Source organism: Xyrauchen texanus, chromosome 12 (genome assembly GCF_025860055.1).
Source record: "Xyrauchen texanus isolate HMW12.3.18 chromosome 12, RBS_HiC_50CHRs, whole genome shotgun sequence".
Classification (NCBI taxonomy): Eukaryota; Metazoa; Chordata; class Actinopteri; order Cypriniformes; family Catostomidae; genus Xyrauchen; species Xyrauchen texanus.
The window spans coordinates 33827098-33899186 of NC_068287.1; the positions used below are offsets into that span (position 1 = coordinate 33827098).

At 40.7% G+C, this 72089-nt stretch overlaps 2 protein-coding genes across 4 annotated transcripts in view; both read right to left on the reverse strand.

The window, feature by feature from the left end:
* Nucleotides 1-4783, reverse strand: part of LOC127652638 (caveolae-associated protein 1-like) — a 22076-nt gene extending 17293 nt beyond the window's left edge. Inside the window, exon 1 of the mRNA XM_052138898.1 lies at nucleotides 3768-4783. Within this exon, the coding sequence (XP_051994858.1) occupies nucleotides 3768-4331 (564 nt within the window). The 5' untranslated portion in view covers nucleotides 4332-4783. The remainder of the gene's footprint in view (nucleotides 1-3767) is intronic.
* A 1751-nt stretch (nucleotides 4784-6534) lies between these two features.
* On the reverse strand, nucleotides 6535-38267 carry LOC127652631 (V-type proton ATPase 116 kDa subunit a 1-like). 3 transcript variants are annotated; one of them, XM_052138886.1, is made up of 22 exons: nucleotides 38157-38267; nucleotides 32982-33138; nucleotides 28067-28145; nucleotides 27828-27925; nucleotides 27527-27655; nucleotides 26119-26201; nucleotides 24982-25108; nucleotides 24076-24158; nucleotides 23845-23938; nucleotides 18973-19185; nucleotides 16388-16538; nucleotides 16021-16160; nucleotides 14374-14534; nucleotides 14026-14116; nucleotides 13788-13906; nucleotides 12793-13009; nucleotides 12590-12697; nucleotides 12132-12239; nucleotides 9219-9236; nucleotides 8540-8657; nucleotides 8264-8435; nucleotides 6535-7734 (listed from the first exon to the last, which is right to left on the reverse strand). In XM_052138886.1, exons 2-22 carry the CDS (start codon nucleotides 33096-33098, stop codon nucleotides 7641-7643), a joined length of 2520 nt encoding a protein of 839 aa, XP_051994846.1. In that variant the 5' UTR covers nucleotides 33099-33138; nucleotides 38157-38267; the 3' UTR covers nucleotides 6535-7640. The 3 variants fall into 3 exon arrangements, with proteins under 3 accessions (XP_051994846.1, XP_051994848.1, XP_051994847.1); XM_052138887.1 differs by lacking the exon at nucleotides 9219-9236 and having other exon boundaries at nucleotides 6536-7734; XM_052138888.1 differs by lacking the exons at nucleotides 27527-27655; nucleotides 27828-27925; nucleotides 28067-28145; nucleotides 32982-33138; nucleotides 38157-38267 and adding an exon at nucleotides 27209-27297.
* Nucleotides 38268-72089: the final 33822 nt, after the last annotated feature.

Here is a 72089-nt window from a genome sequence, read left to right on the forward strand (position 1 = left end):
GCAGTAACACTGATGCAGGGTAAACAACAGCAAAGTGCTGGAACACACTGACCCAACGCGCCTACATCATCCTGTCTACATGTTACATTCACACCAGCTGCTTCTACTTTCAGTGCAATAATGGAATAAGAACACTGTTATAATGGCATAATAACATTACAATAATTACAATGTAACAATGGTGTACTTGGCCCATTAAGATGTTTGTGGGTTACATAAAAAAAGTAAATGCAAAGTGTTGTTAGCCACAATTACACACTGGAAATGCTTAAAGTATTTGCAGTATTAAATACTACATTAGTAGAGCTTTACCAATACACCGATATAACTGCACAGAAGGGGACAGCTGCTGATATGAGTGGTTAATGCACTAGATTTAATTCTGTACAATTCTAACAATATTGTACAATGTGAAACGATGCAAAGTGGTTATAGCAAACAAATAAAAGCTCATTGTAATATTCCTGACAAAGCTTCTGAAGATCATTGTGCAAAAGCCAGGTGATGCTTCTAAAATTGCCCTCTTACTGACGGTTGTGTCGTTAGGCTAGCATTGCAGAAATGACCGAATTCTGCACTATAAATAAACTGAAAGGGAACAGAGTTTATGGGGTCCCAGAGTAAGTCTGTGTCCAGCCTGCAGTCCAGCACACTCTGAACACATTTAATCTGATGTACATCACACTCTAAACAGCTGTGATCTTTTATAGCAGTGAAATGCTACTCCACATATTTCAGCAAAACACTTGCATATTGTTACTGAGAAAAACACTCTTGAGTTTGTGATGGCCTTTTGAATCAGTATTAAATTTATGAATCCAAAACACAGATGTCAACGCCTTACTACACTATTTAAAGGAACATCTCGGGTTTGATACAAGATAAGCTCATTCGACAGCATTTGTGGCATGTATACTACCCCACAAAATAAAAAATAAAAAAATCATAATTCAAATTATAACTTCGCAAGGAAGTTGTACAATTGGTTATAACTATACACAGAATAGGTTAGTAAGTGATTTTATCACACTAAAGTCATGTTAACACATGTTATTTATGTCTTGTGGCTATACTTAAATAGCGAGCAAAAGTGCCTCACTGGAACCCAGGTTTTTTTTTTTTTAAGAAAAGGAGGGACATCCTTTGATGTTGATTCAGCTTAACTTGTATTCAACATGGAATATTCTCCCAAAAAGTTTGTTTACAAAAGATATTGGATTGAATGGGCCACATACAACAACACATAATAAAAATATCTTCAATAATTCTTGCTGGGCTTTATGAGGACACTGGAATGTGATGTAATAAGCTGACCTACTTTAACGGACTATACCAGACATGATTACAATCCTATAGGTGGGTGTGTAGCAGTTATACAGCAGATATAGATATGAATTTAAATGCCTTCATCTTATACAACCGAACGCCAGCCAACTATCTGCCACAGCCTGAATCCCATAAAACCAGATAGATAGATAGAAGAGAGAGAGAGAGAGAGAGAGAGAGAGAGTGACAGAGAGAAATGCAATGTGTTTACCAACTGTGAACTTGCAGATCAACAAATCCACAACCAGCAAAGTTGCACCTACCTGTACACAGAAAACTACTGACAGTAGATGAGCAAACGTGCCCAAAACTATGACCCAATTGCTGTTTCAGTGAATAAGTATTAATTACACATTTCCGAATGAAAAATTTAGTAAAGCAGATGTCATAAAAAAATAAATAAATCAGTAAGCTAAAGTTCCGACCCCCCCAAATTGGGCCTAACATCATGCCTAACAATAACCAATAGTATTTTTTTCAATATGGAATATTTGTATGTTTTTAAAATAACACTGATCACAACAAAATTATTTTGCGAATGTGTCCCTTTAAATACATGATGTCAGATGCACAACCCTTCATTAAGTACAGTATACTGTAAATTATACAAGTGATGACATGCAGTTCATTTAGAGAGACAGTTGAATCAATAGAAATAAAAGCAATAAAAGCACATAATCTCCCTCTTTCTTGTCGACATAATTCAGACTGAAAGTTCAAAACTCAGATAATCAGATCATTTCTGGATGGCGGTTGTTTGTGATGTGCACATGGTTTCATACAGTATTATATTGAATATTTGTGTAATGTATTGAGCCAGCATTGTTCAGAGATTTCTGTGAGGTTAGATGGGAGCCTTTGAAGGTTCACTTAGAAGTGGACTGACATTTTATGATACTGAGTGGGGAATTCAGGGCCAAGCCCTCTAAAGGAATCCCTGTTCACTCCGAAAGCAGCCTGGAAAGAAATATTGCAAATACACATATACAGCAGACACTAGTAAAAGAACTTGACCATATTTAAGTGATGTTAATAATTGTATTAGTATGCTGGTCTGTCATGGTAACTAAAATCTTTGATTAAATTATGAAGGAATTACTGCATGGGGAAAACAATCATTCAAGGTGACAATGTGGATTAGAACATACACATACTGGGCATTTTATTAGGAAAGGTTTATAGTAATAAAGTGCCCAAATAAAGTGCCCAATGTAGTCTTGTGCCAATGTGACCCATCCACCTCAAAGTTTGTGTTGTGCATTCTGAGATGCTATTCTGCTCACTACAATGTACAGAGTGGTTATCCAAATTACTGTAGCTTTTCTGTTGCCGTTTCTGTCCACTGTACTGCGGCTCACTGGACGTTTTTTGGCACCATTCTGAGTAAACTCTAGACTGTTGTACTTGAAATCCCAGGGGATCAGCAGTTGCATTAAGTATATGAGACTATATGAGATACTCTGGTCCTCCTTTAGGACACAAACTTTCGTGATCTAAAGGCAAGTTCACACTGCCCCAACAAGCGCCAACAGGGTTAACACACTGATCCAACAAAACATAACAACCATTGAAATCTGGTGTATGTTAGGGCAGTGTGAACTCGGCTTAGGAGATTGGAACAATGAGAGAAGACCACAGACCAGTCAGAGTCAAACATTCATAACCACTCAGAATTAGCTTCAGTTGCATTGAGTGGAGAAAAATGAAAGGCAATTCGACAAATCTGTTTTCAGATTCCTAATGCCATTGTTTTCCAATGGATGTTGTTTTTATGTATTTTAATGTTGTGTGTCAAATCACGTCTGCTGTTAATTCAGATGGAGGTGCTGCTTATAGTGTCTCTCCTCCAATCAGTGCTCCTCATTACAGAAAAATATATCAAGATTAAAAAAATTAAAAAAATAAATAAAAAAAAAGTCTGCAAATTCCAAAATGGTCAGTTGGACACCGCAAACAGACAGCGAAATGAGGTCTTTTTTTCAAACAGACATCATTTAAATGATTATATCCTGGCAAAAGTTGGGATAGAAATATAAAAATTATATAATAAGAAAGATGAGACCTTCCTTTTAACTTTAATGCATTGATTTTAAAATATGATTCTGGGTCAGTGCGACTTAATAATGATGGAGCGGGTCACATATAATTTGAAGTTCCTTCAGTACATAAATGTGATATTTGCAGCTCATTTATATGCTGTCTAGAAGATCACCAAAGAGTTTTGCCAGTGTGGCAGCTGAGGAACCTCATATGGTGCCTCCAGTATCTTTTCATTTTTACGGAGTAGCCCTTAACCCCAGGTTGCTTCAGGGGTACTGATCACATAACAAGTGTACTGTAAAGTGTTGCTTAAATTACTAATTAGTAGCAGTAAGTTAAGGTATGAGTAGATTAAATGCCAAGTCTGGATATCAAAGGATTCTAAGGTAAACTTTCCTCACCTGGAAGATGAGCACTTTGAAGTTCTTCCTCTTCAGGAGCTCATGCTCATTGTTCTCCAGTTTTTTTATTTGTCCCACCTGCTTCTCCAGGTCTGTGCGCACACTCTTCACGTTGACGTTGACCTTCCGCACCTTATCCAACAGCTTGTTGACAGTCCCAGCTGTTCCTACATAACTCTTCGCCAGCTTGGTCAGCTCCGTCTGGATGGTGCTCATGTTCTTCTCCATATTCTCCTGCCTTGCCTCCAGATCTGTTTGAGTTTGCTTGATCTGGTCTACCACGCCTATGATTTTATCTAGGAGTGAAAGAACCATCATGCCTGTAGCCTGAGCTTCTGTCTTCTCAACTCCACCACTGCCACCTCCATCAAGTCCTGGCCCCAACACCAGGTCGACCTCCTTCGCTGGGTCATCATCATCATCCTCACTGTCGCCAAGTCTAGCAGTTAACACTTTCGCAGTTTTGGCAGGTTTGGCTGCAGCTGTAACTAAGGCGACCTCCTCATCGTCATCGGAGACTTCTGCGAAAACGGCACGCTCCAGTTTGAAGTCTGTGTCGGCCATGGTGAGGTTTCAAGTACACACTGATGACTACACACACGCTTACTTGCAGATGGAGAGCTGAAGCGTACAAACGTGGCCTGTTGTGCCAGAACACAGTCCCAGGGTAAAAATAAAGTACTAAAAAAAGACCTCAATGACAGCAGATACCCAGTGACCACTGCGGTGCAACTCCAACTTGCAGGCAACAACTTACAGCAACTCTTCCAAACTACTTTCTCTCTACCAATCAATCAATGCATCTGACCTCTCACACTTGTGTCTACTACCACTGCCTACTATTCTCTAGGCTGGCAATAATGACTCAAAATTTCCTCCCTTTCTTGTTCGCTTCCTCCTTCTCCAAGCAAGTGTACTCTGGGACGTCGGCCAGTCAGTGGAAGCAGACTCTGCAGTATCAAGGTGTGTCCGTGAATGTGTGTGTGTGAACAAGCACAAATGTCACAGCTCCCCGTGAAGCCCGCCCGCAGGTCTTCCCTTTCCCCCCTCAGTCCAGCCCCCTACAGAGATCACTTACTGTAAGATTACGCCTACACTGACCCTTTAAGGGAAATCTTAACCCTCCCCAGAGCCTGGCAGGGACACATGGACACCCACCCACTCACTAATGCAAGGGTATGAGACACACATCCCATTTTGATTCATGAGTCATGAAAATGTAAATATGACAGTGAAATTACGATCAAAGACATGTGTTCATCTGACACAGATGTGTTTTGAATGCAAGCACCACAAAAATGACAAAGTTTAATCTAAAGCTAAACCCAGTACTTCTAGTCAGACTAATCTCATGACAATTACGGGACAGTGGCAACATTTTTGCACAATGGTATTACGTGGGTAAGTTTCCAAGGTGAAATACCCACTATGGTTAAATGTTCTCCCAAAACATGTTCTCTTCCTACCCTAAACCAAACCGAAAGTGTCATGAAAAGTAATGTGTGATGAAAAACGCAATTGCTGAAGCAACCAAATCGATTTGTGGTGCTTCTATGACTCTTCGGATTCATGCGTTAACCCCGGTTCTTTGCAAGTTCTGTCAGTTGAAATACCATGCAATTTGATCTCAGGCAAACAATCTTATAAAAGGTGTTTATGTTATGCAACGTAATCTCCTTGAAAGTCATGTGAAAGTGTTTATTCAGAAGATAGCATTTTGTAAGGAACATGGTGAAAAGTATGCATTTATGAACTGATAATCTGCCATTTGTTTGAATGTGAATAAGTAATGTAGTTGTAGCCTCTTGATCACGCAGCATGTTTCCATCAGCTGAATTTTTATTTTATGGACAACTTTATTTCCAGGTTTAATTTATATTTTGATTAGACTCCAATTTCTGATCCACATGATATGGGTTTATGTTTTCTCTTTTAACCGTTTAATGTAATTTTGAGTGTGACTATGGTTTAAAGTGGGTTGGAAATATCTTGGATTAATAGTGGTGTTTTCCTTATCACTTGTTTTTCTGAAAGCAAAAATAAATAAATTAAACATGGAATGTAGGCTGTCATGTGCGCAGCCTGACCGAAGGGGACAACTTCTCTCGCGAAGCACATCACACTTTAATAGTGTTTAGCCTCCCGTTCAGCTGATGAAAACATGCTGCGTAATCATGAAGAAGGATTACATCAAGATGTAGATTGTAATGCTGGTGAGGAATTTATTTATATAAAATAGTCTACTCCTCTCTCACCGTTGCTGGTGTGCCAGTGATTACCCCTCCGCGTGCCAATGCTGGCACTTGTGCCATAGGATGCCGACCCCTGGTCTATTGTTTATTTCACCAGGATACGTTCAATGAACCACAATTTGTTTTGTGTGCAAAAATATTGGTATATTAACGCCATTCTATGAGAACAGGATGCTTCTATCATATTCACACTTTACATATTATTTTATAGAGCATATGGAACAGGGGAAAAAATTTAATGTGAAAATGTCACTTCAGAGTGCATATTCTGTCATTTTGGAATAACAAAACCCATGTTAATTCAAGCAATATCCTGAAAACTATGGCACTAAAACAATATCTTTTATATCAATCCTTTGATATTTATCATTCATATTTAATATATTTATATTGCAACAGATAAATATGATTATCATTAATATATTTTATAAATATAATAACAGTATTCTATAAAAAATCTTAACATAAAATCATATAAGTCATGATTCACAGACCTTTTCTCACATATGTAAAAAAGGGGGGGGAAAAAAACAAGTGTTCAGATCAGTTCCTTTCTTTTATTGCCAAACAAAACAGACATAATCACTTAGATTTACTGGCTGCCTTCACATGTTATAGGTCATTTCTCAAAGACTAAATGGACTGCCACTGATAACTAATGAACAAACACATTTTTTCCAGAGCCAATGTATGGGCATGATGTAAATCAAACAAATAAACAAGGAACTGGGCACTGCAATGAACAGATTTTTATGAACATTAGCATTCAGATGTAGATTTGCTTTGCATTATACAAACACAATAGCAAATGTACAAAAATTAAACAGAAATACAGTTCAAGTCCAACTAAAACTCAGCTATTCTTATATTATGCATTTGAAGGAATGAAACAAAATTACATATCTGTGCTAAATCAGGCTAATCTGTAGGATTATCTGTGGTATTTATTATTCAGATATTCTTGATGAGAAAGCTTATAACCTACGTCAAATTTTCTGAAGCTTGCTTTGCATCATTTGAAATGAAGTCCCTTTGTATGAGAACTGTTTTACAGAAGGGTTCAGCTACAACATAAAGGATAAAAGATATATAAAAAACAAAACTCTAATAACGTTTTCAGAAACAGAAAACATTTCCACCAATGCTATGATGGGTAAGAAATGGTGATAAATGTTGATATTTTGCCAAGCCTTAATTTAAGGGTTTGTACAAATTGAGGAGGCATCCATGTGATCTGCATCAACTTCATAATTTATAGCAAAAACAAAAATATAATGCTGCTTGCACTCCTGTGTGCTGCATGGTAACATCACTTGAGCTTCTATTATTATGTATGAAAACATATCTTGAATTTGAAAGTAGTGAATTTTTTTGAATATGCTATGCAATTTTAGCTCAGAAGTTTTTTTTTTGTTTTAGCTCAGCTTCAACCATACACATCTAGTTTATTTGTAAAATTATTCAATTTAAGTCCTGATGTAGAACACCTGAGAAATCTAGAGTCTTACAAAGTCAAGGTAGGTTTTTAGCACAGTATTCGCACAGATCATAAAATCTGACATTTAATCTGATTGGCTCCTGTAGTCTGAATGCGTAGCAGTTAAGAGAAAGTGGGTGTGGTTTAGTCTTCACACTTGCCCTCCAGAATGCTGTCGAAAGTGAAAGGCATGAACTTGAAGCCCTGTCCAGTGTAGAATTTATTCTGGAACTCCACCCTACAGAAATGAAGTGGGAATCAAGGTCAGTGGATAAAAGTGAATTATTGATTGCAAGCCCTGTTTTGAATATGAATGAATTTTTTTTGCTTCTATTCATTGGCAGTAAGATCTTAAACCCTATAGGCAAGGCCTGGAGGAATCTGCAGACTTTGTTGCAGGGGAGTCGATTCCTGCATAAAATGCGTTGCATGGAGCTAAGAGAACTACATGCTTATTGGTAGATGAAAGTAATAAATATTTAATAAATGAAAACCCAGGTGTGGGGGATATGCAGGACTTTGTAAATTATAGTTGTTCCAATTCTATGGAAGTCTGCAGAGTGTTCTGTGGAGTTAAGTTGGGAAAGATTCCACACACATACTGTATAAGGCCTGTGACACTTTCTATGTTCATTGATGGAGGGAGACAGAGAGTCATTAGTCTCTTCTATATGGCTCAACTGCATACCTACAACACAGTGTTAACAAAAGGGGCAATTTAAAAAGGTAAGCTGAGTACATGAGTATTTGTGAGAATATGCATTTACCAGTGCAATCTAAGAGCATGAAGGAAGGCAGACAGTCCTTCCATGATCAATAGAATAAATACTGTCAATGTAGCAAAGACGGCAAAGATGATTGACAGGCCAAGGAATCCACTAAAATTCCTAGAGGCCAGGCCAATGTGCATTACCATTGACCATAAGACTTCAGAGAGCTCTGTAAGAAAAAAGCAGGAAAAATTATTTGAAGTCTTGTAAAGAATACCTACAGTATATGCAATTTATTGGAATGATTACATTAAATGTGTGTGTATTGCTTACGGGCATGTGCCAGGCTCAGCGCCCATAGCCGTAGATAAGATGCTGTGTTTGAGATGCAGCCTAAGCAGTATTCTATAGTGTGAATGGCTTGATGTACGGCTACATCTGCAAAATTAAACTAGAGAGAGAAAGAGCAAGACGATCAGTTCAGTCTAATGAAAATAAAGAACAGATGGCAGGTTTAATCCCACTCCCAGCTCAATCACAGCAGGATTACTGGCCCTGAATCTCACAGGCCTAAGAACAGAATCACAGCCCATCAGAACACATCATTAGGTGTGATATATCAGAATCAATCTACATCATGGCTTACTGGATTGTCCCAATTTAATGATGGTGGCTAAAACAAAGGGAATTAAAGGTCTAGAAGAAGGAATATTATCTAGAATCTAGAGAAGAGAACCATCACCGATCATCCACAACAGGACACTGAAGCCTGCAGGAACACACACACACACACACACACACACACACACACAAACGAGCACACACAAACGCGCACGCACAAACGCGCACGCACAAACGCGCACGCACACACACACACAAACACACACACACACTAGTAGAGCAAAAAGCTTTGTATGGGTTATGGCACGTGCATACTCACACCAATAATAATACAATTAAACTATTACAAACACACATAAACAAAGAGAGCAAGAAGGCGATCTACTCTTACCACTTCCTCCTCGGATTGCTTGAAAGGTAATCGGACACACGTACAGATAGACATACATATAGGGTTAAAATAGGGTTAATGGCAGAATTAGAATCTAAAAGGAGCGTGAGGAAAAAACAAGTGTACAGAACATATTTTTTGGGACAATTACAGAAAAATACAGTGCCCTCAAAATGTATCTGATGTTTTTGTCAGCAAGCGCTTTTCATGTGGAGTTCAAAGCGGCGCTTGACGCTGGCGTTAATGCCCTGATGCGAAAACTTGGTTTCACAATTGTAGTAGTAATGCTTATAGCAGTCTACCGACAGATTAATATTATGGAGGATGAAAGTTTAAGATATTTAATGCCTATTGCAATGAATATGCAACCAATGGGGAGACTAGTTCTTTCAAATAGTTAACCTATCAATTTGAATTTGGGCAACGTTTAATGTTACTTGATTTAGTGCTATATTAGTGCATTTTTCTTTATAATGTGGAAGGCTTTTTTTTTTTTTTTCAGAAAATGTTAATAAAGCATTATATTGTTACAAATCGTTTTGTTTTCTTTCCTAAGATGGAAATAAGTGCATTTTGACAGCAAAAATAGTATATATATTGTAAAATGTCCACACTTTCAAAATCTGCAATTACTGTAACTACAATAAATTATGCGATTATAAAATTGTAATCGAATGACAGCACTACAAACAATATATAAACAGTAAATTTGAAAGTATTAGAACACCTTTCTGGTTGTCAAACTTTGTGGAACATGTACACCTGTGTAAACTTGAGGGGAACTAACTTCATCCATCTACTTAAAATGACCCTAGGACAGTAGATCAACTTAAAAGTAATTGTAAATATGGTAAATAAAAGTGATGTTAATTCTGAGAAATTGCCTGCCTTCATTTGTTTGTAGATGCCACTTGGCTTGAAACTCCATCTATTAGAACATACAATTACTTCTTATAATTACAGCTTATATAATCAAATACTTTTTGAGGCCAACTGTATTTTAGACTTTTCTCCAGTAAATGGTCTTTGTCTGCCTGCGTTTTACTGGCAGGAATGTTTGGAGCAGATAGAGGAGGATACTTTGGCACTAATGCACTGAAATGATCACAGCAACAATGGCATCTCAAAATATTGCAGGTAATTTTATAAATAAATTATTATTCATCAATTTTATTTCCAGACAGGAGCCTCCCAATTAGCTTGGTGGGTGTTTGTTTAGTGTTTTGAGGCTGGTTGCCCTGGGATGCAGTGGCTGTTATAGATAGTGCTGTAAAAGGGGGCTAACTCAGTTTAGGTCAGCACTGGTATGCAGATCACAGACCCAATGAGTCAGAGAATGGAATGCCCACTGCAGGCTGCCGACCCCACTGCCAACTGTGGCTATTTTCACATGCAATTTTTGGTAACAAGGTGGGTGGTAACATGCTTTGCATATACTATTATGATATCCATTTTAACTACTGCCATAATAAATATCAATAGTCATCAGGAGTAACAAATGTATCACATGGATTGTAATGACAGATTCAAATGTGATATTTCAGGTTTTTCTTTTTAATACATTTGCAAAATTATCAAAAATCTGTTTTTTGCTTTGTCATAATGGGGTATGGAGTGTAGATTGATGTGAAAAAAATAATAATAATAATAATTTAAATTATTTTAGCATAAGGCAGAACCAAAACAAAATGTGACAACAATGATGGGGTCTGAATGCACTGTATTTTCTTATAGCCCAGGGAATTTGGCTTGTGTGTTACCTCATATTTATACCCCTGTGAAACAGGAAGTCATGGCTGAACAATTTAATGCTCCTAGTCAACCAGGTGTACTAAAAAATATGAAGAATGGGAATATCCTTCAAACGTATTTTACTCATAACAATTTCTAGGGGTGCCAATAATTGTGGCAAATATGTTTTGGAGGAAAAAAAATATTATTGAACTAATCTTTCAATTAGTTTACTTGAATGAATTTTGAATGAAAGATAAACAATAAAGACATGTTTCACAGCCTTCTCACTGTATAAGGCATTACATGGGTTGGCGGCACCTTATTTAGCAACATTTTAAGACCATATGAAACAGTTAGACCTCTTAGATCCTCTTTGTGAATTATTGGCTGTTCCAAGTTCCAGATACAAAAAGAGTTTGTAGCGAAGGACACACAATAATGGAACAGCCTGCTCTGGGATTTTAGATCTGCTGAATCAGTGTCTGTTTTTAAGTCTCGTTTAAAAAACATTTGTATAGACTGGCTTTTATTACTATAGAAATGTGCTGTGTTTTACTGTGTGTTCTTTTTTATTTTAAGTTTTGTGAAGCACTTTGTGCTTAATTGCTAAAAAGTGCTATATAAAAACAATTATTATTATAAAATTATTATATTTAAATAAGCATTTAGTATGCTCTTGGCAAACTATATTTGGGCTACATAAACTAATGCTACACGGAAGCACTCAAAATTGCATTTATATATATAAATGTATATAAATATATATAAACAATATAGAGCATATATACATTATATACTCAAAAATGTAATTGTAACACAAACACACTACCGGTCAAAAGTTTTGAAACACTTGTTCTTTATTACAATTGTTTTTTTTTTTGTTTTGTTTTTTTCACATTTTAGAATAATAGTAAAGTCATCAAATCTATGGAGATACATACATGGAACTATGGGAATTATGTTGTGACTAAACAAATTCCAAAATAAATCAAAACGGTGTTATATTTTATATATATATATATATATATATATATACACATGCACACATACGGTATATATATAAAATATTTATTACAATTTTGAGTATATAATGTATATATACTGTGTATTGTTATTAATACAAATTGCTTCACAGCGACTATGCATGATTTTATGACATTTTAAAGAATGTTGCCTTACCTCAGGCTCGTCTTCAAAGTTCTGGGCAAGTTGGTCATGTTGAATGATCTCAGCTTCATCGTCTGTTGGGCCATTACCCACATGTATTCCCCCAAAGTTTTGTGTTCCCTACAGGGGAGATCATGGTCATATGTAGGTAAAACTTCAACTGATTTAGATAAAAAATATTATTATCAAGCATATTGTTTTTATTTTGTTGAAATAATTTTTGGGGGGGATTGATACCTCTGTGTAGATATTCATACACATATTAAATATCAGAAACCATGTACCACATCCCACATATTTTACATTCTGGGTAGAATCATTGCATGATTTTAGACAAAAAATATTTAAAAACAATATATAGTCATACATTTGTAATGCTAATCTTCCTGCATGCCCCAACTGGGCAGTTCACCCTACAGTTTGAATCTTACTAGAGTAAAGAGTTCATGTGAGTTTTTTTAACTCCTTACCAGATGCTTTCTCCAGAGGTACTGTCTGCGCATTACTAGGGTCTTTACTATGAGCATACATGGCACACAGAGGATAGCCACAACAACTAACAGACACTGAATTACCATCTACGCAGACAGAAAGAGATGGAGAGAGAGAAAAGTCAGCATCATCTTCACACTTGCAAAAAAATAACTCTGAAAACATCACATTTTACGGGTACCTGTCCTCTGTATAATGGCTTGTTGGTTGGATCATTGTAGTTGAAGAGGAACATGTTAATGAAGGCTATAAGAAGACTGGGTGCGTCTTTTGAGGTCTTAGCGTCATATGCCATCCATTTATAGAAGACGAGCAACACCAGGTAGCCAAACAGACTGCTCATGAAAACAATCTCAGGAATAAAACCCAGGAAGATGTTCAGAGGCTTCTTGAAGTACCTTTACACAAAGACAAAATTAAACTGTAATACCTGGCATGAAATTTTAATTCAGATGGCATGAAAAAAATGTTAAAGGGATAGTTCACCAAAAGAGGAAATCATGTAAAAACTTGTTGCTGTAAACCCATATGACTGCCTTTCGTTCATGGGATACCAAAGGAAAAAAAGAATAGAAAAATATATATACAAAAAATAATAAAATCCAACACATTTAAAATTGTACATCTCTCTCCACTGCCCCTCCCTAAGGGCCCTCCAAAAATGCCAAATAGCATCCCCATTTTTTATTAAATGAATCTAAATGGCCTAGCCTTCTCCATGAAATCTCCTTGATTGCCGCTACCCTACCCATCTCTGTGCACCACTCTTGGGCGCTCCAGCCGAATCCATCCCCTAAGAATGATCTGTCTGCTGATCATAACACTGCCTAGGACCCAATTTATATTTAATTTATCCCTTATATTAATGACCGCCTTGTCGCCTAAAATACAGAGTCTGGGGCAAAATGAAATTTGAGTGCCCAATACGTCACACAAAAAACAATGAACATTCAACCAAAATTCTTGGATCTTACCACACCACCAAAAAACTTGGGTTGTGTCCCAATCTTCTGATTGGCATCACCAGCAGGTGGTTGAGTCTTTAAGACCAAGCCTACACAATCTAGTGGGTGTCCAACAGAATCTATATAAAATCTTAAATTGCACAGGGCGGATGAACTAACTCTTTAATTTTAATCTATTGAAAGTAAGACAAGTGAATGGACAAGTGCGTACAGGTGATTGAAGAGACTGAGACTGACTCCAAACAGCATGTGGATAACTCCAAGAATTATTGACATTTTCATCTTGAAAGAGTTCAGAAACGTCAGCTTGTTGGTAGCAATATTCCAGATCTGTGAGAGATATATTTATATATATATATATATATACACACACATATATTTTAAAATGTTCTCTTAATGGATTGAAGTTGCTTAGAAGATTATTCTTTGCCACAGAATTAGGTGCTTACTGGGTCAATGCCAATGGGATAGGGCCCACCAAACACTCCCGGCACAGCAGGATCCAACTGTAATATTTTGTTATCTTCCAAAGTCTTAAACCTGAATAAATTAATGAAAAAAAAAAAAAAAACATAAAAATTAAGATATTTCAAACAACATAATAATATCATTATCTTGACATGATCATGCACAGAGATCGGACAATTATCTTATATGAAATATGGAGTACTTATTTAAACTCAAACAAGTGGCTAATAATGAAGCATACAAACAATCAAACAAACTAAAGCAAAGAGAACCCTCAGAGCAATATGAGATGTTTTTGGATTACAAATGGGTCAGAATGAACAACTCACGTCCAGTTGCCTCTATCTCCAAACATGGGTCTGACACTCCAGCCTGAGCTGAAAACATTGAGAGATTTGGAGAAACAGTCGTTATATATGATTCCAGTATACACTGAAAATACTCCCATCAGGAGAATAATGTAACGGCCTGCAAACACCATGGTAAACATCTAAAGAGAGAGAGAGAGAGAGAAAAATATAATTTAACTTGTGACGGTCCAGAGACAAGTAATTTATCGTGTCCTAAACCAGAGCAAAAAGCTCCAGGAAATTTGATAGATGAAAATAAGTTTACTTTATATTCACTCACTGAACACTTTATTAGGAACACTATGGTTTGACATGGTCTTCTGCTTTTGTAACCCATCCGCCTTGAGGTTTGACATGTTGTGCATTCTGAGATGCTATTCTGCTCACTACAATTTTACAAATGTACAATTGAGTGATTATCTGAGTTACCGTAGCCTTTCTGTAAGCTCAAAGCCATTCTTCACTGACCTCTCATATACAATAATAATAATAATCATCTTTATTTATATATAACTTTTCAGACATAAAATGCAGTTCAAAGTGCTTTACATAAAAATCATATAGTCAAATATCAAAAGCAACATCACATTCAATAAAAAAACATGTGCATCAAACATAAGAGATAAAAATGAATTGAATGCAACACAAGATAAAATACCACACATTTTTAAACAAGTGTGGCATCCCAAGGTCATGACGCAAGTAATCTGGATCTATTGGTATTTGGATGAATCCCATCCTGTTTAAAACAATTTTTGCAATTCCAAAAGATGTTACAATTGTCAATAAACTTAATTCCATTAGCAGGGCATGCTGCTGTGAGCCAGTTATTTTGCTAGAGAAGTCGTCTGCTAAATGTTTAAATTCCTTTGAACGTTTAAATTCCTCTGAAACAGCGTTTCGAACTTCTTTTCAAGTAATGTTTTTTTCTCAATAAATCGTTCACAGTTCCTGCAACTCACTAATTCATCCTTTTTTCTTGGAACTAAATATGATGTAGCATCTATATTATCACAAGGCTAGAATGCTCGTTCAGCAAATAATAGCACTTACAAGCACATTTGCATTGAGCTTTGCTGTCAGTTCTTGGGTGTAACGCACGCTGGGTGCAGCACGAACAATACAGCTCATTTTGATTACACTCTGTGTATCATCAGTCGGGACTTAATTTGTTTGGCACTGATTGAAGCGCCTGTCTGCTCATGAACAAGGCATTTCCGTCCGTAGAACTGCCGCTCACTGGATTTTAGTTTTTGGCATCATTCAAAGTAAATTCTAGAGACTCTTGTGTGTGAAAATCTCAGGAAATCAGCCAGTCTGCATCAAAAATCATGCCACGGTCAAAGTCACTGAGATCACATTTTTAATCCATTCTGATGGTTGATGTGAACATTAACTGAAGCTTCTGGCCTGTATCTGCATAATTGTATGCACTGCACTGCTGCCACACGATTGGCTGATTAGATAATCGCATGAATATGTAGGTGTACAGGTGCTCCTAATAAAGTGCTCAGTGAGGGTATATACTTTTATTTTTAATGATATGGCACCAATTTTACTTGATTAAAATGAAGGGAACAGACATAAATTCATGATTAATGAATGGATGGATAGATGGATGGATACCTCATTGTCGTTTTTCTGGGCAATTAATCGGCTCTCTCGCAGTACCAGAAAAAGTGCAGCACAGGTCATGAGGGCACCGTGCCCCAGATCCCCAAACATGACCGCAAACAGGAAGGGGAAGGTGATGATGGTGTATGGAGCTGAGCATAAACATCGAGAATGAGGAATTGTTTGTTCATTCTTTCTTGTTTTTGAATGTAATGTAAATGGAGCAAACAATATGTTGTGACACCCATGAAAACATGTATGCAACACAAGCGCTCTGGACACCCATTCAGAGATTGTGCTAATGCAGAGCTCGTATCAGTCATCTCAGCGGTCTAGGGAGACTTGCTCCATTAATAAAAGGCAAAAAGTTCTGGGTTACCTGGGTTGATTTCCCGGTAGTTGCCAATGCCATAGGCATCAACAATGTTTTGAAAGCCAGTGGTGAATTTGTTGGTTTTGTTGTAGGTGGGTGGGGTCTGCTTGGTCTGCATTCTGTTCAGGATGGAAGAAACAGTGGATCCACTTCTCTCCTGCATGAAATAGAACTGAATTTGTCATGCATGTATAAACATATTCCAGTTTTACCGCTTTCTAGTAACCAGAAGTGCAGGCCTGTTCTGACTTATTGTTTTTTTATGCAACTTTACATTGCATTTATGCAAGTATTTATTTGTATTACAATATAATGGTTCTCTTTTAGTTCAATTTAAATTAAGCTTGATCTTTGCTACAACTTGTATATATTGAATCCGTATATATCATGAAATGAAGTCTACAGTGTGCTTTAGTGTGTGTGGAGGTAATGTGTAAGACAGCTGTTATTAATAGCTACTAGTTAAATAAGGCACGAGGAAGAATACCATAAGGATAGGCTTTGAACTAGCACGCAAGCACAATCCTTCACATTTCAACACACTGCCTACAAAGACTTAACACTATAACACACTGAGTTACTGTTTGGACAGAAAGAAATGTACTTTTACTGCCTTAAATTTGGCTTGCATTTACAAGGATTTCAAATAGTCCTCAAAACACTGCAAGATTCCATCTGTATAAATATACTGTATATACAGCCAGAAAAAAAGACACAGAGGACCAGAAGGTTTGTGCAAGTACTGTAGTTAATCCCCTTAAGCTGTGCTTATTACGAGGTTAACATAATCACACAATCTTCTCTAATTTTCCTTACAGAAGGGCGTGCAGTGTCTTTTTTTTTTTTTTCCATTTAGAGCACACTGAAAAGTGAGTGAGTGGATGGGCACTTCTAATCCTTGTGTTTTTATCCATTTATCCATCACAGCAGAGCAGAAGTGATGGACAGAGTGCATTTGCGGCACTCTGAGAAGAGGGTAGGGTTTCAGCTGCTCTTGACCACAGGGAAATGCAAACTTTGATCCGAGAAGCCTCATGACTAAATGTATATGCATTTGGGCATTCCATCCTAACACCCAGTCTCTTGTTTGCATGTGTGTCATGGAACAACGGGAGCTAAAGTCATGTTCACAAACTGTAAGGCATTATATGTGATGACAAGAACAAACCGGGCAATCCTAAAAGGCAACATGTGTAGCGGTAATAAATGTGGAGAACAAATCAATGATAACATCCTAATATGGACTAACACAGCAGCCGTGTCCCACTAATACATCTCCCCAAAATACACAACATTTTAGCTTTAAAATATCTTCAAATCAACCACAGTCTTACTACGCCTGTATTATTATTCTGTTTATCCCCAATACAGCTCTCATATTACACATACAGCCCAAAAATAGTCTTAATTTTACAGCAAACCACAATGGCACAGGCCAACTGTAACATCTAAGATGCAGATTTGAGATCAGATATCATACTCAAAAACATGGGCAGTTTTTACTCTATGGAATTCAATTAATTTACCAGTTCCCTTCATATGCGATATGCTCGTTACAGAGTAATGTAATAATGCCAAGGGGAAGTTGAGTTGCAGTTGGATTTACTGGATACACTGAGAGGCACTGTAACAACAGCCTCTGATGAATGTCTGGTTTAAAGGTGATGTGTGCAATTTCTTTGATCTTGAAATACTTTCTCCTATCACAACTTATTAAGCAGAGACGAATGTGAGTAAGGCATTTGCAAGTTGATTCCCCAAAAAGTATAAAAACTGTGGCACTATTAATCCAGCCCAACAACACAACATTGCTCAACCAATGACGTAAGTTGTGGGAAGAACTATCTGTCCAACCAATTGCAGGAATATTTTGGGAAGGGAAACTGAAAACAAGTAATTATTTGTGCAATTCCATTTGGTGCTGCCAGTTCCAAGGAAATGATATACTTCCCCTTTAAGATCAAAAATGTTAAAGATACAACAACCAATGTATGCATGTGTGTCGTTTTTATTTGTACAGCACTTTTCACAATACACATCATTTTAAAGCAGCTTTAGAGAAAATGATGCAGTGATGTCCTAGTCCTCATTGAGCAGTTTCATTGAAAAATTTAATTGAAAATCATGCCTTAAAATGATTTGTCTTTAGGTCCCCAAAGAGCAAGCCAAATGCGACTGTGCCAAGGAACACAAAACTCCATAAGATGATAATGGAGAGAAAAAACCCTGGGAGAAACCAGGTTCAGCTGGGGGAGCCTGTTCCCCTCTGGCTATACAGCATGAATATAATGCAAATATTAGTTATCTATGTGTAATACAAGTAATGTATTAATTGAGAAAATGTAGTAGATGTTTGGTTTGAAATGTTTGAAACTAGAGGATATTGACTGAACTGTAAGATTAATAATTAAGTCCATCCCGAATTGACTGTGGAGGTGCATTTAGATGCAGTGTCCATAGTTATTTGGCAGATGAAGGCTTTATTTGGCAGTCATTTATTGTTTTTGTATTTCACTTTAAGAAAAGTGATGCAAGCAGTGGTCAGAGAAGCTTTACTCGCTGTTCGATTGGATTGGAATGAGTGTCCTCACCGTGCCTCGGCGGAGTGCAAACTGAATGGAGTCCAGATCCGACACAGGGCACCAGATTTCAGCGATCAGACATTTCTGGGTGACATCAATGTTGCAGAGGTTCAGAGTGTGATAAATGGCTTTCATCTTCCTCACTTTGATGAACCACACACGGACAGTCTTAGCAGCCGCCTGCAACACTCGCTGCCGGTGATCTTCTGTCTGATTTAGCACCTGGAAAACAGCACAGAGTCGTCGTCGTCAAAACAGGAAGTTTGTGCTGGTAGTTAAGAAGGTAAGGAGGCAGAGTGAAAAGAGCTTAAATGGAGAGTTTACCCAAAATTAAAATTGCTCTTATTATTTACTCACCCTCATGCCATCCATGTGTTGACTTACTTTAATCTGCTTAACACAAACAAAGATTTTTAGAAGAATATATCAGCTCTGTAGGTCCATATAATGCAAGTGAATGCTGGCCAGAATGTTGAAGATCCAAAAAGCAGAAAAAGAAAGCATAAAAGTAATCCATAAGAATCAATGTCTTCTGAAGTGACATGAAAGGTGTAGGTGAGAACAGACCAAAATATAATTCCTTTTTCACTGTACACCTTGCCATTGCAGTCTCTAAGCATGATAATGATTGCTTGAATACACTTCCTAGTGCTTGACGCATGCACAGAGGGCTAGATGGATCTATAGGAAGGGTAATCAAGCTTAAGATCGTGATCCCAAGGATCTTGACTACTACCAAGATGTACAGAGTTATATTTTGGTCTGTTCTAACCCAAAACCAACTAGATCACTTCAAAAGACATTGATTAAACTAACAAAGTCTGATGGATTTTATTTTTGCTGACTTGATCTGCTTTTTGGAGCATCAAATGCCTGATCACCATTCACTTACATTGTGTATGGACCTACAGAGCTGAGATATTCTTCTAAAAATCTTTTCTTGTGTTCTGCAGAAGAAAGAATGTCATAAACATCTGGGATGACATGAGAGTGAGTAAATGATGAGAGCATTATATATATATATATATATATATATATATATATATATATATATATATATATATATATATATATATATATATATATATATACATATATATAAAAACAGGATCACTGAAGGTATACAGGCATAATTACAGCTGAAAGAGCACAGGTGGATTCCTGATCTGAATCTGCCTGCCTGTGCTGGACGTCTTTGACTGTTCCAACACTTTTATTCCCTCAGCGTCTCGAACCATGAGTGGTGCATTTTGGAGACAGTGTTAAGTTAAATATAGTTCAACTTTAAAAAATTTAACTTGAGACACCTGTATTTTGTTCTATTCTATTGCTTACATTAAAATGCAAGAACACTCTCTGTATGGTCCCTAAAGAATGCTTCTGATAAATTATGGTTCAGAGAGCTTGATAAGCATCCAGTCTGATTCAGGGAGGTTTGTGTTCAGTCGATGAAAATGAGTTAACAGTGCATGCATCTGTGTCTTTTTTTAGGTAAGGAAGATTTCTCAATCATTCTGGAGTGGCCAGGGAAGTGTGCCAGTATCTCGTTGGCATGTCAGACAGCTACAGTGTCAACCTTAAAGTCCAAGTGCACATTCTCACTCACACTGGTGGGACATTCACAACTGCCCACTCTAAAATCAGACAGACTCACCCACACTGAAAAAACATACATTCAACTAGGGTTGGGCGATGTCCCCTAAATTGGCAGTTGACGATGTTGACAGTAAAACATCGCGATGGACGATGATATCGTCGGTGGGGTGGGGTGGGGGGGGGGGGTTATATAATTTCATATAATTTTCTAAAATTATATGAAAAATTATAATTTCGTTATTTTACTAACCCAACCCATCGTTGGCGCTTTATCAGTAGGTTGCACGACACGAAGCATTTTTTTTTTTTAGCTTTCACTTAAGAAGAGTTGTGCTCTTTTTATTTTAATATATCTCTTTACATAAATACTATTTTCCACTTAAAAACTATAATTTCAGTTATTTTACTATCCCAACTGACTCATCCAGCTTTCCAATAGGTTGCACGTAAGGGGAAAAATATTTCTTCCACTTAAGAAGAGTTGTGCACTTTTAAGCACTTTATTTTAATATATCTCTTTACATAGATATTTTTTTTCTACTGAAAAACTATAATTTCGTTATTTTACTAGCCCAACTAATTAGTACTCATCCGGGCTTTTTAATATATTGCACCTAAGAAAAAAAAGTCGTCTTTGGGCAGCCTTCTTGCGAAGAGAGCAGCCAGAGCCACGCTCACTGATGAGCAAAAGGTCGAGGCAGAAATGACCATGTACCTGCAGGAAATGGCCATTGATGGGGAAGAGGACCCGCTGACTTGGTGGAAAACGAACGACAAAAGGTTTCCGTTCATGGCAAGATTAGCACGGAAATATCTGCGCATATGTTCTACCAGTACTCCATCAGAGCGGGTCTTCAGCACAGCAGGTAGTGTAGTTACTCCAATCCGCAGCTTATTAAAACCAGATAAAGTGAATATGTTGGTATTTCTGGCCAGAAACAACGAAATTTAAACATGGTCTGTGGTGAAAGATATTAGACTTCTTTACGCATTTTGTTGCGGAGCTATTCGATTTTGCATATTATTTTTTAAACGTTCATTTGTGTAGTTCATATGACCACTTTACAATATTTCAATAACATAATTTATTTTGTAGCCTGTGCTGAAGTTAATTGTGCTGCTAATTATAAGTGAAATGTTCATGCCGAGTTTCGGTCTGAGTGTTGTTCCCGTTTTCTTGTTCTTTATTTGTTGTTCTTCTATGTTTTAATAAATGTGTGTTATTCATATTCACCTTGTTTCTTTCATTTGATTTGACATTATGGATTTATGGCCAAGGAAATTTTTCTTTAAAAGTATTAACCAGACAGAAGTTATTTGACGTTCGCTGGTCTGGGTTTATCACTGCCGCTTCAGTGTATACAAGAGCTATGTGACAATGAGCAATATTTTCTGAGACGCTACAACTACTAATAATTAATTAATAAAGGCTATTTTCTTGTAGCCTACAACGTAAAATATTTTAATCTAAATGTACAGTGTAAGACATGTAAAAAAAAGACAAGAAGCTAACAATGCCAAGATCAATATTTGTGTAGCCTGCCTGACACGGTATTTTCACAGACTAACACGTCACGTCTCTGGCATATACTACAGTATTTAAAATAGCATATATGCATTAGTTATATTCTCAATTTAATTTACAGAGCAATCCCTGCAAAGTTTTTAGGTTAACTATAGAAGAGACTAGGATTAGTGAGTCACACTAGCAAGACTCGCAAAAGGGGGCGTGGCATCACGATGGTGGCTCGACATCGTGATGTTGGTCAGCCATCACGATGGACGATCTACATTCAACCACACTGGAAAAATATATGGAGACTAGCCCACACTGACACGCAGACAAACTCACCCTGTCTGGGATTAATGTAATCCTTAATGACATGTCTAAGAGACCCCTTCTGTCTTCCATAAACAGCACCAGAAATACACACCAAACACACAAGACATGTAGAATTTTTGAGTACTGAAGCATACTAAATGAGCATTCTCTCTAGCTAGGAGAGAAGCACAGCGACATTAACCATTTTTGACTGACTGACAAGACAGACGCAAAACACAAACAAATAGTGACCATTATCTATCACACCTCAAGGACAAACAGAACCGCTAATAGCTTTTTTTTAACAATCAGAGAGCATACGGATGTATACACGTTTTGTTGTGATGTATGTGCGTTTTGTTGTGAGATGAGACAGAAAGGATCAGCAAATAAGTGCCATGTGGTGAGGCTTCAAACTGTTTGAGCATGTGTGGGTGAGCAGATATGGTCACTATGTAAATGTGCGAGGACACACTCACCCAGAGTTTTCCTGCCCAAATAAGGCACTGCGAGAGATTCTCCCTAAGACCCAGTGCTGTAACACCACTCAGCAGTCGCCCATTATGCCCAGAAGTAGCGCCTAATAGTTCTGTTGAGATTCCCTCGACAGACTGAACTTTGTGTTGATGCAGCCAGTGGTCTAAATCAGTCAAATCATTCTACACTTTATAGTCTATTAGTTGAAGAGTGAATAAAAAAGGACATAACCTGAGATTATGACTGAAAAATCTTTGGATTTTGTCCTAAACTTTATTCTAAATGCCTGCTACTTCTGTATTTTGGACAATTATGGATGTAGAAGTCAGAAATTATTGTTTACATTGCAAATAGAGCCCAAAAGCTTTTGTAATTACAGTAAATGCGTACATGTCATTTATTTTGCACATGCAAAATCTTCATATTTAAAATCACATCTATGAATTTCTGCTTTCTATTTGCTGAATTACTGTTGTTGTTGCTGTTTATTATCATAATAATAACTATAAAAACATTACACAAAATAAATTATACTATTAAAAAATACTGAGTGAACAGAAAACATGAATTTCATTAAATGTATACATCTGCGCAACAAAAATCACACACAGTAATGTCATTCTGAGGTTAGTTTAAGTTCTCCATTAATGAATAGAATCCATTGCGAGCAAAATGGCAATTCATCACGACTGCAACTAGAGGGAGAAATACGACAGTCGAACGAGTGCTCTAGCCTATCAAAGTATACACTGCCTGTATGGACATGATCGATGCATGCACGCTACGAATGCTTTGTGATACTTTTCAACACCAGTCGCATATGCGGTGTCTAGTGAAATTGGGCTACATGCGGACAGTCTGCGTGGACTGTGCTAATGACAAAATTTACGTTACATGCTCGAGACATAGTAGCACACAGAAAACTGAAGTATACTTTTAGCCTTTAAGTCTGTGTGAGAGAGAAGGCATGTGCATGCATTCCTTACCATTTGGAGGTCATCAATGCGAGTGTTCACTCCGGCTGACATTTCTTTTCTCTCTTGAGGGGTCTCTGGACAGGGGTACAAAGATGCCCGGAACCTAACAAAAAGGTCAAAAGGAGAAATATCCAATCTGTCCCTGATAAAAATGAATGAATGCTTTATGAAGGCAAACATTTAGTAACCACAGACATTAAATTAATGTCACTCTCCTGATTGGCAATGAAATGATCATACCCTTCACAAATCTTTTTCACTCTATTCTTCAGCTGGTCTCCCTGGAAGAAAATGATGAACACTGACTTGTGCACATGATCTCCCTGGAAAAAATAAAAAACACAAGAGTTTATTTTAAATGTGCATTCCACCTATATACAGTAATAACCCAAAATGAAAATGATGTGACATGAGCTGCAATATAGTATCTCTTTCATCTGACTTCGGACCGCAAAGCCCTGCAGAAGATAGTGAGGACAGCTGAGAAGATCATTGGGGTCTCTCTTCCCTCCATCAAAGACATTTTCAAAAAACACTGTATCCGCAAAGCAACCAGCATTGTGGACGACCCCACACACCCCTCACACAAACTCTTTACCCTCCTCCCGTCTGGCAAGAGGTACCGAAGCATTCGGGCCCTCACGGCCAGACTGTGTAACAGCTTCTTCCCCAAGCCATCAGACTTCTCAATACTCAAGAGACTGGTTTGACACACACACGTGTCCTGAGTTGCACTTTAATTACTGTCACTTTATAACTGTCTGCTACCTCAATAACTGCTATGTGCATAGAACATTATCTCATAGTATGTTATGTTTACATTTTAGAAACTGTCATCTTTTTGCACTACTGAGTACTGGTCGGCGCTGCACTGTCTATTGTCCTGTTCATTGTCAGTAATTTGTTGTACTGTCCTGTACTTTTTGCACATGTTTGCACATGCACTTTATATAGGTATATATAGGTAGTTTATATAGGTATTTTATTTCGTTGTGTAGTCTCATGTGGTCCTATGTTGGTCCTTTGTTGTTTTTATGTAGCACCATGGTCCTGGAGGAACGTTGTCTCGTTTTGCTGTGTACTGTACTAACTGTATATGGTTGAAACGACAATAAAAACCACTTGACTTGACTTGACTTGACTTACTGTGGTGGGATCCTCAAGTGGGTCCTCAATGTCTGCCTGCCTCAGGAAGACGTTGCCACGGCAAACTCTCCACAGCATTCTCTCGAAGCTGGGGATCTTCTCTCTGCCTATTACACCTGCAACAAACCTGCAACCAGTGTCAAGGTTAAGTCAAATAGTCTATAAGTCAACAGCAGACTTTTGGATGAAACTGATGCCGAGAATATTGAAGTTGGCATTCCCAAAAACATTCTGCACCACTTTAAAATCTTACTTCACTGTATCCAAAAAGTAGTGGATACAGAACATTGTGTGCAAATCTGCAAATGTACTGTCTTACGATCAGGGCATAGTGTGAACAGTGTCAAAACTGATGACACTTATGTACTGATATTTCTCTATATTTTTTCCCTTTGACTCTCCTTCTCATGGTGCTTTCCTTTCACTTAGTGCTCTGAGAGGGGAAAAAAAATGCTGAGTATGTTTTATGTTTGATATTAAAGGCATTGAATACTATTGATCCAGATCAATGACAAACCCGCATGGCATTAGCACCAGTTACATAAGAATATATGTTAGGTCCCAGTTTATTACTTCAATCTTTCTAGCATAAGTCTATAAACAAACCCTTCCACAGAATACTGTGAATTTTACAGCTCTATAAATACAGATATTACCATATAACTACCATTTAAACATTTCATGCATTTTCTATCCTTGAATACCCTTTTATAGCATGTTTAAGAGACCTGTTCTGGATTCTTCTACAACTATGGCGAAGATACACAAATGACAAACCTGGCAGACTACACCTGAAACAGCATAGAGAAAATGTGCAATCCATAATTGTGGTAAATACCAATTTCTAAAATATTTAAGATGAAAACAAACCTATTAACTTTTATGCTTTATTTAATCGTGCACAAATTGAGAAGTCTACTTTCAGTAACAGAAAAACATTTATTTTTTATTTTTATGGGAAGCAGATGGGTGTCTTTATGGGAAGCAGTTTTTTTTTTAGGTAAAACAGTGTAGAAACAGCACTGAAAATGCTCCAGATGAACGTGTCCAGACATCATAGTAACCTAAATGTTTTAAGCATCCCTATGTTCAAGCAAATAAAATTGTTCAATAAGACAATGAGCATCCACTACCTACCCAAGCCTGAGAGGAGCACCACGTCCGATCTCATTTGGGTCGACTAAAGATGAAGTCTCATTCAAAAGTGCAGGATCTTCCATCTGACAAAAAGTGAAAGAAAATAAAAATAAATTGTATTCTCATTTATCTCCCCATTGGAAATACTTTGCAGAATTAGCCAAAGTTCATTATGGTTTCTAGTGTTAATGATATTGTTCCAAGAAATAATTTTCTTAAAACAAACTAAACCAAATTAGCATCCCAATGAGGTTTTTAAAGGGTTAATTACCCCAAAAAATGACAATTCTCTCATGATTTACTCATGCCATCTAAGACTTTCTTCTGCAGAACACAAACAAAGAAATTAAGTCATACACATACGGCATGAGGGTGAGTAAATGATCTGAGAATTTAGATTTTTGGGTTAACAATCCCTTTAAGCTGTTATGCAATTTAAAATGGTCTAATTACTCAAACATCCTCTTTGGTGAGAGGGAAGTGCTTAATGTTGTTAAATGTAACATTGCACATTTAGAGCACTTTCTGTGACCTTGATTAAGTCAAGTAAATGTTTTGATTATAATAACTAATAAACAGACTGATGTCTCCAAGAGCAAATCTGATTAGTTAATAATTACTTAGCTGAAACTTTTATCAAATAAAGCATGTATTACAGGCACAACCTATGTTGGGTAAAGTGCCTTACTCAAGGCACAATGGTGGAAGCTCATAATTCACTTCTTCTGGGGTTTAAATCTGCAATCCTTGAGTTACTAGCCCAGATCTTCAAGCTTCACAACACCCATCACCCTTCCACCACCAGTCTCTGTGAGAGCCCAAGCTTGTGTAAGTGTTAAGTGAATGATTAAAAGACAGGTAACAACTTAATTGCTTATGCTCAAATGATCTTTTACAACATGTAAAAAATCACAATGTTAACATGTTAAAGTTCAGACCAGTGTTCAGGAAGCACCGAAATATATGATCAAAGATTTCCAACAGGCTGAAAGATGGAACAAGTAACACCCGTGTAGGAACTAATGATCACGGACACAAAAGGCTGTTTTTTTTACATTTACAAGTCACATGTGAATAGGTAGTCGAACACCTTGCAGAACTGGTCTTGGGAAGGGCCGTTTGACATCATCATCAGCGGCTTAGATGTGACCAGGAATTCAGAGAATGGCCTTTCAATCTGTTAGACATGCATCTGTCTTTTACAGGGTGAACATTATCACACACATGGGGAAAAACACGTTTTGGTTCTGCTGTTTGTGTTATTGTTCGTGCATTCGTTTGACCATTGATTGCTGTTGGTTGCTCATTTGTATTCACATAAAACCAGATTATGACATGCCATTGTCTGAATAACACCATAGCAAACTCTAATGGCTAAAATGATTTTAAGAGATTAAGTATTGCAGACCTCATCAAAGAACTGCTGCGTTCGTCTGAGGATGTGCTTGAGCTCCGTCAGCTCCAGGAAGTTCTTCTTCAGGGCTTCCTGGTTGGTGTTGATCTCCTTCAGCTCATTCTCCAGCTTTTCAAAGGTGGCCTACAAAAGGTCAAAAGATCACATGTAATTTGCTGCGCTCAAATACGTTTGAAAGAGCCATTTGAAAACTACTTTAGAGTTAAATGAAGTTAACATATTTTAACCCAAGATACAAGCTGAGTATTTCTACTTTTATTTTACAGACAACTCTTTGTTTGAACAGTTTCTGTACCTCCAAGTCAATCATGTCTCGTGGAAAAGGGACCTCTGGGTTCTCCCCTGTGTCTACAACAGGTATGTTGGCCTTTTTTATTTCCTTCTCAACAAATCCTTAAAGAAATTAAGATAAAGCAGAAATAAAGTTGGACCGAACTTCTTTTCACTGGACTTAATCAGAACATGTGATGCCGTGACCTCTGTCTGCAGAGACTTCTAATTCATTATATCAGCAATGCTGACTAAATAACTCACTTAATTTGCGGTCCATCTCCTCACAGCGACGGACTTCATTTACAAACTTCCTCTGGAAAACATTCACATCTGGGTTCAACTGCAATTTAAGAAAGAGAGAAAAATACATTGGCCTGTAAATCCTGATTAATATATTTTTGGTGAATAATTAGGGATAAGGGAAGATACATTTGCACTCAGGTGTGAAAGAAAAGTTGTATGGTGAAAATAAAGGTCATTTTCACTGTAAAAAAAAATTATAATCCACTTTAAATAAATACATTATACATTTTTTTTTATAAATAAACCCCAACAGAAATGGATTGTTGGTGGCTGTGACCAACTAGATTCAAGGATGGGTGAGCAGCACCAGGTCAGAAATAATGGGGACTAATGGGGACTTTAGTGGTAATAAAATACCACTAAAATTGACCAACATTCCACCAGAATTCAAAAAGTGGTGATTTATTTCTTAACATTCTATTTTATGTATTTAACATAAAAAGATGGTTAAAAAGTCCCTTCCCAATTCATTAGTAGGGTGTAGGTAAACATCTAGATATACTTTTTTTTTTTTACTCTATGCACAGCCCTCTACTATGAGAGGAAATCACTCGCATTTGCAACCAAATTTCACACTGTGTGACTAAAAATTTATACAGTATATTTGGCAACTGGCTGGTAAATGTTCCAAAGACAAACTGTGTCCAAAACAGATATCCACGCAATACATTTTTCATTGAATAATGTCTCTTTTAATACCCTTTCTGTACTTTACAGTCAGTTGTGGATCAAAAACTATGTATTTTTTCAACGGATGTTATCAACCATAGCATGGATGAGATAAAGCCATTCAAGTCTCTTGTTAACATAAGCTCATTTACAGATGCTCTTTAAAAATTCTATATTTATTTATTGAATGGATTTATTTAAAAGAAAAAAGGAGGTCACTGAAGGCCGCCAGAACGCAGAGAGGTGTTCTATCCGCCAGGGGTCGGAGGACTTGGTGCTGTCCGCCTGTGGATGAGTGACTGTCATCCACCAGAGGGTGGAGGAGTGGTCGAGGACCAAGTGACAGCGTGTCTGGGAACCAGTGAGCAAATTTGTGTTTCGGTTACTTTCGATTTCTTCCATTCTTTCTCCCTCTCTCTCTCTCCTCTCCCTTTTCCCCTCCACTTGTCTCCCTCCCAGGTCTAGGGAGGTGGGGAAATGGCCAGAAGGGCAACGCCTTTCGAAAACTTTACCATCCACTGTGAGAATTTTATAGGGCTGAAAGGTGTGGGGGCATTCATTCATTTTTATTGGAAATTCTGTTGTAAGCGATCTTACAGCATAGCTATCATGATTTTTCTCCCATTGAAGTGCACTTTGGAGGCTAACTTATCTCATTTGTAATGCAGGGAAACATTTTTGTTCACATTTTGACAGATCAGCAGTCTGTAAATCATTCACGCATGTGCCTCTAATTATTATTCTTTTCTCCATTGACTAATTCTCCTAGCTGTCTGCAATAGTAACACACATATCATACATGTAAACATATATCACCAAACATTTATTTTTTATAAAACAATATAAATATTTTTTAATGATCTTACATGGACAATTTTCACACATTCTATCATACAATACAATAAAAGAGGGTAGTAATGTAAGGTAGGATGTAAACATTACAAATTAAACATTGTCTACTGCACATATCTTTTTAATTATCATAGTGGTTATAACAGCTTCTTTACTTATTTCATGTGGATTTTATTCATAGAATGAAGCATAAAACATGATTTTATTGAATATGCAGCCAAAGAATGTAGAAATGTTGAAGTACACAGACAAAAATTACCAATTATCACAAGGAAAATATCAACAAACCAAATATTTTCTTAATCGTCTTTTTATTCACAACATCTCTCTTCAGTTTAAATGTTGTTATTATGCTTAACACAGAGTTTATAAGGATGAAAGTGAAGCAATGCAGAGCTCATATTGTTAGAACAATCCAGGAGCAACTAGTGTCGCCTTCTATCAAACATCAGCATAAACAGATTATGTACATCTAAACTGCAACAAATTCAAGGCATAAATAATGTAAGAAATGCATGTGGCTGTCAAGTCTTCCATGTTGTTGTGGCTGTTGTGTAGCTGACTTCTTCGATGCGCTACTATGACACAAAGGGTCAACCGGAAAACATCTACATCACTTTCTCAGCTGATGTCCTTTCTTCACCTATTCGACTGTGCATAGTGTCATGTATACTTGGACAGAGAAATGAAGACTGTAGCTTGACAAAGCAAAAACACACGGTAGTGTGATTATAACTGCCCATGTAAACGTACTCTGTAAGTTGCACTTTAGACCTGGTGAACCAACATTTTATACTCTATATACAGTAGGGGTGTAATGGTTCTCGGTAAAAAAAAAAAAAGTTTCATCTCTAGTTTAATAAGGTATCTGGATCATACAGTTTGTCAAAGAAAATAAAGCGCCAAATAGACATGCATTTGTAACCTCTGCTAATGCAACTGTGAGGCTTTGTAGATGGACACGCTCCACCTTTGTTTCACATTGGTCAACTTTCTACAGAGAGAAACTGTCCAATCAACTATTAGTATGCTAAATCAGTTGATGATCATCACAGTTCTGCACGCGTTAGTTGGCAAAATGGCAAGTGGAGAAAACAAGCCTCAAGAGAAAAGCTTCTGCATCATTTAAGTCTCCTACCTGGGAACTTTTTCTTTATGTAGTTAATGACAGCGATGCTCAAAACATTTTTCAAAACAGGCACTGTTTGCAGACATTGCTCAACGCAAGTGCCATATACTGGTAATACATCAATATTTGATTAACCATTTATGCTGACGTTCCCCGAGGATATATAGAGCATGGTGTGCACAGAGCCACAGGTGAGCCCGAAACTGCACACAGACACACAGTTTTTAAGCAGACACTCTGTGGTAGTTTGGACAGACATGAAACAAGAACTAAAGTGCTTGGGGTGTTCATAGTCAAACTAAGATATGTTGCCCTTACTCCGTTGATGAAGATGTGGGATTTCCACATGATTAAAATACTAAAGTAGCATTACGATCCATTCTCGTATTCATTTTAATAACAAGTTTATTTCTTCTATAGAGTAGTATAGATTCTGAACATTGAATATATGTTGAATTGAGTTTGAAATGCACTTTATGTTGATGAATGTAGTGTTATAATGCAGGTGTTAAGTAAAAATTGAGTTAGTAATTAGAGAAAGTTTTTTTTAAGTTAAGGACCCTAACAGAAACTAACCATGATTTTACTATGGTAATATTGTAGTAACCATGATGGCAACAAGGACTGTTGTCACCATGGTGTTCTTAGCAGAAATCATGGTTTTATAACAGTAATACAGTAGTTTCCATATAGTATCCTTGATTTGACTATAGTATTGTAACCATGACAGTAACCATGTTAATTTTGTGGTTACTATGATTTTACTACAAATACAATGGTTAAACTATGGTTACTGTAGTAAAACCATGGTGATTTGTAGTGAGGGTAAATCTCTTGAAGTGTCAGTTACCGAATAGAATATTTTTACTTTGGATTTGGCAGTAATATTTGAAAAAAATAGTCTATTTGAATAAGCAGGAGGAGACTAATCAGACAAAAATAATAACCTTTAAAAAAATGGTTCAGAAGATATGCACAAAAGAAAAGTGACATTTTTAACTGGTGGCGGCGCTATGGAGTTTGTCCTTTTGGTCTCAAATTTGCTATGTGGGCTAGTCATGCCCACCCCAGTCAGGGCTGCCATAAACTTAATGGTGGAATAATAATAAGAAAAACTACAAAAGCAATAGTGGCCTGTGCCCCTTATTCTGTGCCCCTTTGGGGCTTGGCCCCTAATTATAAAAAAGTGATAGCATATAGACAGTAGACTCAAAGTTTATATATTGGTGTTACCCTAAAGGAGTCAGTAACTATATTTAAATGGACACCGGAAAGAGACTTATTGCAAGAAAGCGGGTTATTGCGAGACGTTCCGTTTACATGCACTGTATAACGGGTGTTCTCTTAACTCCTGTATACATACGGCTCGGTCAATAAGCAGCTTTCTCCACAGCAATGTAATTTCCCCACAATGCTTGTGTAAATAACAAATATGGCATCTGAGGAAGACTTTATTTTATTATTCGTTGCTTTGCTTTGCTTTATTTCCAGATATTCAAGAGTTGATGCCAGTTTTGTTTCCTTAACTTTGTATCATGACCTGCAGAGGAAATGCACTGCTATAGGGGGATGTGTATAAATGGGTATAGTTTAGTGTATGTGCTTTTCCCACTCTACTCCGTGAAATTTAGAATTCTTTCCGCTGTGTTGACTTGTTGTTGGGCTCCATCCTATGACGTTTTATATTTGGTCTGTTCACGCACATGCACACTCTTCAAACACCCATTAGAATGACCCTCATGCATTTACATGGCAACATTAAGCAACGTTCTTGAGGAGAAACTTGGATATGTTAAACCGCTTTCTCTTAATCCCTTAAACAGCATAAGGAAATCTGCATTCTTGTTTAAATGACATTTCAGAATGCCGCTTTCTGAAAACACCCTGGAATCATAAGTGCATCTAAACTTGTTCAGTATCGGTTATGTAAGTGCCGGGTGAGTGAATTTATTTTCCTGTTTTTTTGTTTTGTTTTTGTTAATGCATATAGCATCATAATTTTTCTCCCCCAAAGAAAAGAATAGTTTGTTGAAGTTATCTTATTTTGAAACCATTCTTGGTAATAATTGTAAATAAAACAAAATATTGTATACGTCTTTTGTAAGTTTCATACTTGTTATTCTTAACTTACGAGTATAATTTCTGGTTTAGAGTGCTCAACTACAAAATTACTCTAAAATGTCCATCCCTAAACAAAGCTGGGGTAGATCGGTATGTACTCACATCTCTGAACTGCACCATGCCAATCTCTCCAAGCTCACTGACACAGCAGTAGGCCGACTCAGACTGGAGGAAGAGCTGGGCCAGGGTCATCTCCTCACTGCGGAAAAGCTCCCCCATAATGCACTGCTTTCTATCCAATGCACTAAGGGGAGAAAGTCTGTGGGGGAAAGAAAAACATTGATATATTTATTTATACACACACACACACACACACACACACACACACAGACACACACACAGACACACACACAGACACACACACACACACACACACACACACACACACACACACACACACGAACTGACTGTTTTATAGGATATAATATATGACAGGACCATAAGCACAAGAAGAAATTAGGAAAATGTACTGTAGATTAATACAAGAAAATATCTTCAGTGTAACCCAAAACAGAACAAGTGCTACATAAAGCACAGTGCGATTTTCTGTTTGGAAGCAGACACTGTGGTTAAGCTTAGTCTTTTGCATTAACCAAAAGGAAGGAAGAGAGGCATTGAGAAACCTTACAACAGCACAAGAGGGAGTTCTGAGACACGCATCAGCATGTTTAACCACAGTTGACAGGCACATTTCACTGAAATCAAGTCTGATGCATTTACTGTAAAGTTAATACAAACAAGACACAATTAAGTGCATCAAATTCTTCTCAAACCATTACTTAATTTACAAACCACTGAAAAATTACGCTACATTACATCACAAGTAACTAGAAGTACAGCAGTTATTGTATTACATATAATCTAGCCAAAAGTATTTACATCTACAAGTATTATTCTGAATTCTTTCAGACATGTCAATCATTCTTCACTTTAAAACACCAGAGAGGCTGTAATACTAGAGATACACTGCAATTAGATTCCTTAGTACAATGGTAGAGGATACATTTATGTTACATAAATACATTTACATTAAATTTCTATAGCATATCTAGGTGGAAGAATCAGAAACAAAGAAAGCAAACATCCATCCAAATCAGGACAATAATCTGCATTAGGGTGATTCTCACAACACCCATCGAGAAAATGTCCTGGCATACATTGTGCATATAGAATATGAAGCCTATTTTTAGGGCCATTATGATATTTTCCATTGTGACATTATTTTCCTGAGTTACGCTTATATTATCAACCCCCACTCATTAGGTGCCATTAAGATTTTTTCTGTAATACAGTAAAAAATGTCTGTGTAATGTAAATAAGAATCATTTTTAAAACAATGGGAATAGTAAAAGCTACATTTACAGATCCATTGCGGATTGATCTAAATAAATGTGATTATTGTGCACTTCAAATTCCAAACACATTTTACTGTCCAAATAAGGGAATGAACGACACATTTGAGTGTCTTATTCAACTGAACTCCAACAGTCTCACTGTACAGCACTGCAGACCACACTGTGTGCAGCTCCTGAAGAGCATGTGAAGATTAACTGCTTCTTAAGAGGATTTGAAGCCCAGCGATGCACACACTGTCTGCGGAGGTTCACGGCAAACTCCCGCGAAAATATCAACTCTGGGTTAATGCATTAATAATTAGTATCAACATTAGTAATTATTAGTACATTTACACACACACACACATATATGACAAAAGTATGAGAAATTGTAGGAAAATTAATCGTCGTAATCCTGAAAGCCCTAAAAAAAACAGACAATTAATTGTCATAAGAGCAATTATTTGTTTAACAATTAAAGATCAGCCAAATTTCATAATCGTGACAGCCCTAATTGGGGGTAAAATGCTCAGTGATGATGAGCTGAAATGTATCGGATCAAGAAAAGTGTTTACTCGGTCATGAGAATCATGTGATGGCAAGAATAGATGTTCAGTTTACAGATCATCATCATTTAGCTATGGAACGCTCATGAGACACAATTGTAAAACAAGCCAGGCTATGGACATCAGATCAGCAGCTATGACTCCAAACACTCAAAGGCAGAGGTTCAGTCTTATTTCGTAATACCAAAACTCATCCCTTATCTTAAGCGTCATGCATTTCTATCATAAGGCTGCAACATAACAAAATGTGAAGAAAAAAAAAATTAAGGGGTCTGAATACTTGTATTCATACTCTGAATGCACTGTATATTTAAGACATCTTAAACTAATGACTCCCAGGAAACAATAAGGCAATTCATTAAAAAGTTGTTGGAAAAATTCCACAATCTTGTGTCCAGAGGGCATACGTGGAAGGGAATGTCTCTGTGCTGTTTCACCATTCTCTTAGCATGTTATGTTCAAAACAGCAGTGGGAATAAGAGCTTGCTATCTTAAAATAATGAGGAAAAAACATAGCATTCATTGATCACACAGAATGGCCTGGACATACCACAACAACTGCACACAGTCTTCTCTGCGAAGTTCACATAAATGCTATTTCTATGAGCTGCTGGGTTGTCCCACTGAAAAGAGTAAATTGTAAATCATAGATTGTTATAGCCCATTCTTCAAAGCAGTTGCTCACTTTGTGTAAGAGACGTTTACGGTTCATTAAAAAAAGATTGTACAATGGACTCCATGAAGAGAGCGGATTATGGATTAAGCTGCACCATGTGACTCTTACTACCAAGCATCATCAATGCACAAGCACTGTAAGTTATTGGCACAATCAGACACAAATTACACCAAAGCATGGAAAATGGTCTTAACAAAACATTAAAACAAAAAATGCTACTTTCTTCGTTTCTAAACGTCTGTACGGGACATAAGTAGTCTTTGTTACATTGGTAATTCCACACATGCTCAACAATGCAGCACCCTGGAGCTGGAATTATGAAGATGTAGATACTCTTTCACTGGTCTCTGTTCCATTCTTCTTTACAACTACATTAGGGCTGAAATGATTAGTCGTTATTGACAACGTCAACAAAAAAAATTGTCATCAAAAAATGTCGTTGTTGAATAGTAATTTAATCTCATTTAACGCAATATGAAATAATTTGAAACGCTAATGATGATGCGGGAAAGCAGCACATCAGCTTGCACTTTATTTACATTTACATTTATGCATTTGGCAGACGCTTTTATCCAAAGTGACTTTCAGAGCCCTTATTCCAGGGAGAATCCCCCCGGAGCAACCTGGAGTTAACTGCCTTGCTCAAGGACACAATGGTGGTGGCTGTGGGGATCGAACCACCGACCTTCTGATTAACAGTTTACCAGTGTAGTGGTTTAGAGACGTCAGGACGTTTAAAATGAAAACACCCTGGCATTAAATCTTTAATGCATCCTTTATTAAAGTTCAAATAACAAGGAAGCGGGTTGAATAATAAACAAACACTCCAAAACTGGCATTTGTCTGTGTGGTCAGAGCCGCCGCTTATATGAGTCACTTGAAAAACAGCGCAAGAGTGTTTCAAACTTCTCCCGGATGATACTGTCTCACGTGGAGTCACTCATCCCTTTGCACGCTCGCTGCAGTTAGATTATAACGTGATGGCTCGTGACGTAGTGAATCATAATATGTGTCACAGTGTGTATCTTTTCGAAGAAAATTGGTGATTCAAGCTCTATTAAGAAGAGAGAGTTTGTTTTTTGTGAGTTAAAGATGGCTCGAAATCAAGGGAACAAAAAGGAGAGAGGGTGTATTCTTAGCCCATTATACAATGCAAAATTGATTTTTTTTGTTGTTGTCTTTTTTGGTTTGTTTTCCAATATAAGTATCTAAAACTCCTTACGTACACTTTAGGAGCGTTACTGCAGAAGAAATACATTTTTATCGGAGAATGTTGAATATAATATTAATTTGAATTTTTTAAATATCTAAAAAACCTTAAAACAAGATACATTCACCTGAGAAGGAACATATAAGATATTTAGATTTGCTTTCAGAGAATATATCTTGAATGTATATTTTGTCTTTACTGCACTGGCAGAAGTATAAACAAGTGAAGAAATACACATGTACAAAATACACTTATAGTTAAGATACATGAAAAGCAAGTCTAATTATCTTATAATGTTATATTATAAATATATCATGTTTTAAGGATTTTTTTTATCATTTTAAATGGAAAGCAAGACAAAAAAACTTGATAACAATAGAATTTATTTGCAGGTATTTTTTATGAATTAAACAATAAAATCCATGTAGCCCCCTCTCCTTCCTTGTAATTCAGTGAATGTAATTTAGAAATATTCTTAAAAGATTGTTTTGTCCCATTTATTGTTAGTAAGCACGTTGAATACAATGTGAGGAACAAGCTAAAAATAATCAGTTAAGAGCTAATGATTAATCATTGCAATAATCGCCTGAATAGTCGAATAATATTTCTGATAATCCTTAGATTATCAAAATAAACATTAGCTGCAGCCCTAAACTACATGCAGCCATTCCAGCATCATCAGGTGTCAGTACAGTGAAAAAATGCAGGGTCTTTCAAATACATATCTTTTAGACTAATATATGTAACATCATCTAAAATGAACTCTATGAAAGAACGTCTCCGTAGGTTTCATTATAGTGAACAACGTACTAGTGCCCAACAGACTGATATAACTAAAGCAGTCAGAGCAGAATAGATTACAACCGAATAGAAGAGCAGTATTTACTGGCACACGAACAAAGTGGAATCGTAGTCTCAGCTGTAAAACATACAATACAATGCACTAAAGTAATATTCAATACAATAGAGATTACATTAGCAGTGCATTAGCTACTTAGCTAACCGGTGAGCGATTAAAGTTGTCTGAAGTGTGATCTTCAGAGTTGTTCTACGCTAAATAACCCAGCAGAAAAGTACTTCCGCCTTTGAGAACACGTATTTTATCATTAGACCATGTAATCTCACTGTCTTTTTAACTAACAAGAGAGGGCATTATTGTAGCTGTCAACCCAATGTTTATGTCACAAGCAGCCAGGCAAAATGGCTTCACTTCAATATTCTACACTAAAAGACGACGGGTGTTGTTATAAAAGTTATTTCGTTCTTTTAAAGTAAGACTTAGTTAACGGAGTTTATGGCATTTCGCTAAGCGAGTTAAAACGCTAATACTAATGATCCTCTACAGGTTTGTTACCTCACAGAATTTGACCACTCAGAAGCACATCACAAAATCTTGTTATGTCGAAAAGCCAGCACCTCAGATGTTTCACGCGAATTAATCTGAGAAAACAACGTTAAAGCAACAGGTTTAGTAAGCTCGGTGTAACTTACAGGTTTTAAACTGTTGATATTGGATTTCTCTCGCCTGTGAGTCCACCGCCTCGCGAACATCAGCAGACCAGAATGGAGCAGAGCGAACATGACGTCATGACCAACCCGTCTTGGTCACATGATCGAGGTTACCTGTCTTGGGTGGTTCCTAGGGCGTGTCCCTTCATCTATTCACAGTGTTCGTTGTACGGTTTGCTAGTGATTTTAATTTTTTCACATACTTTATTTTATTATTATTATGTAATGCAGTTCTATAATAATTACACACTATTTTAGGCTACCGTGAAAACACTGTCAAAATCTTACAGGATTAGTTCACCCAAAATGAAAAGTCATTGTTTACTCACCCCTGTGTTGTTATAACCCTATATGACTTTCTTTTTCTTAACACAAAGGGGGAAATTGTTTAAAAAAAAAAATTATTAGTTCTCAGTGATGTCATACAATGACAGTGTATGCTCTTTCAGCTTCAAAAGTACATACACGTAGAATTCAGAAGTCTTTTTTTAATTATACCATGAGACTCATGATTGTTATGAAAGCATGCCATAAGGTTAGGTGCAAAACTAACCGAAATCAAATGTATTATTTAGTACAAATGTTTACTGACCGTTATTCTCGTCTGCGTGTTCATGAGTCTGCTTGCGAGCTTTAGAGCTCTTTTCATGAGTGCAACAGTATTTACGCAGCTCGCGTGAGATTGGGCATTGAAGCGAAAACACTTCTGAATTATACTTTTACATTCTTTTGAAGCTTGAAGAGGTCGTCGCCACAAACTGCAATTGTATGAAATCACTGAGCACAACATTTTTTCACAATTTCTCCATTTGTGTTAAAGGGGTCATGACATGGCTTTTTTTATTGTATTATTATGTTCCCTTAGGTGCAATTATAGTATTAATATATTTTTTTAAGAAAAACTTTTAAAATCTAGTGATTTATGACCTTTTCCCACCCTGTTTCTCATCCTCTAATTCAAACAGTCTGTTTTGGGGGCGTTTTCCATTTAAGACTTCAGTGTTAACGCCCACTGTTATGATTGGCTAACGTCAGTGCCTATGTATCAATTATTGACGCCCCCAGCCAGAACAATATGCAAGTAAACTAAGTAAAAACACTGTGATTATTCATAATGAATGAAATTGCGCTTTAAAAAGTAGTTTAAAGTTTAAAATAGATTAGGCCTACTTACAGTTTGCGTCGTCGTTGTTCCCAGAATACGGACTTATCTTTGAGCAACAGTTTTCTGGCAAAGAAAGCATCATATTGAGATTTGTTCTCAAAACAGTCATCCTTAAAATGTACAGAACAAACGCTTAAGTTAACACTGCCGTGACTGGAACGTCCGCAAAAAATAAACTGCATCCATTTTTCCCTGACGTCTGGATCTTTCGGCAGCTTATTCAGAGGTTTTGTTTGACCACAGCCAGGAACAGCACATCTGTGTGGCATCGTAATTTTCATGTGCACAAGTAGTCTCTGTCAGAGCTCGCTGTCCATCGACTGAACACTTGTGAGGCGACGGCGATACTGAAATGAGCGTGAGTTGTCTTGCGCTTAAAGCGTAGTTATCTTGTGCTGGAGGCGGTCATATGCAAACGCTGTTACGTCACTTCTAACCGACACGTCACTTCTAACCATGAATCCAGAACGAGCTGTATTTTGAGCTTGATTAAATAAATGATTCGTTTAGAATGGGGAGGACGCCTTAAAATATTAAACTTGCAGGACGCTTTAATGATACAAAGACCTCTTATATACCAAAAGATCAAGGCAAATTTGGTTTCTCATGTCATGACCCCTTTAAGAAAAAGAGAGAAAGCCATATGGGGGGTAGTAAACATTGACTGAATTTTCATTTTTGGGTGAGCTAATCCTTTAATTTGCTATGAATTTACAGCATTAATTATTCATCTAAATAAAAAAATAAAAACCCATTTTCAAAATACATTTAAACAAAGAGTTGTGTAAACAAAGGTGACTCACTAGGCCATCTCAATAGCCTTATTCTGTCTTGTGGCCAATTTTCTCACTGTGTCATGGTATAAGTGGTTTGCTTCTTGCATCTTTGTGGTTACCATGGTACAAGACCACTTCCTGTACTCCTATAACTGCCTTTGATACTGAATGGGTTTAGGACATATTTGTGCCTTTAATGCATTTTAGTCAGTCTGTGTGCAACAGTTAATTCTACAATGAATTAACTGTTAATTGTAAATTGTTTTTGTATTAAAGGGGTCACAACATGCCTTTTTTGATTATTTTAATATTCTTTTATGTAAAGTGAATTCAGCCAGCTCCTAAAGACATAATTTTGCAATATACAGTGTAAAAAAGGCCACTATTAGAGTTATATTCAAGTGTCTTAGTTCCATAATTATATGTTAAAATTGACGCATTTGTCGCAGCATCCGTCCAGCGGGCCAATCAGCACCACGGAAAAGATGTGCAGGTCAGTGCTCCTGCCCACTGAATTGAGTCTGACCGAACGGGAAAGCGGACGGATGCAAGCTATACTGCAGCGTTTATCTTCGCTAAAGTTGTGTGCGTGCCTGTAAAAAAACCGCACACACATGCAAAGTCGAATTTATTCAGTGTACTGAGTTGTGGTGACAATAAATGGGTTATTCCCTAATACCTGATCATCTCTGGTAAAAGTCTCTAACCGGACGCTCTGTAGTGGGTCTGGTATCAACCGGCAAAATCAGCTTCTACTAGCCAACATTTTTACATGGTCCTTCGAGCTGGAAACCCAGATTTACTACGGAAAGATGTCACAGCATGAAGAGGATGAGCCAGTCGCGTGTGTCAGGAGGAAGACAGTCCTCCCCTCAGTTTCATACTACAGTGCCTTCCAGCCCAGAACCAGAGGGTGCCGCTGGTATCATTCCAACATCGCTACTGTGCAAAGAGCCTGATCGCCCTCAACAGTGGTCTGATAATGAACCATGGGGAACCAGCATCCTCCAGAGTGAAAACAGGGATCTACGCTTTGCCCATGACGATCTGCTACACACCCTGCATACAATGCAGCAAGAAAGAGACACGTTTCAACAGACTACAGATCAGTATTCACAAGAACTTTCGCTGCTGAAATGACAAATGCAGCAGCTACAGATCCAACTGGAGCAGCGACAGCTTGCAGCACAGTGTTCTCCTCCTGCCACCCCTACGCGACCTGTACCTGCGCCACGCAGTTTGCTGAGAACACAACATAGTGATAAGAGCTTCACACCAGTGTCAGCCCCACGATTCAGGTCTATTGAATCACATCAGCCCAAGCACAGTTCTGAGGCTTTCCTAGCTCCAATAGCTTTCCCCAGAGCAGAGCTGCACTCTCCCCACCACATGTCACACTCTGAACAGGACAGGAGGGATGCTGCAAGGGAGGAAAGAGCCTACTCCAAAACTGAGATGCCTTATAGACCGAGTCGTTATGCATCATACAAGCCAGAGAACACAGCCCCTCAACCTTTTAAATCCGCCCAATGCTCTCACCTGCCATTTGGAGCATCCAGCCCAGTTCCACCGGAGCTAGAGCAGATGTACAGAGGTCCATCCCCCACAATTCCAGACTTTGTACATCCGAATCCTAGAGAATTCTCATGGCTCAAGATAGCCCTGGAAAACATTCTCCCAGCTACAGCCACGGAGAGATTCAAATTCCAAATTCTCACTGATCACCTCAAATTCGTACAGTTGTACAGTCATTCACAACAGCCCTTCACAAAGACCATGGCAGCACTGGATCAGCAATACGGTCAGCCTCATCAGCTCGCATTGCAACGTATAGCAGAGCTCATGGATGGTCCAAACATATCCAGTGGGGACATTAAAGCTTTTCGACTCTTTGCCCTCAGGGTTCGTTCCCTCGTTGGCATGCTAGAGCAACTAGGACAGAAGGGCACCTTTGAGTTGCAGTGTGGCTCTCATGTATCCAGGCTCCTAGGGAAGCTGCGGCACGACCTCAGGTCAAGTTTTCGATGCTTTGCACATCCTCATCAGGTGCCAATACCCACCCTTCTTGATCTGTCAGAGTGGCTAGAGTACGAAATTCAAGTGCAGGAGGATACATCAAGGTTTGTAGGAGCTAGTCATCGTGGATATCCAGCACGAACACGAGAAGTGATCAGAGACTCAAAACCATTCTCTAAAAGCGCCACCATTCTGTTTGGCACAGAGAAAGCACCTCCACAGACAAAGATGACACCTACAGCCAACAAACCTGCTTCAACCCCTTACTGCCCTTACTGTGACCACCATAAACACTCCCTCAACAATTGCAACAACTTTAAGCAGCTTACCGTTGACCAGAAACGAAACTGGATAAGAGACTGCAACAGATGCTGGCGCTGTGGGAGGAATCATCAAGTTTCAGAGTGCAATCTGAAAATGCGCTGCAAACAGTGTAATGGACGCCACCTACTGGTCCTTCATGCCATCAATCCCAAGAGTGCAGACATCCCAAAGACTACCCCAAATGAAGGTTCTTCTGCTAATGCCTGCCTCCTCAACACTACGAACGAGATACTTTTCATTCGTAAGCCCCCTGCTAGCCGAAAGGTTCTTCTGAAGATCGTCAAGGTCATTATCCGAAACGGGGCACACAAGATAAAAGCCTATGCCATCCTGGACGATGGATCGGAGAGGACCATCCTTCTGCACAATGCTGCCAAACAGCTGGTCTTAAAAGGTCAGCCGGAAGATCTTCCACTTCGCACAATTAGGCAGGAATTACAAATGCTCTCTGGTGCAGCAGTGTCCTTTTACATCTCCCCCCTGTCTCAGCCCAGCAAACTGTATCACACAAAGGGTGCATTCACAGCCCAGCAGTTGAGTCTTGCTGAACATACACACCCGGTTAAGACCTTGAGGGAGAAATACCACCACCTCAGAGGGCTTCCTTTGAGCCATTTAGAAGCAGTTCGCCCTGTCCTGCTCATCGGATCAGACTACCCCCACCTCATTACGGCAGTGGAGCCCATCCGCCTAGGCCCCCCAGGGGGACCAGCAGCCATCAAGACTCGTCTCGGCTGGACTTTGCAGGGCCCTGTACAACACCTGCAACATGAAGTCATTGAACAACAGTGTCTTTTCACTTCAATGGCACCTCCATAAACTGATCTTCTCAAACAAGTGGAGAGACTCTGGCAGATAGATGTGCTTCCCTGACAAAGTGAAAAGATATGCACAAGATCCAAACAAGACCAGGAAGCAGTGAAAATTCTGGAGAGCAAGACAGTGAGAGTAGAGGTGGATGGTGTTAAGCGCTATGCAACACCACTGTTGCATGTTAAGAACATGCCAGGCCTCAAGGCCCCCAAAAATGCTGTTCTCCCTCATCTGCGAGCCACAGAGAGAAGGCTGGCCAAAGACCCAATGCAAGCAGCTGCCTACACTGAAGATATTCAGAAACTAGAGTGGGCAGGTTATGCAGTCAGGGTGGAACCAAGTGCTGAAACATGCTCAACTAACACCTGGTACATTCCCCATCACCTGGTCCAACACAACGGTAAGAACAGGGTTGTATTTAATTGCTCGTTTCAATATCAGGGTCAAAACCTTAACAAGCTCTTGCTCTCTGGACCTGTGTTAGGCCCATCTCTTCTCGCAGTGTTGCTCAGATTCAGAGAACATTCCATTGCTATCAGCAGTGAAATCAGGTGGATGTTCCACCAGATCAGATTGCTTCCAGAAGACAAGCCACTCCTGTGATTCCTCTGGAGGCATCTAAAGACACAGGATCCACCCAGTGTTTATAAATGGCAGGTTCTTCCCTTCGACACAACATGCAGCCCTTGCTGTGCAATCTTTGCATTACAAAAACATGTGCTCGACCACAGCCAACCTGGGGAAGACGTCCGCCATTCTGTCCTGAAGTCTTTCTACGTTGACAATTGTCTGTAAAGCTTCTCCTCAGTGGAAGAAGCAAAGAGTCTTGTTGACAAACTCAGGAGCTTATTAGCAGAGGGGGGTTTTGACCTGAGGCAGTGGTCCAGCAACCAGCTCTCTATCATAAGCCATTTACCTCCTGAGGCCAGATCAGATGGCACTGAACTTTGGATTTCACAAGGGCAGAGCAACACCCAAGAATCTACACTGGGGCTTCTCTGGAATCACCAAATGGACACGCTTTCCTACAAGTACCGTCCCATAGCAACCACTGAGACTACCATGCGTAGCATTTACAAAGTTGTGGCAAGTCAGTACGACCCTCTGGGCTATCTTATTCCCTAAGAGCCAAGCTCATAGTGCAGCACCTTTGGGATAAGAAAAGGGACTGGGATGACCCACATTTACCTGTAGATCTTCTACAGACCTGGAGAGAGTGGGTAGAGGAGCTGCCTACTCTGCAACACATTGTCCTTCCAAGGTGTTACACCAGCCCAATCAGAGACACAGACATGAGTCAGAGAGAAATACACGTTTTCTGCGATGCCTCTGAGGTTTTGGTTCAGTGGCCTACCTCCGCACAGAGGATCAACATGGGCAGGTAGAGGTGGCCTTCCTCACAGCCAGATCATGAGTGGCACCCAAAAAACAGCAATCAATCCCTCGTCTGGAACTCTGTGCTGCGCTGACTGGGGCACAGATCGCTAAAGTAGTCAGAACCGAACTGAACCTTCCCATAAACCAATTCACTCTTTGTACTGACTCCACCACAGTCCTCACTTGGCTGCAGTCAGACTCTTGCCAATTTAAAGTGTTTGTCGGAACCAGAGTCGCGGAGATCCAGGACATTACAGACAGGCACACATGGCGTTATGTACCATCAGCTCATAACCCAGCAGACGATATAACACGAGGGAAAAGCCTAAATAAGCTGGGACCAGACAGCTTTTGGTACCAAGGTCCATCCTTTCTCAAAGATCCTCCAAATCTGTGGCCGGAAATCCCACATCCTGTGGCTGCAGATGAAGACGAGCTTCGTAAAACAGTTCCCTGCTTCCTTACCTGCTTCGCAGCCAGCTTGTCATTCCCTGACATCAGCCTGTTTCAGACTTTCAAAGAGCTAGTTGAATCCAGGGCCTGTTATGGGGCGGCAGGCAATAGTCAGACAGCTGATGACTATAAAATGGCCGAAATAAGTGTCCTACAGCAAGCTCAGGAGGAGTGCTTCACCTCTGAACTGGAACAGTTAAAGGCAGGAAAATCACTTTCCAGAAGCAGTCGGTTAAAAACACTTGCCCCTGAACTTGACCATGAGACTCAGCTGATCAGAGTAGGAGGTCGCCTACGTTGGAGCCCTTATCTAGATCCAGATACAGTGCACCCCACTGTCCTAGACCCGAAACACCCAGTCTCTAAACTGCTCATACAGAGTTACGACACTAAACTCCACCATCCAGGCCCTGAAAGAGTCTTTGCCGAGCTTCGGTGTAAATATTGGATTCTTCAAGGCAGAGAGGCCATCAAATGGTGTCAGAGTGGTTGTGTGGACTGCCAGAAGTGGAGAAAAAACCCTGAGGTACCAAAAATGGCAGACCTACCTCCAGCCAGATTACGTTTATTCAAGCCCACCTTCTACTCAACAGGAATGGATTGCTTCGGAGCTGTCTCACTACCCGGGCAGTCTACATTGACGTCCTTCATAGTCTCGACTCTGATTCATTCCTCATGGCTCTCAGACGATTCATCGCAAGACGAGGCAAGCCATTCAAGCTTTTATCGGATCAATGGACCAACTTCAAAGGAGGGGAGAGAGAACTGAAAGAAGCATACCCAGCTATTGTCCCAGAACTGCAAGAGCAGCTTGCAAGCCAGCAAGTACAATTCCACTTCAATCCCCCTAATTCTCCACACTTTGGTGGCAGCTGGGAAAGAGAGATTCGATCCCTAAAACAGGCCTTGATGACAACACTTGGCGCCCAGTCTGTCACCTTCGAAGTGCTGTACACTATGTTGGTGGAGATCGAGGGGATCTTAAATTCCAAGCCAATGGGCTATACTTCATCTAATATTTCCGATCTTGACCCCATCACACCAAACTCCCTTCTGATGAGGTGGCCAGATTCATCACTTCCTCCTGTGATATACCCGGAATCTGAACTGATCAGTCGACGCAGATGGCGGCACAGTCAAGTCCTTGCCGACCAATTCTGGAAGCGCTTCATCAGGTTCTACCTACCCAGCCTTCAGACCCGCCAGAAGTGGCAGGATGAGAAATCTGACCTCCAGGTTTGCACCATCGTCCTGATTGTTGACCCCCAATTGCCCAGAGCCCTCTGGCCGGTGGGCCAGGTGTCAAGGGTATTCCCTGGAGTAGACAGCAGAGTAAGAACAGCTCAAATTAAAGTGGGAGAGAGGTCGTACACACGCCCAGTCGCACGCCTCATCCAATTGCCTGCCATACCAGATTAGAGCTATTTTGAGTGGTATAGGTTATAGGCCTTTTGTTATTGTACATATTTCCTTACGGACATCTGGGGGCGGCTGTAAAAAAGGCCACTATTAGAGTTATATTCAAGTGTCTTAGTTCCTTTATTATATGTCAAAATTGACGCATTCGTCGCAGCATCCATCCAGCGAGCCAATCAGCGCCACGGAAAAGATGTGCAGGTCAGTGCTCCCGCCCACTGAATTGAGTCTGATCGAACGGGAAAGCGGACGGATGCAAGCTATACTGCAGCGTTTATCTTTGCTAAAGTTGTGTGCGTGCCTGTAAAAAAACCGCACACACATGCAAAGTCGAATTTATTCAGTGTACTGAGTTGTGGTGACAATAAATGGGTTATTCCCGAATACCTGATCATCTCTGGTAAAAGTCTCTTACCGGATGCTCTGTAGTGGGTCTGTTATCAACCGGCAAAATCAGCTTCTACTAGTCAACATTTTTACATACAGTATGTAGGAAATATTGATCACTCAAATTAAGAAACACAATCGCTTAAACTGTTATTTGACACTTTCACTCGTTGATTAAAGTAATCATGGCGACTGTGAATTCTTAATTTCTACATTGGCATCTGAAACTGAAAACTATTGATTTTAAATGATGCTGCATCCAAGCCGCTACCTAACAGTGTAAGTCCAAGATGACACAAAGACAAAAGTTACCGAGTGTACCTTTAAGGTTCACTTATAAAATTAGTAAAATATTTTTGCACAAAAAAAGTAATATATTTGTAAAACATGATAATTTTCTACCCTCATTCGGACCCTCTGGTTTTGGTGCTGCTTTCCTTTAAGACTTGACAGTTCACACCCACTATAACGATTGGCTCTCTGCTCTTGACTGATCTGCTCTTTATTTTCCATCTTAAGCCTTAGTTAAAATTCCGTTCTGACGCCAACACTCAGCATCTACATACAGCCAAACGCGAGCCTGTCAAAGTATACACCATATAACTGTGCGCGCATACCCAGGCGGTTGGCACATGCATCCTACGACTGCTATGAGACACCGGACTTTCTCTTCAGGAGTTTAGACTCATAAAGATGTATTTACATTCCTTACGACTCGAGTTATGCAAATGCAGGAATCTCCAGACCTCCTCACACTTGTTCTCTTGACTTGCATTTCCACTGTTGTTGTTTTTACCTTCATTTCCTGATGTTTAGCGGCAATTACATCTTCTTGTTATTGCTTTTTCATGACAGCAACAGCTGAAATGTGAGCGTTGTCACCTTGTGGACCCACTATGTGCATTCTGCACATTCTAAGATGCGTGGTTAGAAAAATAGGCTGTGCTCGAGAGCTCAGTTGATGACGAGATCTGTGTCCCGCGTCCTATACACAGACGCTAAACGTTTGCGTCAGACCAAAGTATACTTTGGGCTTTAATGCTCACCACTACCAGATGGGCTACAACAGCAATTAAAGGTAAAGTGTTGATGTGTTCCTGTGGAGGCGGTGAGATGCAAATATCTACCACAGTGTGATATCACAATGTGGTGGAAGAGGAGAGCAAGTCTTTTTGGCACCTTGGTTTCAATAAACGTTCTTTTTGTGAGGAGGAATTTTGAGGAAAGTTTTTTAGTATAATCACATCTAATATGTCAAAAGATTAAGGGAAATTTGATTCCTCATGTCATGACCCCTTTAAGTAAATGTATCTCTGCAAGAAAGATACAAAGATACTGTAGTTTGCAGTAAATAATAATGTTAATGTTCTTTAACTTTTGAGTCACTTAATCTACTCCATCAATACAGGATTTTTTTCAATTATAAATACTATATTGGTATGTTCATGCTGCAATGCCAGAGGAGAGCGGGCTCCCCCAGCTGAGAATGGTTTCTCCCAAGGTTTTCATTTTTATTTTTTTATTTTTTACCTCCACTAACCAACATCTTATGGAGTTTTTTTCCTTGCTACAGTCCCCTTTGACTTGCTCACTGGGGGATTAAAGACAATACATTATGGCATGATTTTCAATTATGCTGATTTTCAAAAAAGCTGCTTTGAAATTATGTGTATTATGAAAAGCTTGACTTTGAGTCTTTATGCTGGAAAAGGTCACTTTAATGAAACAAGTGTTTGACAGAGGCTGCTGGGGAGGATAGGGGAATTAGCACAAGTTTGATGATTTGGGGTCATAACAAGGTTGATGGGACAATTCCAAAGTATTGTGCTGGCCATGGACAGTGCATGCTATGAGCAAAAACATAAAAAATCCATACAATTCAGCCTGTGACACTGAACAAGGAGGTTAATTAGTCAAGGAATTGAGAGTATAGCTGAACCAATATTGTTTTTTATGACCGATACAATACTATTTTTTTTTTCTGTTAAAGTGTCCAATTTTGCAAATTTGCAGTTGCCTCCGCGTCTGAGATGTCAATCCACGCATTTTATCACGTGGCTTGTTGAGCGCATTACTGCGGAGACGTAGCTCATGTGGAGGCTTCACACAACTCACCACGTGCCCCACCAAGAGCGACAACCACATTTTAGTGACCACAAGGAGGTTACCCTATGTGACTCTACCCTCCCTAGCAGCCTGGCCAATTTTGTTGCTTAGGAGACCTGGCTGGAGTCACTCAGAACACCCTGGATTCGAACTCACGACTTCAGGGGTGGTAGCGAAACCAATTTTTTAATAATTTATTTATTTATGGTTTAAGTCACAATAACAACTAAATCACTAAAGGTGAGCAGCTTGCTGTAGGAGACTAATATAGATTTAATCAATAAAGAATTTATATAACTTATTTAATTGGCATTATACTGTACATATGGCTTCTTCACATAATTACTGTAATTTAAAATGATAAGTCTCCTGGAATTTGAATTTGTCTTACATATGTTTATTGGTTAACCAGTTAAGTAGAAAAGTGTAAATATCTCTTTTTGGGAAACACTCAAAGAAAGATATTAGTTCAAACAATTGTTCCAGTCAGTTCCAGAGCTTAATGACCAGAGGGCATCTTATAAGTGCACATGTATAGGGTTACAGTTGATTTCATTGGAGATATGTAACATGAGGCATCAAGCATATGTTTGTTAGTGAAGGCTATGATTAGAGACATTGGCATCTGTTGGCTGCAAAAATTATACTCAGTGTCAGATAAAAAAAGAATATTGTATATGGAAATTGCTCTTCTGTGAAGTAAGGGTCAGAAGATATCAGCAATACCTTAACACTCTATGTGAGCTGGCATTGGTTGGCATGTGGTTATGCATTAGTGTGGTGTTGCTCACGATTTTGTGGAATTATATGGTTGCCTTAAAAATATAGACACACTTTATTCTGTATTATCCCAATAAAAGCTGGTGTATGCCAAACGTAGCCTATACTAAGGGCATCATATATAAAATGTATACGTTGTTTAAGTGTTAATACATGCATTTTATTGAATGTGTGTGTGTGTGTGTGTGTGTGTGTGTGTGTGTGTGTGTGTGTGTGTGTGTGTGTGTCATAGCCTTCAGCAGCAATCCTGACCTGCTTAGCTGGCGGACATTCTACTGGGGTTACTGCTGACGTGCTATATGCAGTATAAGCTCAAACCACCAGGGTGCGCTAAAGAACTACACATTCGTTCAACAAACCACAGCGCTACATAATTTCCTTTCGATGTCTGTGACGAACGAGTACCCAAAATGATTTTAATACTCTATCAGTAAAAACTGCACACGTTACTTGTGAAATGTTTATCAGAGCGTATAGTATAGTATTCACACTTTATTAAAAAAAATAGTAAAAAAATCAAGAAACTGTTCAAAGAAAACATTTAAAGAAAACAATAAGCAAAGTTCATAACAGTTGTGGTTAAACACTGAACAGCAGCACTTTAACCCTTAAACGCATACGACCCGGGACCTCATTTCACCCCTTATACTTTTGGAGTTGTGACCACATCTCTTAAGTATAACTCAATCTATCTCTTATAAATAATGCAACACGCACACACTAATTGATCATACTGTAATAATATCACCTGTTGTATGTCTGTCTGTCCTCTGGGAAGTTATAATAACATTCAGAAATTTAAAATGTTGTTTTTTTTTGTTTGTTTTTTTTTTTTTACAGTTTTTTCGAAGCTCTGTGTGTGCATCTTTGTTTGATTTGCATTTTATGTTATTTTTTTGTTCAGTTTGTTATTAAAGTTTTACGTTGACTGTTCAGCTGAACGGTGCAAAGCAAACACCTACACACTAGGGAAGTGAACTTTGAAAAACCACTATGGGCCGCATGAACCCAATTTTCTGATGTGAGATTTTTCACAAGTTAGATTTCAGTTAACTCACACTAAGATTATTTTGTCTTTGAATTGTTGTGTGAAACAGTTTCTTAACTGCCAGAAGCTACACTCTCTTGCCAACATTTCAGCTTGTTTTCTTTTGTTATGAAATTATTATGATGGATTTTATTAATTTGTTACAGTTTAAAATCCCTTAGCATGTCATTGACACAGCTGTGTCCTGATACATTTCAGATATTAAAACATTATGTGTCCTTGTCCTTTGGTGTTTGAGTGGTGGTGGTGTAGTGGGCTAAAGCACATAACTGGTAATCAGAATGTTGCTGGTTCGATCCCCATAGCCACCACCATTGTGTCCTTGAGCAAGACACTTAACTCCAGGTTGTTCCGGGGGGATTGTCCCTGTAATAAGTCGCTTTGGATAAAAGTGTCTGCCAAATGCATAAATGTAAATGTATGTTTATTTCTACTTTACAAAGGGGCCGGGAAGTAGCACACAGAAGTAGCCCCAACAAGGAGTTGTTATTAAAAAATACCTTCCCATTGTTAATAGTGCTAAAAAACCTAATCTGGTGCAACTGCTAATTGTTTATGTTTTCAGTTGCATGCCTTTGTGATGGAAGGTGTCCCACAAGAGACTGCCACCACCTTTCAATACAGGAGCTTCTTATTTCATAACATTACCTCAGGCTTTTTGATCTTATTGGATTGTTCCCATGTGAGAGAGGCATGAGGTACAGCCGGTTTGTGTGAGTTTCATGTTCTTACCTTAACTACCAGTCTCACAATCCAGCAAACATCTCGCTCAATCTCTCTTTCTTATTCTCACCAATTGTTTTTGTTTTTTCTTCAGTGGAAGGGTATAAGGGACTTGTCACAGGCTTTTTTGGACATTCAGAGTCCAGCTGAGTCCATAGTGTATGTGATGCAATGACAAATAAACAAGAAAACAAACAATGTAACATAGAGTGACCATATGTCCAGGGGCGAAAATTTCATCAAAATGTTGGGGGGGACAATAAACAATTCTCAAGAGCAATTTTTGAAGGGGACACCAATAATACAGGCAAAATTGTACTTGCAAGGATACGTGTACACCGAGGAAAGCCTTACTGGGGGTCATGCATGGCTGTCATCCCAGAAGGAAGCCTCTTCTAAAGATGATGCACAAGAAAGCACAAAAACTGTTTGCTGAAGACAAGCAGACTAAGGACATGGATTACTGGAACCATGTCCTGTGGTCTGATGATACCAAGATAAACTTTCAGATGGTGTCAAGCGTGTGTGGCAGAAACCAGGTGAGGAGTACAAAGACAAGTGTGTCTTGCCTACAGTCAAGCATGGTGGTGGGAGTGTCATGATCTGGGGCTGCATGACTGCTGCCGGCACTGGGGAGCTACAGTTCATTGAGGGAACCATGAATGCCAACATGTACTGTGACATACTGAAGCAGAGCATGATCCCCTCCCTTCGGAGACTGGGCCGCAGGGCAGTATTCCAGCATGATAACGACCCCAAACACACCTCCAAGATGACCACTGCCTTGCTAAAGAAGCTGAGGGTGAAGGTGATGTACTGGCCAAGCATGTCTCCAGACCTAAACCCTATTGAGCATCTGTGAGGCATCCTTAAAAGGAAGGTGGAGGAGCACAAGGTCTCTAACATCCACCAGATCTGTGATGTCGCCATGGAGGATTGAAAGAGGACTCCAGTGGCAACCTATGAAGCTCTGGTGAACTGCATGCCCAAGAGGGTTAAAGCAGTGCTGGAAAATAATGGTGGCAACACAAAATATTGACACTTTGGGCCCAACTTGGACATTTTCAAGGGTGTACTCACTTTTGTTGCCAGCGGTTTAGACATTAATGCCTGTGTGTTGAGTTATTTTGAGGGGGCAGCAACTTTACACTGTTATACAAGCTGTACCCTCACTACTTTACATTGTAGCAAAGTGTCATTTCTTCAGTGTTGTCACATGAAAAGATATAATCAAATATTTACAAAAATGTGAGGGGTGTACTCACTTTTGTGAGATACTGTAACAGTATCACAGTCTTTTGTAACAGTATAGAGATTAGCCTGATTGGGGCCACGCGTGCCTAGTCACGGCCCGGCCCCGCCCTCCTCCTCGTCACAGGCTTCAGGCCGGGGAACCCCCGGCATGACGTACATACCCCCACCCCCACTACTTTCTGGGGGGCCATTACCCTACTGGCTGTGCCTACCGGCAGGCTTTTCCCCACCTCTCGTGGGGCCTGGGAGGAAGACAATGGTATGGAAAAGGGGAGAGGGTAAGAGCAAGGCAGAGCAACAGTGAGAGAAAGAGAGGAGAGAGAGAATAAAATTGCTTGCAGGATCCCTGGCACACCATTGCCTGGTCCTCAACCACTCCTCCGCCTTCTGGTGGAGGAAAGCCACTCCTCCCCGGGCAGACAGCAGCGAGTCCTCCGACCCCTGGTGGATGGAATGCCCCTCCGTGTTCTGACAGCCAGTAGCGAGCCTCTCCTCCTCTCGCAGACGGCAGCGTTCCTCCGCATCCAGGCAGCCGGCAGCGAGCCCCTCCTCCCCTTGCGGACGGCGACTATTCCTCCACCTCCAGGTGTCCGGCAGCAACACCATTGGTTGGCCTCGGCTGCTCCATATATTTAATGAAAATTTTAACAAAAAGACACACACACACACACACACACACACACACACACACACACACACACACACACACACACACACACACACACACACACACACACACACGGCAGCTGCGTGTGTGGCGATCTCTCTCTCGCTCTCTCGAACTGATGCATCTGGCTACCTTTATCCCTCTCCTTGGCTGATTAGCCTGATTGGGTCTGGGTGTGCATAGTCATGGCCTGGCCCCGCCCTCCTCCTCATCACAATGTTTAATTTTATTATTTTCTAATTGGCATTTTGTAGATCCATTTTTGACAGATATACATGATGGATCAAAAGACCTTAATATGTAAAAGTGTTGGTGAAATTCCCATGCATTTAAGGATTCAAGTAGGACACTATTTCTGCTTGGTGCATGAACTCTGGGCTGGTGTTATGAAATACCTCATTGGCCTAGAACTATGATGTCTGAACAAATGCATTTTATTCTTAGATTGAACCAGGACTACTAGACATAATTTTAAATCAGATATTTCCCAAGAGACAAAGCTCTGTTATTAATGCAAAAATTTGAAGACACTTTCTGTACATATAGAGTGCAAAGCAAACACCTACACACTAGGGAAGTGAACTTTGAAAAACCACTATGGGCTGCATGAACCCAGTTTTCTGATGTGAGATTTTTCACAAGTTAGATTTCAGTTAACTCACACTAAGATTATTTTGTCTTTGAATTATAGTGTGAAACAGATTCCTAACTGCCAGAAGCTACACTCTCTTGCCAACATTTTAGCTTGTTTTCTTTTGTTATGAAATTATTATGATGGCTTTTATTAATTTGTTACATTTTAAAATACCTTAGCATGCCATTGACAGCTGTGACCTGATACATTTCAGATATTAAAACATTATGTGTCCTTGTCCATTGGTGTTTATTTCTACTTTACAAAGGGGCCGGGAAGTAGCACAAGGAAGTAGGCCCAACAAGGAGTTGTTATTAAAAAATACCTTCCCATTGTTAATAGTGCTAAAAAACCCAATCTGGTGCAACTGCTAATTGTTTATGTTTTCAGTTGCATGTCTTTGTGATGGAAGGTGTCCCATAAGAGACTGCCACCACCTTTCAATGCAGAAGCTTCTTATTTCATAACATTACCTCAGGCTTTTTGATCTTATTGGATTGTTCCCATGTGAGAGAGGCATGAGGTACAGCCGGTTTGTGTGAGTTTCATGTTCTTACCTTAACTATCAGTCTTAACTATCATATCACTAGTTTTTACTAGTCTTTTCAGTGGAAGGGTGTATAAATTTGGATGTTAAAATACATTCTTCTATCCCAGCTAACACTATAAGTAGCAAGCAAGCCATTTTCAGGCTGATTTCCCTGAAAAGTGTATTCAGTGGCTTGGTGGCTTTATCTAAACATTGCTTGGTTTTCTGAAGCATTCTGACCAGCCTGATAACATTGTCTCAACCAATAGCATGAGTTTGTCAGTATACTTGAGCTTCATCAAATCAGCAAACCCAAAAAGTTCAACCAAAAATGAAAATTCTCTCATAGTTTACTCACACTCATGCCATCCCAGATGTGTATGACTTTCTTTCTTCTGCAGAACACAAATTAAGATTTTTAGAGGCGTTTCTCTGCTCTTTAGGCCCATACAATGCAAGTGAACATTGGCCAGAACTTTGAAGGTCCAAAAAGCACATAAATGCAGAATAAAAGTTATCATATGACTCTAGACTGTTTAAATCTATATCTTCAGAAGCAATGTGATAGATGTTGGTGGGATCAACATTTAAGTCTTTTTTTTTACTGCCATCTGGGATGGCATGGGGGTGAGAAAATGATAAGAGAATTGATAAGAAAATTATAAGAAGCTATTGCTTTAACTTGCTTATTTGTATTGTCCCTTGCTAATATAATGATAAATGGCAAATTGGTCGCATAGGGTTTCCAGTATAATCTTGAAAATTATAGAAAGCTCTGTACAAAACATCTGATGCAGAAACCCATGCAATACCTTACAAGCTTAAAAATCTGTAATTAAATATTTTCCCACATTTTTGACATACACTCAATAAATCTGATTCCAGCTAGAGAGCCATAACTATAGCTCAGGATCTTAGCTTGTGTGGGGTCAGGTAATATATTCATCCATGATTGCGATATGTTGTTTCCTCAGATTGATGTGTGTTGCATTATGTGGCATTCATTTCATTACGTTTATCTGCTTGATTGCACATGCTGTTTTACATAGAACATGCTAAGAATGTTTATGTGAGAAAGAGAATAGGAGAGAAAACGTTTGAGAAAAGATGTTTCCTTCTCACATTCCTTGCTTGAATGCTAAGAATTCCATTGATCCGTTTTTCAAACTTGCTTGTGATTTAGTGCCCACCGGAGACAAGTTTAGTCGGAGACTTTTATTGTCATTCACTTTAGGGTCACTCATATTTCAGTAGAAAAACCACACGGATACACCATAATTTAGTGAAAGGATTGATCAACTGAAGATCGGATAATACTGTTATTTATGGACACATCTCACTTAGTAGTAATCGCCTATTTCTTTGCTGATGTGCAGCAATATATCTGTTACATCATTTAGGTGTGCACGTCATCATATGCAAATTCATAAGCTAAAATCAGTTTCATAAAATGTAGTTTGACACAACCACTGCCAATATAGTGCAATGCAAATGATTAAATATGATTGAATTTCTATGATTTAAAGTTTATGAAAGATTTAATATTTGTAAAGAGCACTCTGGCTTGATGGAATTTATGAATTATGGACCTCCACTTTTCTAAGGCCGAGAGCCAATTTTCTTTAGCAGATCAGGCTTACTGTAGTGTAGAGCACCTGTTTGAATCAACTTCCTTTAAACTTTAGATTGTTTTATCCTGCTCGGTTTGTGGCATTAAATATGCAAATGTTTGGCACAGCTGCAGTTTAAGACCATGGGCCTCAACATCTGATCTGTATCTACTGTGCATATGGTAGCAACTATTTAAAATACCAATATATATATTTGATACCTTTATATCAATATCAAATGCCAAAATCAATATTCCGTTGCCTTCTCAAGACAAACATAATTTATTGAAGTTCTGTTATGTTTCTTAATGTATCAACATTGTCTCAAAGAGGCGTCCCCTAGAAGAAATAAAAACAGACACGAGTTAGACAAATGTAGATTTACAGTAAAAGCATAGGACTATAAAATTAATCTGGATAGCTCAGATAATTTGGTTTTAGAATAATGTATAAAGAAATGTTTTGAATTTACTGACCCTCATGCCATCTCAAAATCATACAACTTTCTGACTTTATCAACACAAAAGATATTTTAAAGGATATATGATTTGTTTTTGTCCATACAATGTAAATCAATAGGGCCCAAAACTTTCAAGATCAAAAAAGGACATAAATGGAGCATAAAAGTAATCTATATGATTTGAGTGGTTTAATCCGTGTCTTCTGAGGCAATACAAGGTTGAGAATCAAACCATAATCCCAATTCACTTATAATCTTGACATGCACAGTTTTCTTGGCACATTCATGAGAGAAGCCAAAACCAAGCTGTACATGAACCAGAAACAGTGTTGCCAACGTTATGGTTTTTGCACCCAGTTGGGCTATCTTGATTTAAAATTCAGATGTGAATTAAAATGATAGTGTAGCGGTTTTAGTTTTTGGGATACTTTTAAAATGATAAGTGGTCACCACAAGGTTGATGATAAACATTGGAAAATGAAAATGTATATGTGCATCAGTACATTAATGGCATTTATGCTGCCTTTATGTCCTTTTTCGATATTTATGGAGGTTTTGGAACCCATTGACCAAATAAACCCTTCATACATTCTTCAAATAAAGTCATACAAGTTTGGGATGGCAAAAGGGTGAGTAAATAAGAATTGTCATTTTTGGGTGAACAATACCTTTAAGGAAAAGTCTCTACTGTCCCTACATTTAATTTTACTCTGTCTAGGAGAATCTCGGATTTTCTTTCCTATGGGTGGTCTGTCTTCTAAAGAGCATAGATTTCAAGCTAAGGTGGTGGCTATGGGACATGATCAACAGCTGTACCTGTCACGAATGCAGACAGCAGTTGAGGATACAAATGCAGCTTACTTTATTACTAACAAAATACAAAGAAAAACCCTGAATGGGGAAATAAACAAGAACAGAGAACTCGGGCAGGGAACACAGACCAGGCTAACTACATTCACAAACATTCAACGATAGACAAGGACTGAACCAAAAACCGGGGTATAAATACATGAACAAGGGACAAAGGGGCCAATGAACAAACAGAACTCAAAACAAGATAACAAGATGATAACAGACGCAAATGGCAAACTAATGAGGACAGGTGAAAACAATGACAGAAAACACGAACGCTAACAAGACTGTGGAGCTACAAAAGGGACAACAGTGAAAACTATGGAATAACAAAAGGGACAAAAATGGAAAACAAAGGGGCAACGGTAAAACAAGACAAGGTCATACATAACATAGCCCCCCCTCTAAGGATCGGATCCCAGACGATCCTAAAAGAAAAAACACCAAAAGACAAAAAGGAACCCACAGAAAACAAAATGATGGAACCGGGGGCACAGAGGGCAGGCAGGAAGTCCAATGGGGCACAGAGGGCAGGCAGGAAGTCCAAGGGGGCACAGAGGGGTAGACAGGCAGTCCAGGGGGCAACGAGGGGCAGACAGGCAGTCCAGGGGGGCACAGACGGCAGGCAGGGTCAGGGGGCCTGGGAAGAGGCCACAGGACAGGCGCCGGGTCAGGAGGCCTGGGAGGAGGCCACAGGACAGGGGCCGGGTCAGGAGGCCACAGGACAGGGACTGGGTCAGGGGGCCCGGGAGGAGGCCACAAGACAGGGGTCGGGTCAGGGGGCCTGGGAGGAGGCCCTAGAGGTGGTGACCTGGAAGGCTCGGGAGGTGGAGCCGTAGGAGGCTCGGGAGGCTCTGAGGGCGGAGCCGTAGGAGGCTCGGGAGGCAGAGCTGTAGGAGGCTCTGGAGGCTCAGAGGCCTCAGGGGGCGGAGCCGTGGGAGGCTCAGGAGGTAGAACTGAGGGAGGCTCAGGAGGCAGAACTGAGGGAGGCTCAGGAGGCGAAGCCCTGGAAGGCTCTGGAGGCGAAGCCGAGGGAGGTGGCGCCATAGGAGGCTTTAGAGTCTCTGGGAGCAGAGCCGTAGGAGGCTCGGGAGGCGGAGCCGTAGGAGGCTCAGGAGGCGGAGCCCTAGAAAGCTCTGGAGTCTCTGGGAGCAGAGCCGTAGGAGGCTCTGGAGGTGGAACCGTAGGAGGCTCGGGGAGAAGGGCCGTGGAAGACTCGAGAGGCTCTGGAGGCGGAGCCCTGGAAGGCTCGAGAGGCTCGAGAGGCGGAGCCCTGGAAGGCTCGAGAGACGGAGCCCTGGAAGGCTCGAGAGACGGAGTTCTGAAAGGCTCGAGAAGCTTGAGAGGAGCCCTGGGAGGCTCGAGAGACTTGAGGTGGAGTCCTGGAAGACTCAGGAGGCGGAGCTCTGGGAGGCTCGAGAGGAGCCCTGGAAGACTCGGTAGGTGAAGCTCTGGAAAGCTCGGGAGGCTCAGAAGATGCTGACTCTTGGACGGGCACGACCACAGGCGCTGGCTCTTGGACGGTCGAGGCGACAGGCTCTGGCTCAGGGACGGTCGAGGCGACAGGCGCTGGCTCAGGGATGGTCGAGGCGACAGGCGCTGGCTCAGGGACGGTCGAGGCGACAGGCGCTGGCTGGGTGACCGTGGTATGCGCTGGCTTGGGTTCGCTGACCATGGCTGACAAGGGCTCTGGCTCGCAGACCGGGGCAGGTGATGGCTCTGGCTCGCTGACCGTAGCTGACGAGGGCTCTGGCTCGCTGACCGGGGCAGGCGTGGGCCGGAAGGCGGAAGCCCGTCTTCTCTTCCTCCTCAGGGCAGACGAAGTGGACCGTACTGGCTCGCTGGCCGTGGCAGGCATGAAGGGATGAACCACGGGCGAATGGAGTACCAACACTGTGGGAGGAGTGGCAGGGCTCTCCTCGATGACATCCACAGTGTATGGTGAAGCGCAGACCAGCAGAGTCTCCTCAATGAAGTCTTGGAGCGTCCAGCTGTGCGTAGTCGGTGGCAACCGTTCCTGGAGCGCACAACTCAGGTTGGCCTGAAAAAACGGCACCAGGTCGGAGTCAGGGAAGTCAGTGGCACCCGCAATTGCGAGGAAATCGCGGGTGTAGTCCTCCACCGGACGGTTTCCCTGCATGAGGCTAAGCAGTTTGCAGCTTGCTCGTAACACCGCTGGATCCATGTTTATGGGTCTATCGTTCTGTCACGAATGCAGACAGCGGTTGAGGATCCAAATGCAGCTTACTTTATTACTAACAAAATACAAAGAAAAACCCTGAATGGGGAAATAAACAAGAACAGAGAACTTGGGTCAGGGAACACAGACCAGGCTAACTACATTCACAAACATTCAACGATAGACAAGGACTGAACCAAAAACCGGGGTATAAATACATGAACAAGGGACAAAGGGGCCAATGAACAAACAGAACTCAAAACAAGATAACAAGATGATAACAGAAGCAAATGGCAAACTAAGGAGGACAGGTGAAAACAATGACAGAAAACGACTCGGTTACTAACGTAACCTCGGTTCCCTGAGAGGAGGGAACGACTATTGCGTAAGTAGCTTACGCTATGGGAAAACTCAGTTTCTCGAGAAATATTGAAGTCTTTATGTAAAACGCATTGCAGCTGCACAGCAGACAGTGATGAGCGAGGCAGCTCGGTCATTGGCTGTGCTGCGGCAACTGCTCGAACCAGTGACGGGGCGACTTAGAACGCGCGACCAATGAGGGCGCGTCCCGCATTCGCGCGCTCAGAGCCTGCTGAAATTAGCATATGAGGGCTATATAATGAGCGTCCTGTCACGCCAGTTCCTTTAGGTTCAATCGACTGAAGCTTAACTGACCAAGCACAGACACGGCAGCTTACGCAATAGTCGCTCCTCCTCTCAGGGAACCGAGGTTACGTTAGTAACCGAAGTCGCTCCCTATCGAGAGGTCTCTCCTATTGCGTAAGTAGCTTACGCTATGGGAACACCATGTAAAACGCTGTGCGTGCTGACTTCGCTCTATAAAGCCAGAGGCAGGTGCCTGAGCCTTAAAGCAAAGTGATGTTCCACGAGCCGGCCAGCGGCGTGCTATATAGTGGGGTATGACAGGGCGCCCTTGCCTTCAAGGTGGGGCGCTCCTTGTACAAACACAAGCACATATCTCATGTACTGAGCTTTTGTGTACTGGTACGCATAATAAACCCTCTAAGTAGGTCAGAGACGGACCTTATAAGGGAGGAGATGATGCCCAGCATATACATACTCCAGTTCATTCCACAGTCAGACTGATAGAATGTTGGAATGCAGTGAGGGGACCTGTAGGTTATAAAACCTGATAAATGTCGAAGGCGAGGCCCAGCCTGCTGCCGCACAAATATCTTCAATGGGTATCCCACTCGACCATGCCCACGAGGAGGCCATGCTCCTCGTAGAGTGAGCTCTGAAGCCTAAGGGGCATTGAAGGCCCTTGGCTCCATAAGCTAGCGCTATAGCATCCACTATCCAGCCGATATTCGTTGCTTTGAGACAGCGAGACCCTTAGTTCGCCGCCAAAGCATACGAATAATTGTTCCGGCCTGTCTGAACAGGGCAGAACGCTCCAAATATACTCTGAGCGCCCTGACCGGCAGAGTAAATTTGCATCACCTTCGCCTGCTGAGGACGATAGGCTGCCAGAGATATCACCTGTGCTCTGAAGGGTGTAGAGAGCACCTTAGGAATATACCTGTGCTTTGGCCTAAGGACAACTCTGCAGTCGTTAGGTCCAAATTCCAGGCAAGCAGCTTGATGACAGCGCGTGCAGGTCGCCCACTCTTTTAACTGAAGCGAAGTGCCAGCAAGAGAGTGGTTTTGAGCGAGAGCTGCTTGAGGTGCACGGTTCGGAGAGGTTCGAACGGGCACCTTTGAGTCGCCCAGGACCGTGGCCAGGTCCCAGATCGGCACTGAAGGTGGGCGAGGAGGGTTCATCCTCCTAGCCTCTTAGGAAACGAACGATCAGATCGTTTTTCCTAATGAATGTCCTTTATCAGGATTGCGTGACGCGCTATGGCAGCCACATAGACTTTGAGCGTGGAGGGTGTGCGGCCCGCCTCCAGCAGCTCCTGCAAAAAGGCGAGTACACTTGGTATCTCGCGACGCTTTGGGGTTCAAGCTCTTGGTATCACACCAGTCACTGAACACTTTCCACTTTTGGGCATACAAGCCTCGTAGAGGGGCCCGCACCTCAGTAATGGTTTTCAGAACTCCACTGGGGAGGTTCTCGGAACCCGCTGAGGGGCCATGCATGGAGGGCCCACAGATCGGGCGGGATGAAGAATCATCCCGCTGGCCTGTCCGAGGAGGTCTTGCCTCAGCGGGATCGGCCATGGAGCAGATTGCATCATCTGTACCAGCTCTGGAAACCACGTCTGGTTTTTCCAGAGTGGGGCTACCAGGAGCACTGCACATTTCACCTCCCTGATCCGACTGATGACCTGAGGCAGCATCGCGATATGGGGAAAAGCATACAAGGGGCGGCTCGGCCAAACATGGGCGAGCGCGTCCGTGATTTTTGAGAAGAAGAGAGGGCAGTGCGCGTTTTCCTTGGAGGCGAAGAGGTCGACCTCTGCCTCGCCAAAGGTTTGCCATAACCACTGAACCGTCAGAGGGTGGAGAGACCATTCTCCTGGGAGAACTTTGTCTCTGGATAGCATGTCCGCTCCTTGGTTCAGGACGCCTGGCATGTGCGCTGCCTTTAGCGAGCGCAGGTGGTGTTGTGACCATAGGATGAGCTCCCTGGCCATAGAGTGCAGGGAGCTCGACCTGAGTCCACCTTGGTGATTTATATACTGAAACTACCGTCATGTTGTCCGCTCGACCAGGACGTGTTCGCTTTGCAGGTACGGAAGCAGGGCTCTGAGAGCCAAGGCGACCGCTTTCATTTCCAGACAGTTTATGTGTAGGCGCTTTTCCGGGTTTGACCAAAAGCCGGAAACAGGCCTGCCCTGGTAAAGGGCCTCCCATCCTATTTTGGAGGCATCTGTCGTGATCACTTTCCTCCGCGTATTCACGCCCAGACTCACGCCAGTTTGATACCAGTTTATGGCTTTCCAGGGCGTCAGGGCTTTTATACAGCCGTGATTCGCTCTGATCAAAAAGTGGCCCAAGCGCCACGCGTGAGTGGGGACACGGCTCTTGAGCCAGCGCTGGAGAGGACGCATGTGCAACAATCCTAGCTGGAGTACAGCTGATGCCGAGGCCATGAGACCGAGCATTCTCTGAAATCGTTTGACGGGGGTGTGCGCGCCCGTTCTGAACGATGAGTCTAGCACTATTCCCAGAAAAGAAATATTCTGGCTGGGGGATAGCACGCTCTTTGCAAAATTTATTCTCAGACCCAGGCATTGTAAATGGCTGATAGTCCAAGATCTGTGTGTCATTAACTGAACCTCTGATTGTGCTATGATAAGCCAATCGTCGAGGTAATTCAGTATCCGCACTCCACACTGTCTCGGGGGGAAAGTGCCGCGTCCATACATTTCGTGAATGTACGGGGGGCCAATGATAGGTCGAATGGTAGTACTGTGTACTGGTATGACTGTCCCTCAAAGCGTAATCTCAGAAAGGGCCTGTGGTGAGGCGCTATCAGGATGTGAAAGTAAGCGCCTTTCAAATCCACTGATAGAAACCAATCCCCGGGCTGAACTTGCGCGAGGATATATTTGGTTGTTAACATTCTGAACGAGCTGAATCATTAACGCTTTGTTCAGATGTCTGAGATCCAGGATGGGGCGAAGGCCACCGCCCTTTTCGACGAGAAAATAACGGCTGTAAAAACCCGCCTCGCTCAAAGTGGGAGGAACAGTTTCTATAGCCCTTCTCTATCAGTTTGAGCACCTCGTGCGTAGAACATGTGACACATCTTTCCTCACTTTCGCCTCAACCACCGCTGAAAATCGGGTGGTCTGCGAAGTGAATTGAAGTGAGTATCCGTGTTTTATTATGTTCAAAACCCATTTCGCATGTCAGAGATTTTTTCCCAGGCTTCTGCTCGCGACAGATATGGGCTGAATGCCGGCTGGGGCGTGTCGCAGTGACTGGGCCCCGCCGCAAATCGCTTTGTGCTAACACAGAATCTACGGCTCTCAGAGGCGCAGGTGCGCGCTGAGCAGCCGTGATTGAGTGCCAAGTGCAGAGGTGCGTGTGAGAGTACAGGCACATGCGCTATTTCCAAATGCTCACAGCATGAGTCGGAGAGGTGCTTGAAACTGTATGAACAGTGTTTTGAAGTGGGGGTGCATTCATCATTATGGGCACGCCGCCACATTCATAAAGCTTTCCGCGATTTAGCGGGAGTTTCTTAGCTCGCGCATTGCATCTGTGATGTTTAGCGCATAGCTGTTTGAAACTGTGTGGGTAGCTGTGTGTAGGGGTGCGTGCAATACGGCAGGCACACGCTACACTTATAGCACTTCCCGCTTTTACTGGGGAAGTGTTTATAACTGTGGGAACAGTGCTTGTGTGTAGTGGTGCATACATGACAATAGGCACACGAACTACATTTTTGAGACATCCAGCCTGAGCTGGGGAGGTGTTTGGCACTGTTTGGACAGTATTGATATGTGGAATGCGACTTTAGTGTGGACATGTGAACCCTTAGTGACACAGGCAGAAAATGACTCTTTGGTGATTTCTGTGTCGCCGTGAAAACGGCGCTTGATTGCAGGTGAGCGAAGTTTTATGACTGGCCCATTGACTGCTGTATAGACATTTCCAGCCGCCTGTAAGGGGACTGGGTAATGTTTTAAATGTTTGCGAGGGAGCGGTCCGGCATTTGCGAGACGCTGTACTCTCTCTTTCTTCCTGCTGCTAGGAAGACTTACGAGGCTCTGTGTTCAGGGTGATTCTGGGTCGAGGGCCTCGCTGTTCCTGGCGGCTTTCTTCGCCAGCAGAATGCGAAGCGGCGCCGAGCATCCTTTTCAGGTCTGCTCTTCGGCTGGGAGACGGGCGGCTTTGCCCTGGCTCGCTGCTGCTGCTGGGGCGGTTTTTGAGATGAGCTGGAGCGCTTAGGCAGGAAGTGATGCATAGCTTGCGAATCCTTCCGCGACCTCAGTTAAGCGCTCGTGAAATCTCTCACCGTAGGTCCGAACAGGCCGCCGGAGTGACAGGTGCGCCAAGGAAGGGTGCCTTATCCGCGTCCTTCATCTCCGTAAGCGTTAGCCACAGATGGCGCCAAGGACGATCAAATTAGCCATGGCCCGCCAATGGATTGGCTTTTGTGGCTCGCAGAGCTACGCCCGTAGCACTGCGCAGGTCCTTAAAGCGCCGGGTTCAGGTCCAGACTCGCCCATAGAGCGGAGAAGTTTGGCCTGAAACACTTGTAGAACCGCCATCGAATGCAGCGCTGATGCAGCTTGACCGGGCGGCGCGTATGCGCCGACCGGTGAGAGCTGATGTGGTTCTGCACGGCTTCGATGGGTGAGAAGCTCTGGCCTTCCATCCAGCGGTGGAGGGTGGGCATAGATGGTTGGCCACAGTCTCCTCTAGGGGCGGAGTTGCCTCGTAGCCTCTTTCTCTCGCCGCCCACTGAGGAGAGTGAAGAAGAGAAAGAAGGCTTTAGGCGAGCCGAAAAGCGGGCTTTCCACGCACTTCGTGAGCTCGTCGTGCACCTCAGGGAAGTAAGGAGAGGGTCTCTGTCGGGGCCTGCCGGCGCTCCTGCAGGAACCACTCATCCAGCCGGCTGCGGGCGGGTTCTTCCGAGAAGACCAGTCGAGCCCGAGGTCTTCCACGGCCTTAGACAGGATACGGACGATCTCCGAAGTCCATGCTGGTGCCCGCGCCGGTCCGCTGATGGCGATGGCGCTGGGTCGAACGAGCCCGCCAGTCGCCGGATGCAGCGCCAAGAGAGAGGCTGTCATCCTTTCCGCCGTCGCCCCTGATGTGCCGAACGAGACGAGACCCACCGCTTTGTTGGAGGGGTGCAGGTCCGTTCTCGCGAAATGGACCGGGCGGCGGGAGACATCTGGTAGCGGTGATGCCCGCGGGACTGAGCCGGCGTGACATCACCGGAGTCGGGGTGCTCTGGCAGCCTCTGTGAGCGGCGCTTTTTCTTGCGCGGCTCGAACAGAGGTGGCAGCACGGGGGCAGCCAGCTCGCTTGCGGTGAAACTGCATCCGCCCTGAATGAGTGCAGCTTCTGCGTGGTCCAGACCCAGGCAGCAAGTGCAGATGATGTGCCGATCTCCGTCGGAAAGAGGGCCTCTACACGAGGCGCAGGCTGAAGGCATTTGAAACAACGCCTGGAAAATAACTCTTTTACTTTCTTAAAAAGCGTCGCGGGGGCGAACGCTTGTTCAGTAAAAGGATATGCGATGCGCACCGGATGGCGTAGCAGAAGGCTTCGAAGGCGGCTGAAGATGCCGCCGTCCTCTCAGCAGTCCCGCTGTAAGCTTGTCCACGGCAGCGAAAGACTACAAAAATCCGGAGGATCCAGCGAAGAGAAGGTCTTCGCTGAAGGAGATTAAATCTAAAGGAACTGGCGTGACGGGACGCTCATTATATAGCCCTCATATGCTAATTTCAGCAGGCTCTGAGCGCTGAACGCGGACGCGCCCTCATTGGTCGCGCGCTCTAAGTCGCCCCGTCACTGGTTCGAGCAGTTGCCGCAGCACAGCCAATGACCGAGCTGCCTCGCTCATCACTGTCTGCTGTGCAGCTGCAATGCGTTTTACATAAAGACTTCAATATTTCTCGAGAAACTGAGTTTTCCCATAGCGTAAGCTACTTACGCAATAGGAGAGACCTCTTGATAGGGAACACGAACGCTAACAAGACTGTGGAGCTACAAAAGGGACAACAGTGAAAACTATGGAATAACAAAAGGGACAAAAATGGAAAACAAAGGGGCAACAGTAAAACAAGACAAGGTCATACATAACAGTACCATTGCCAGGCCAAAGGTAATTTCTTTTATAGATGCATTCTAAGATAATGAAACGGGACACACCTTTTCCTATAAGTGTTGGGACTGACCCTCCCTTAGTGATAACATTGGTTCTCACACACATCACTATGACCTGCCAGCCTTCTTCCATTATTATGAAGATGGGAATATATCTGTTTATTTTTAATAGTGTAAGATTTAGTTAGTTTTCAACTAAATTTGAAAAAATTGTCTGAGCCTCTCAAATCATCAAAACACAGACGAACATAAACACATGCACACGCATTAATAAACCATAGAATTAATTGTATAACTTGGAGGGTGCTTGGAGTGCAAACAAGGCACAAAAATGACACATTTTCATTTTCACTCATTTTCTAGTGCAGGAATAAGGTTCAGAGGAAAGTAACTCTGTAAAAAGTAGCTCCATTTTACCGATAAAGCTACTAAGGAAAGAGATCATACATTTATGATTCCCCTTTTGAGTTGTCGTCATGCTGTAACCTTAAACAGGGAACAAACCCATATATAAAGGATCAGATATAACAGAGCATACAAATTCTCTCAAGCATGGTCTTCAAATGATGCTCTTTCATACAGTAGACTCAGAAATCTGCTTGCCCTTATAGAGCTAGAAAAACCAATGCTATTGGTTTCTTTGGATGCCAGTGTGTCCTGTACTCAATGAAGTGTGTACCCATTGGATAGTTCTCAGACCTAGAGCTTGTAGTACAAAGTGCTTGGTTGGGGGCAGTCAGGTGGTGACAGTTCATGTTGTTGTGCTCGTTGTATTTCTTCCATGATATCACAACTAATTGGTGCAATGATAGATGGTGGTTATATTGATCCAGGATGAGGTTGGATGTGGGGTGGATCATGCCTGCATGAAAGTGCATCTGCTTTACTTTTCTTGCTGCCAGGGCGGTAAGTGATGGTAAAATTGAACCTGGTTAAGAACAATGACCATCTGGCTTGATGTGGATTCAGTCTCTTGGCTGCCTTGATGTTTTCAAGGTTCTTGTGATCAGTGGTAACTTGGAACGGGTGGACTGCCCCCTCTAACCAGTGACACCACACTTTGAGTGCTCCCTTGATGGATAGTAATTCATTGTTCCCCACGTCTTTGTTCTGTTCAGCAGAATTTAACTTTCTGGAGACAAATACACAAGGGTAAAGCTTGCCTGGGGTTCAATGACCAGAGGCATCTACTTCAATGACAAAAGGAAGATTGGGTCAGAGTGTTACAGTATAGGAGCGGTTGTGAAGCTTGACTTGAGGGAGACAAAGGCTTGGTATGCGGCATTGTTCCATGGCAACTTGTTGGGTTTTCCATTGAGCAATGATGAGTGGTGCTGCAATGATACTGTAGTTTCTGACGAAGCAGTGGTAGAAATTGGCAAAGCCCAGAAACCGCTGTAGTTCTTTGATTGTGGAAGTTTGAGGCCATTCGGTAACTGCGGTAATATTAGAGACATCCATTTCTAGGCCACCACACATTGATTCAGTAGGTCTCTGAAAATCTCATTGATAAGAGACTGGAAAACAGAGCAGGTCCATATGGCATGACCAGATATTCATAGTGCCCCTTGGTGGTGATGAATGCAGTTTTCCACTCATCTCCTGATAAGGTTATAAGCATTTAGATCAAGCTTAGTATAAATCTTAGCCTCACGGAGTTGTTCAAGGGCTGAGGGGATAAGTGGCAGTGGGTAATGGTATTTCAAGGTGACAGAGTCCAGGCCTCGATAGTCTATACATGGACGTAGACCTCCATCCTTTTTCTCCACAATGAATGGCGCAGTCCCATGGATATTAGGAGGAAGTTGAGTAGCTTTGACTTTACTAAACTTCATTGAATTCTGCATACTCCTCGGGAATCATGGTTACTGTTTGGAATTCAGGGCTTTCAATGCTATTGGTAAGACAAGACATGGAGACAGCAACATGGAGACAATGTTCATGACAGAAACTTGACCATTGCGTGAGCTCTCCCTGGTTCCAGGGTATAGAAGGGTTGTGGATAGACAGCCAAGGATGACCCAGGATAAGAGCATGATTGGGTGAGTTTGACATATAGTGAAATGTTCTCCACATTAAATAGCCCAATCTTGATGGTTATGGGAACAGTTTGTTGGGTTATACCAGTACCAATGGGAGCGTTGTCGACTATGGTGAAATTAATTGTTGGAATACATTGAATGGTGGGTATATTGAGTTCTTGTACATCTCTTGATTTATGAGATTCACAGCAGCCCCAGAATCCACTAAAGCTGTAATTTTTTTATATGATCACCAATGGAGATCTCTACAGGCAACAAAACACTGAAGGATAGGTGATACAAAGTTTGTGGTACTCAATTTCAGGTTTGATTCATAGGAACTTGATTACATGTGTAGGCATGCAGCATTGAGATGACCTGATTCACCACAGTAATAGCAAAGTTTTTTGTTACGTCGACGTTCCTCCATAGAAACACAGGCATAAATAACTTGCATAGGTTCATTGATGATTCAGTGGATGCCTGTGACTGTACTGTGAATGTAGACTTAGAAGCGGAGTGAAACTGTTGCCATAGAGCTTTACGAAGCAGGATATCCATCTTGATAGCCATGGTAATGAATTCTGACAAAGTAGAACCCTAACCCTTGCATGTCAGTTCTCCCTTGAGTTCTTGGTGAAGCCCCTTAAGGAAAACAGTTTAGATATTCGATGGCCCTGGCATAAATGAAGCAGCTGAACAGAGATATCTTGACCACCTGCTGGATACTGGAAGACTTTTGGATTTGTTGAACAAGATCTGGTAGTCAAGTAGTCAAACAAGATCTGGATTTTAGGATCTTTGCCCCAAACAGCGGTAGCCCAATCAAGTGCTTTATAGGCAAGCAGAGACATCATAAAAAAGCTACATTTCTTGGCATCTTGATAAAATGTTGGCACTGGTATGCATATACAGCCTAGAGCTGAGACTTCCTCTGGATCAAACGGTAGGCAAAGTATTCTGTAACGAACTAGACATGGAGACGGTTTTAGGATCCATGTGAGGGAAGTTTATTAAAAGAGACACAAGCAAACAATCCAAAACAGCAGGCAGAGAGACGTAGTCATAAAGCAGGCAGATCAATTCAATAAACCAAACAAAACAAAGGGTAATCCAAACAGCAGTAAATCCAGAAAAACAGGGAATGGTCATAACATGAATCAAGAAACAATGGCAATGGAAAAGCACTCGGTAAGGCAGGGTAAACTGGCAATACTTTGCAATGAACAATAGAACTGTATGTACATATACATATATATATTTTAACTATTGGCCATTTTTGTTCCCAACTGGTCAGTGGTGTTCACAGATCTCAGCAGGGATGGGCGAAAGGATAAAAAAGGCCTCTGATTTTCATTTAACTTTTTTAAGTAGCACTTATATATACTTAACTAATTACACATATGTGGTAAACAGGAAATGAGGAGTGAAGAAATGGGTGAATATCAGTATTCGGGAGAGAGCTCTGGTGGTTGGTAGGATGGGTAACAACCTCAGATGTTACAATAAAATCCACAAAATGCATGGAAGTCTATCGAGAGTCCACACAATTATATAAAAACAAGTTTGTGTATGTGTGTGTGTGCATGCGCGTGTGTGTGTGTGCCTGTGTGTGTCCGAGGACTTTGTGTGTGTGCAAACGCACATTCACATGTGCTCATCTAAAGGACTGGGATGCTTCTTAACTTAATAGTTCTGTATTTTGTAGTCTAATTCATTAATTTCCAATGGCCGGTCATTTTTTGACCGGGAACACAACAGGTGTAACAAAGTGAAATAAAACCAATAAAATTGTAAAGAAAATAGTCCAATTTATTAATTTTTTTTCAGATACCATAAGTTAACAAAGTAAATTAATTTTATTTGAATTGCATAAAAAAAAGTCCAGGTCAAAATGACCGGAACACAACATAAGGGTTAAATATTTTTCTCTGACTTTATCAAAACCCCGTAAGAAGATAATATTAAACCCATATGTTGGAAAATTGACATGCACTTTTCAGTTATGTAATTATTTTGTAGCTGAGGACTCCCCAAACATAACTATTTAAAATAATTCATGTAGGGGTGAAAAAAAAAACATTTTATCAAGTTTAAATTGAGCTAATAATGAATTCTCACAAGATTAGGAAAAAGTCATGAAGTATGAAAGTATGTTTTTTGAGCTGTTAAAATTACCTTGGTCATGTTTACACCATTTACAAATTAATTAATTCTTTACATTCACAAAGAATAATAATCCATTTTTAAAGTTGAATCCAATTTAAAAGTTCTCTGGAAAAGGCATCTGATAGACCGGGACAGCATCTTCAGCTTATTTGTTTATGTGGGCAACCGTACACCAAATTGCTGCCCCATTAGTCCAAACAGAGACAACAGCAACAAGTCAAAACAGGCTCAGAGTCTTTCTTACATAAGACATTCATTTCACATTCACTCACTAATATAAATATTTAATATATATGACCATTTTAAATTATTAACCAAATTTTCTTTTCTGCATGCAACTGAAAAGGACACGGTATATACTCAATCAATCACATGTACCAACTCAATTCTCCTCATACGACTGCAAAGAAACAAGGTCATTGTTTGTACCCGATGCATTACATGCTGCGTAAACAGAGCATGAAACATGCTGATAGATCAAGTTTGAATTGCAAGACCATGAACTGCAACCTTGCACTGTGATGAGTAGACATGCATCATATAGCAGACATCTGTTTTCAGAATATAATGATTTGAAAGGGAGATTATCTCCATCAGAATGAACTTTAAACAGAGGTTAGAATAAACAAGCTCACATTCCATCACTGACCTAGAAGTATATGATACATAACCAAATGAAATTGAAACATCAGTTGCCTCATGCATGATGGGAATGTACACACACACACATGCATATACTTCCACGGACCAGAGATGACTACCACCTTTCAGCTTTCAGTAATGGTTAACGTGATTGTCACCATGATCACTTACTCTCTGGTTGTCTTGTTCACTCTTCCTCTGTGTATCTCACCTTAATGAGCTCTAATCGGGTCAGAAGCGTAAAGGAATGTCCCGGTTATGCAAGATCTCGAATCTGCCTCCAGGGAAAGTCACTGAGGTTAAAAATGAGACAGTGAGAAAGGAGTGTTGTCACTTGGAGAGAATGAGTCAAGGGAGAGAAAAAGAAAGCAAGAGACAGAGAAATCACGTTAATAATTTTAGTCTTTTAACCTGTCTGTCAGGTGTGTTTTAAGAACTGACATCTACTTAGCAGTGACATCAAAACCAGTTTAGTAGCAGCATTGGTGAAAACTACTGCATCAATTCTGCTGATCAAGATTTTCAGAATGAAAAAGAAAATGCATGGGCAATAACACATCAAACTGACAGATCTCTACAGTCTACTATCATTCTACAATCTCTTCACTCTTAAAATAAAGTTCTTCAATGGTTCTGTGTTGCACTTTAGGTTCAGCAAAGAAACTTTTTTTTATTGTATAGGGTTATTCAGTTGACTTAATGCTTCTTTAATGATTACAATTTGTTACATTAATGATGTTGCATTAAGAGCAGTGTAA

Bases quoted from the DNA above. Each gene is read 5' to 3' on its own strand.
- LOC127652631 (XM_052138886.1), bottom strand. From the start codon at position 33,098: ATGGGGGAGCTTTTCCGCAGTGAGGAGATGACCCTGGCCCAGCTCTTC. The intron at 16,161-16,387 runs GTAACCCAGAAC...GTTTATGCTCAG, and splicing joins CTACCGGGAAATCAACCCAG to CTCCATACACCATCATCACC. The intron at 12,698-12,792 runs GTACCCGTAAAA...CTGTCTGCGTAG, and splicing joins AGCCATTATACAGAGGACAG to ATGGTAATTCAGTGTCTGTT.